The sequence below is a fragment of the Dermacentor silvarum genome, chromosome 1 (genome assembly GCF_013339745.2).
Source record: "Dermacentor silvarum isolate Dsil-2018 chromosome 1, BIME_Dsil_1.4, whole genome shotgun sequence".
Classification (NCBI taxonomy): domain Eukaryota; kingdom Metazoa; phylum Arthropoda; class Arachnida; order Ixodida; family Ixodidae; genus Dermacentor; species Dermacentor silvarum.
Window position 1 is genome coordinate 312,418,849 of NC_051154.1, and position 72,089 is coordinate 312,490,937.

Here is a 72,089-nt window from a genome sequence, read left to right on the forward strand (position 1 = left end):
TATTGGGTCCTGCAAGGCTATGGGGAGACCCATAGGAGGGCTAATCCCACGTCAGGACGGGAAGACAGAGCTTCGCGACCGTGTCGTGGGCTTGCTGTACAGCCCAATGCTGTTCAACCAGATCCGGACTGCGAATAGAAGCCTCGAACCTGGCTTAACCTCAAACATGTGCTCTGGCCACGCGACCGAACCACCAATGCCGATTACACTTAGTGGTTGCCGAGCCACTGCGCAAATGAAGCTGCTCGCTCAGCTCATCAAAACCTCAGCGGGTGCCTATACCGCTCTCAAGAACGGATGCTCCGCGGCAACTTTAATCACTTGCTCACCACATCACACTTCCACTATGGAATTCCCCGCGTTTCAGCAACTCACGCTTGCACACTCTCAAACCCTAACTTGAGACTTGGCCTGCCACCTATAATCTCCCGTCGCGAAACAACTTTACTGTGTCGCGTATGGTTGGGCGTGGCATTTACAAATTTCTTTTCATTCCTCATAGGAATAGCTAAGAGTTTGGCGTCCAATTTTTGCGGGTTCGATGAGACTTTAGAACACCTTCTGTGTCATTGCCCATCCTTTGACGCTCAAAGACGTACTCTACAAGCTCAACTCAGTCTTTTCGATAATAGAGTGCTCTCAGAGGAAAAGATCCTGGGACCATGGCCTACGCATGCTTGCTTGCGAACGGCTACAACAGCCCTTCTGCACTTCTTGAAGGCGACTGGTCTGTATGAGCGCTTGTGACAGTGGACCTTAATCTGCGACTTTTTTCGCCGATTTTCCTGTAAATGACTGACCCTTTATTATATTTCTTGTCACACCTTATCTATTATTCCTCTTTCACTATCCCCAAGCGTAGGGTAGCCAACCGGGCATGTCCTTGGTTAACTTCCCTACATTTCCTTTCTCGTTTCTCTCTCTCTCTCCCTGCGATCTCCAATTACCCATGTCTTGCATGCGCTAGCTGATTCCAACTTGTACTTGCAAATTTCCTAACTTCATCACCCCACCTAGTTTTCTGCCACCTCCCTCATGACTACTGCAATTACCCCTGGCCCTCAGTCCCCAGCGGCTGCGGAGCACCTGACCAAGAGGGGGACACATTGTGGTTGGGAAGTGGAAAAGACGCTATTTTCTGCAGCCCTTTAGGGAGCACGACTCAGCGCCTTAGGGAAGGGGCGGGGGATGTAAACAAGAAACAAAAGAGAAAGAAAAGAGAGAGATGGTCGATCGATTACACAGCCCTTGAATGTCAGGGTAGCCAGGCGGTGCATTCACAACTTGCACGACAGCCCCGTGCCCTCCAGGAATGTGAGAAGGTGCCTCAACGCGGAGCCATGGGGCCGACCGGGAAAGAGCAGCTGCGATTCTGCGTTCGTAGGAAGTCCTAGGCGTCGGAATGACGTGTAGAGAGAAGCCCTTTCTTTGGAGAAAGCGGGGCAGAAACAAAGTAGATGGTCGATTGTTTCCTCCCCTCCGCACGATGAGCCGGCCGGGGGTGGAGCCAGGCCTTTGCTGTACTTCCGGGAAGCCGTCCAGGAGCAGCCGATCCGGTGGCGCAGCAGGAGAGAGCGCTCCTGCCTTGTGAGGCTACGATCAGGAAGTGGACGGGGAGGGCGACCCTGGCGACGCGCTGATCCGGGTGTCGCGCCGTTAGGTGCTGCTGCATCATGCGCCTCGTGTAGTCAAAGGCAGTTACAGCGGTGCTGACTGGTACAGGAGCATGGTGTGCAGCCTTTACCAAGGCGTTAGCCTCCTCATTGCCCTGGACGCCGACGTGAGAGGGGAGCCACCGCAGCGACAGCTTCAAGCCACTTGAAACAAGAGCAAGAATTTTTACCGCCAGCAGGGCAACGCCAAGGCTGGCGGCCTCCGGTCGACGAAGAGCCAGGAGCGCCGTTCGCGAGTCGCAGAGGATCACAGCCGGAGAATCCGGAGGGTCCTCCGCCAGCAGGTCCGTAGCCAGATGGAGGCCGGCCACCTCAGCGGCAGTGGAGCTTGCTGCGAAAAGCAGCCGGCACCCTCCCGAGCGGTGGAGGGCAGGGAGCATCGGTCAGACCTTCGACGCGGGAGAGGGTGCTAACCATCTCTGGGCCCGGACAGCTCGCCACTGGAATCTGAACCTGGCAACGTTCAACATGCGCACCCTCTCGAGTGAGGCTAGCTTAGCAGGGCTATTTGAGGAATTATATCAGGCATCGCCTGGAATAATATTCGCCTCAGTGAGGTTAGAGGAAGTGGTGAGGCTTATACAGTGCTAACGGCCACATCCCCTGCATAAGAGGTATTCCAGATAAGAGAGAATTTGGCATAGGATTTCTAATCCATAAGGACATAGCGGGCAACATTGATGAATTCTACAGCAGTAATGAGAAGGTAGCAATCGTCGTAATAAAGCTGAATAGGAAGTATTGAATGAAGGTAATACAAGCCTACGCCCCACCCTCCAGTCACGATGATTATGAAATAGAACAGTTTTATGAAGATGTTGAATTAGCAATGAGAAAGGTGCAAACTCAGTATACTGTAGTCATGGGCGATCGACTTTAAATCAAAAGTGGGGAAAAAGCAGGCTTGTACCAAGCAATTGGCAACATATTTTTGGTAGATCCCAATCAAATTTGACTTGTGAGACAGTGCTCGCGTCGCGCTTTCTTATCTTTGTTCCTCGTCTTAGCCCTGAGTTTTGTTAGTTGCCATGATTGCTTATAACTATAGGAGATTATACATTTGCAGGAAAGTTAGGCAGTCTGAATATCAGTGTTTACTGGTCGAAAAACTTCAAGAGAGACATAGGGAGAAAGAAAAAGAAAGCCAGGGAGGTTGACAAGGTTTTATCTGATTTGTTACCCTATATTGGGGGGGGGGAGGGAGGAGACATAATAGAAGACAGAAAAAAAAATCATCACCCCTTCCCCTGCCGAGAAAAGGGGGGTAAGCAAAGCTTGTCGTGTGTGTCCTCACCTACTACTCGCCCGTAGATACGAGGCCTGCACCACCATTGTCGGATTCCTGGAGGACAAGACGACGCTGCCGCAGGCGTTCCGCTTCGCTTGCTCCAACTTCAGGGTCGGCGGCTCTTCGCTGATGCTTGGCCTAAGCATCGCACTCCCGCAACTCGGGGTCAGCGGCTCTTCACTGACGTTTCGCCTGAGCTTCGGAAGCCCTCACGCTATAATCGCAGGTCGACTACGAGGGCTTTCCCGAGCGAGGTTAGGGCGCCGTTGCTGAACCGCAGCCTACTCCTCGGCGGAACGCACCACGCAAACCTTCCCATCCAGGCGCCGAGACAGATCTAAGGCGATGGAAGCCCGGCGGAGCGAGCGCCAACCCCCCTTTCCTTCTCTTTCCCTCTCCGCGACACATTAAACGACTCTGATTGGTCCCGTGCGTCACCTGATCGTGCATGGCCTCGCTTTCTCCGAACATGCTCGACTCTGGGAGCAGCCGGGCTTTCAAGCGTGACACCACCGCCACCACCACCGACACTTGTGAGGCAACGCAAGCTTCGCTTTAAAAAAAAACGAGTGGCGTGCGCGCGCACACACAACTGCGTTTACCGTGCAAAGGCGGACGCAGAGCTCAGTCCTCTTCAAAGAGCACAGCAGTGCTCTTGAGGCCCGTAGAGCAGATGGCGGTAGAGTCCACGGTCCCAGTATTTTTTTCTTCTGTGAACGCTCTGAACTCTAGTCGACTTAAAGCGGTACGCAATGTCTGTCTTTCATTGTTAAAAGAGGGGCAGTATATGGAGTATATAAAGATTTGTTGTATGCTCTCGTCACAATCGCAAAGGTTGCTGTCGGGGAGTGACATTGAGTGAAAGACACTGTCGGGAGTGACATAACGATAAAGCCATTGGGGCCGATTTTCCTTTTGTCACTACCGCCTCGTGGTTGCAGAGGAAAACGCGTGAAGCCGGTGCAGTAATAAGTTCGTTTAACACGTGGTTTCTTTGCTTCCTTCTATCTATTAATCTAGTTTGCCAGTACTTAGCAAGTTAATCTGTTTTTGTTGCGTGGTTTGACAATATTATTACTAAACTCTGGACATAGCGCATAACGTAACGAGCCACATCTCGACAAACAAGATAGGTGTTCCGACGGCGCACCCGCGCTGGGGCGAGAAACCGGCCACTTCGTGTGAAGTGAGCGCCGCCGCTAGGGGCAGCACGTGTTCAGGAGGCCTTGGAGAAGCGGCGCAACAGTGGATAATTTACGACCTCCGTCAGCATTTAAACACCCATACCCAAAGATATGCAATTTTTCGTTAATTAGACGCCAAATCCTGAGCAGGTAGAAGGTTTCATGCCACTTACAGTCAAAATAGCGTCATTTAGAACACGAGAGAGACGCGTCGTCTGCTCGAGTAGACGGCGCGCTGCGCTTACCGCTGCTCGCCGCGTCGGAGTCAATCGGAATGTCAGCAAAAATATAAAGGGACGTTCCTCCAACCAAGTAGAGTCGTTTTAAGCAAGCGAACGACATATATTCATCGAAATAAAGCACTTCTGCCGCGCGTGCCCACAAAAGCGCCAGCAAAGCGAGCGAAAAAGTGGCCGTCAGAACATGTGCTGCCCCTTGCGGCAGCGGCGTGCGTAGAGTCACACACTAAGTGTCCGCGCCTCGCGCCGCCGTCGGATCACCTGCTGCCCCTTGCGGCAGCGGCGTGCGTAGAGTCACACACTAAGTGTCCGTGCCTCGCGCCGCCGTCGGATCACCTGCTGCCCCTTGCGGCAGCGGCGTGCGTAGAGTCACACACTAAGTGTCCGTGCCTCGCGCCGCCGTCGGATCACCTGCTGCCCCTTGCGGCAGCGGCGTGCGTAGAGTCACACACTAAGCGTACGCGCCTCGCGCCGCCGTCGGATCACCTGCTGCCCCTTGCGGCAGCGGCGTGCGTAGAGTCACACACTAAGCGTACGCGCCTCGCGCCGCCGTCGGATCACCTGCTGCCCCTTGCGGCAGCGGCGTGCGTAGAGTCACACACTAAGCGTACGCGCCTCGCGCCGCCGTCGGATCACCTGCTGCCCCTTGCGGCAGCGGCGTGCGTAGAGTCACACACTAAGCGTACGCGCCTCGCGCCGCCGTCGGATCACCTGCTGCCCCTTGCGGCAGCGGCGTGCGTAGAGTCACACACTAAGCGTACGCGCCTCGCGCCGCCGTCGGATCACCTGCTGCCCCTTGCGGCAGCGGCGTGCGTAGAGTCACACACTAAGCGTACGCGCCTCGCGCCGCCGTCGGATCACCTGCTGCCCCTTGCGGCAGCGGCGTGCGTAGAGTCACACACTAAGTGTCCGCGCCTCGCGCCGCCGTCGGATCACCTTCCTTTTTACACCGTGCTCTGGACATACCACAGAACGTAACGAGTCACATCTCGATAATCAATCGTAACTCTAACCTGGCTGCGCTCGTTTACCTGGCCGTTCTTCCGCTGACCGCAACGCGCTCGCCCAGCCTCGTTTCTGATGGCGCTTCCTTTCGCTTGCAAGTATATATTTTCGCGCTATGCTGCGTGCACCGCATTACGCTGCACTCGATATCGCAAGGATATCTTCTTGCAGTTTCTAGCACACCTACTTTGGTTTGCGTGCTGATAAATCGCCAATAACACAATATAGAATATTTCTCATTTGCAATGGAATACTTTGTTGTAAGTACAAGAATGCGTAGCCCAATATGCACGTGGCTGTCGCGATTGGAAAGTTGCTATATCTCGAAAGTCGAGCTCCCTTCGAAAAGAAACCAAACTTTTACTATAACAACATTATTGCATATTGTACAACATTTTAAGCACTGTCCCTCTCAAATTAGTCCCCTCTTCTGGCAACACATTGTTCCCATAATTTCTTCTATTTTTGGAAAGCCTCCTATAACGCTTTTTCTGGGATGGCGCGTATGTCTCGTGTCACATTGTCTTGAAATTTATTTTATGGCTTGGAAATGACGTCCTTTGGTTTCTTTTTAACACAGCTCGTACATTTTCATGCAGCACTTTCATTATTTCTTTTTTCATGCTAGTCATGGATAGCTATTTTTTTCATTAAAGCTGCGAGCACTTTGCGGTCTAAATTTCTCATTAGATAACATATCCATAAAAAATGTGATCTTACAGTAAGTTTAGTACATATGTGTGTTCTGTTCCTCATGTTGTAGTTATCTGCTATTTTACATAGTTTTGATTATAAACAAAACTTTTTTAATGAACGAGAAAAGGGCGAACTGAGAGGCCCAACTCTTGTTGGTGACAACTGTGTGAAGTTCATGCAAGTTCATGCTTTATGCTTGTTTCACATTTTAAAAGCTGCAGGCACTAACACTGCCAGTTTGCTTTGTATATCTTGTTGCAGTTTATCTTACTTGTTATTTTGAGAGCGTGGTATATAAGTCCCCATTCTGTGTTAAAACCTACAGTGAAACTATGCTGGGCACTTTGTTGTGTTCTAAATAAAACCTTCTCCTTTGAAAAATATGTTCTTTGTCAATGTCTGCATGAACGTGTCTGCATGAATGCACAGCATGCTTTCAGATGGCGTACACAGATGAAGTGCGCCTTGCGCAAAAGCATACTTAATGTGGCAGGAGAAAAACGTGTGTTTTTGGTAATTGTGTATATAGCGAACGCTTGATATAATGACGGCAGAGGCACTCAACTAAGGTACACGATATCTAAATCCGAATTCAGTCTCTCCTTCGAGACTCCCTCTAACCTGCTTGCAACCATATCATGGCACACCGTACTTTGCCTGACACAGCACAATAGTGCGTGCGCGCTTAATACAGCTCGTGCACTTTATTTTGCCTGCATGCTGTTTTCTTTTTATTTTTTTACATAACTAAAACTAGTGTGTGCATAAATGTGGCTCGTCTTGCGCACGGAGAATCACTTGCATTACAGATAGCAGAAATTGCTCATTGCGGTGGTGCTGATTATTCAAATGTAGTGCAAGATACAATGGTTGTGCTTGTCCTAGCATTCTTCTGTTCTTGTACAAAAGAAATGCTGAAATAAATTGACTTGACTTGACAAATCGCGATTATTCCACGTTTACTTTGCGTCGAAGCGATCGACTTGGAAGGCTAGGAATGGAAGCGTGGTAAGCTTCATCACGCCGGCAAAATCCCGCCTTGTTATACGAAATTTCAAAGAGCTGATTCGTTCTTTCAACGACAGTCAGCGCAGTAACAAGGTGACTTTAGCGTTTCGGCCGCACCTGTCGCATTCCGACGGAAATGAAGAAACCCTTGTGTCGTTCTTTCGTTGCGCGTTAAAACTCCAGGTGGCCACAATTATTCCGTAGCATCTCCATTACTGCGTCCCTCGTAATCCACAGCAGTTTCGGTACGCTAAGCCCCACAATATAAATTATTTAACCACGCCACCATTTCTTTCCTTCGTTCATTCCTTTAAGCTAGACGGCACTGCAGGTATGGTCACGGTAGTTAGTTGCAACGTCACGTGCATGCGCCTGGCAGGTGAAGAGGTGAAAACAAGCTAGCGTGTGCAAAAGAGTAAAGCTTCCTATATTTGCAATGCAGTTAAGGTAGGCTCACGGGCGGAGATACCGACACGCCTTGCTGCTTCAAAATAAACACTGAATCATTAACTACAACGGAGCAGCATAACATGATCCGTTCGAGAGCATTCTTCTTGATACTCACGAAAGCTATATATGTGAGTCTTTCGGACAGGGCATCCCTGTTAGGGCCAGCGGAGGTGAATGGAAGTATTTGTCGGTTCAACAAACTTAGACGGGCCGGCAAAATCCTGCGTGCTTATTCGACGTCTCAAAATATCAGAGCCGTATTCCCGTTAAACTGTCGAGGCAGCGCAACAGCGCAACCTTGAAGCAAGTGCACTCAAATGTAGTTGCAGGTGTGCATGTTACCGGCGGATCCGTTTTAATTGAATCTTGTGAACGAGGTTGAAAGTTTCTCAGACAAAGCGGAGTTCCCGGTTAAACAGCGACTGCAGCCGCAGCATAGCGAATAAAGATAAAACATTGAAGAACAACAATCGCCTGGCGAAGCAGTTTCTCTTTCCGTGTAGCTGCCATGCTCCGTAATCTTACCCCGTTTAGCCTTTCCGCCCCACAGGACAGCTGTTGAAAGCGGTATTCGTATACTGCTACTCATTTAAATACATCTTTCCTGTCACCAACCACCTAAGCATCGGTAGCAGTTACACAAACTATATGTTGTATACCACGCACAATCGCCGGCGGTGAACGATCGACACAAAACAACAGCCTCGGAAGCACACATGTACCAACGCTATGCGAGTCCTCCGCGCCAGCGTAGTGATGTGGTGGGTTGTAACTTCTCAAGCGGTGTACCCGGGTTCGATTCCCAGTGCTTCCGTGTTTGTGTGATGTGCGTTGCCATGCTTGTGCACTGTAAAAAAATTTCTTCAGTTTACGGTGAACGTTGAAGGTAAAACGTTGCCGGACACTTTTCCGTAAATGAAAAACAGCGTTTCCGTAAAACGGATAGTCTGTAAAAATTTTTTACGTTGAATGGAAAACGAAGAGTTCCGTCAAATGGAAAACGGTGATTTCCGCCGAATGGAAAACGGAGAGTTCCGTCGAATGGAAAACGGTCATTTCCGTCGAATGGAAAATGGTGATTTCCGTAGTTGTGATCACGGAATTGTCTGTATTTTCCAAATACAAAACGGTGAGCTCCGTAGAACGGAAATTCTGTAAATTGAGCACCGTACTTTCCTAATTAAAAACGGACAGACCGTAGTGAGGAAAGGTATGCACATAAAACACACAAAAAGAACAGAAAGGAAGACAGAAACACCCTTTTTTGTTCTTCTTGTGTCCATGTCTTCTATGCTTGCGTGCCTGTACCATGAATCCGTACGAACTTGTTCAGCTTTATCTTGCTTCGTATCAACAGCTGCAAAATTTGTTTTGTAAATGATGATGCGGGTGTATATCTCCAGCAAATGATAAAATTGTTTGTTTCATTGAAATAAGTTATACCAAGTTGTACATTACAACATGGCTAACTCACATCAGATATAGCTTGAAACGGGGCAGAAATCAATGCACATAAGTGGACATAGACCACACTGAAAATGCTGTGTGTGCACGTTTACTCCTTGTGTAACTGTCTTCTACACCGCTTCATCTTTGTGCCAGTGTTGCCATGTTGCATTTGAGTTCTGTACATGACGTGTACAAAGCATACTTGCAAATTCGTGCCCAAAAAGCAACAAGCCACCTGAATCTGAACAAAACTGCGTGTTTATTCTGCTTTACCGAAAAAAACTTGCAAGACACTAGAAATGGGCTGATTAGAAGGATTGGTTGAGAATCGGAATGACTGGTTGCTTGCAGATGCCTCCTGCCTTTGCCTGAAAAGGAAAAAAAACAATCAATTAAGACTCTTTATTAGTACTAAACTCTCGTTACAAGAGACACTCGGTTATGAGAGACATTTCAAAATGGTTTGGTTGGTTTTTCAATGTGAGCCATGTTAACAACATTGCATACAAGATACATGGTTACAAGAGACACTCGGTTACTAAGGACAACTTTTTTTATGTCCCTAGAGCAAATTCTTCACTATTTATAAGAGACACAACCCAGACACACTCTCGTAATGTGGCTAACGTCGTACTAACCGGTATGCGCTGCAATTTTCACTCCCTTGGCTCTGTTTTGTTTCGTTCCGCACCCGGCTGTCATTCCTCGCATGGTTGAGACTACCAATTTTACTGAATTTTCTGCCATTATGCTTCTATAATCGTCGCGCTCCCACACCGACTCTGTGACAGAGTACCATTGAGTTGGATTTCTGTCACAGCGTATACGGTGCTGCTCGCTTTGTATGCCGGTAATCAAACTCCGGAGCCATAGCCATGTTTCCATGAGACAGCTCTGTTCGCATCAAAGATGAGTTTAAACACACTTTGGTGCTCATGTATAATAAAGTGGTCTAGTCCGACTCCTCAGTGTTTTTAGAATTTTGGTTACAAGAGACCTTGGTTACAAGAGACATGTTTCCCGAGTCCCTTGGGTGCCTCTTGTAACAAGGTTTACTGTACCACCATCATCACCGTTTTTAGTCAGATACATCAACAATAAATGATTTCCAAGTCACAAATGTAATTACCAGTGCTCTAAACAATGTCATGCTCTGCCTTGTTGGTATATGTTCCTAGCCTTATAACATGAAAAACTTCAGATGAAATCTACCCAAGGTATTTGATGGCTCACTTGGAACAGGCAAAACTCTCACGTGCACATTGACAGAGATTACATTTTCTGCATGTAGGTAGAGCTACCACGACCCCCACCATACTGCGGACCATGGCTTTCAACTTTCACTGCTCTAATAGAAAACCTTGCAGATTCCACTGTTTTCCCAAAACAATGAAGCACTGTTAAAACGAGCTCAAACCACTCATGTTGTACAATTCCGATGCAAAACAACCAAGCCAGAGGTACTGTCCAGATGACCAGCTTATATATTAGCAACAATATGAAGAAAGTATGCCTTGCAATACAACATGTGTGCCTTTCAGCCTCTTTCAGATTTGGTTTGTTGTTGTCATGAAAGTATCAATGTGCAATATACTTTTTACTTAAGCAATGATAATTGAAAGTTATGGTCGTCAGTGCGTCAACATACTATCTCCACCCCCTTAAAAAAGTTATTATATGCTGTGTTCCCCCAAAAATTTGCCGTTTTGTCAGTCTGTGCTTGTCGAAGTAACCTGTAGCACTTTCGCGACGTAAATGAACCTGCAACAAGTACACATGGACCCCATATGTGGCAGCTACAGGCAGTACCGTTTATTCTGTCCATTCCTTGACTGCCAACCCCAGAACCAAACAAATAATGCAACATGTCGTTCCAGACAGCATTACTTGGGTGACGTGCTTAATTTGGGAATTCCGCCTCTCCTAAAGAAATTTTAAAGTAAAGCTGAAACTAAAGCAATGCCCAAACATGAGCGCTTCTCGTTGATTTTGAGAGTCAACGAGGGCAGAGCTATTTGCCCAAATGTCTGCGACTTCAATGGCAACAGGATGGCCAAATTCCGTGCTGTTAATAGATGCAGAGAAAAACACACTGAACTTAAAACATGTGCAATGATGTGCTTTCAAAGGTTTACTTTATATCGTAGCAGGGATACTCCGTGGTAATTAGTTAGAATTCATGCTATTTGCCTGCAGTCTGTGCCAAAATATTCTTAGAGCCATAGCCACAACACTTTTTCTTTGGGATTAATCAAAATAAGGATTCGGCAGAATCCAGAAAAAATGCTTCCAACGGAACAGGTGCTTCTATATTTTATTTTCAAAGACAATTCTTTTTCTTGCGAAACTACCAATGAGGGTAGCTATAGGGGCTTGTTTGTATGGCATCTTTTATTTTATTGCAGCGCAAGGCTGAACAACAGGTACCACAGAAAGGCACATTTGACATGCACACAGTGTTAACTTCCAACATCAGATTTATTTCCTGTTCTTGTCACTATATATACCCTCAAAACGTCATACAACACGTGTGAAGGCTCGGTAAACATGAACTAAAGAAAACCAGGAACCACACGCATGCAGTTTTTTTAGCCACACACAGATTGACACATGTACACGTTTAACGCGAACAAAGATAATCAAGCTCTTTCAAGGATAATGAAATTGAAGGCTTACTGATGCATGCGTCACCAAATGTTGATATGTTTCTAGTGTCTATAGTTCAGCGCATTATCTTGCACCTGCTTCTATTTATGATGACTGCGTTTTTGAATCTAGGTTTGCACCTATCTTTGGCAATGAAGGGCAAGAAAACCGTAAGCAGCCAGGGTATTTAATTTGTTATTGTTTTCTCATAGCCTGTCATTTATACATCTACCTGTTTGGCCAATGTAGGACCCTCCACACCCAAGAGGAATGCGGTATACAACACACGCGATATAATCAATGAATTTGCTTTTATGTTCCTTCTCGCACGCAGTATCCGAAATTCTTTCTGGCCTTGACTTCCCACACAGGCTCAATAATTTAGTAGGCGTCGAAAAAACAATATTGATGTCACTCCTTCCAGCAATCTTTAATCTGTGGGAGAAACTATGTATGTAGGGCATGGCAGCAATCTTTTTCTTTATATCGGTACTTGTACCATATACCTGCTCAGAACCTTTTTGCTGTGCCTTTTTAAGCAGTCCTGCTGCGACTGACATGAGCACGTGGATCGGGTAAACAAAGCCGCTTAAACGTGAGACTTGCCCTTCGAAGCTATCGTGCATTAGGTGCAGGATAGCCATGTGACGGGAAGTTTGGATTCCTTCACATCAATTTTGTGCTCACCGATAACAAAACCTGCTGGGGTTAAGAACCTAGGGCAAGTAAGCCACTTTTACCATTTCATTATGTGCATACAAAACTTGAAGAGGGGAATCATGAAGGTGTGTTTCAGTGAAGCGCTCAAGAAGCCATGCCGGCACCTAATGCGCAATAGCTTCAGATGGCAAGTCTCACGTTTAAGCGGCACTGGTTACCCGAGCCAAGTGAAAAAAGATTCCAAGCAAGTGAATGGTACAAACACCGACATAAAGAAAAGAAAGGTTGCTGTCATCCCCTACATACATAGTTTCTCCCACAGAATAAAGATTGCTGGAAGGTCTGATATCAACATAGTTTTTTCAGCTCCTAATAAATTGGGCAGCCTGTGTAGGAAGACAAAGCCAGAAAAAATTGCGGATACTGCATGCGAAAATCAACATAAAAACAAATTCATTGATTGCATCACGTGTGTTGTATACGACATTCCTTTGAGTGTGGACGGTCCTACATTGGTCAAACTGGTAGATGTATAAATGACAGGCTACGAGAACACAATAACAAAGTAAATACCTGGCTGCTGATGGTTTTCTTGCCTTTCATTGCCAAAGATGCAAGTGCAAACCTAGATTAAAAAAAACAGTTATCATGAGTAGAAGCAGGTGGAAGATGATGCGATCTTTGTTCGCGTTAAACGTCTACATGTCTGTCAATCTATGTGGCTAAAAAACTGCATGCGTGTGGTTCCCGTTTTTTTTAGTTCATGTTTACCGAGCTTTTACACGTGTTGTATGACGTTTTCAGGGTATATATAGTGATGAGAACTGGAAACGAATCTGTTGTTGAACGTTAACGCTGGCTGTGCGTCAAATTTGTCTTTCTGTTGTCTTTGTCGTTCAGCTTGCGCTACAACAAAATAGAAGATATCATTGATTTCATTGTCGTCAGGCTCGGGCACAAAATAAAATTTGTTCACCAAAATTAAGTGGTCACCAGGCATGTCTAGTTGAATTTATCTGAACCTGCTCTACTGTCGGTGGTGAAGATGTTGCTAGTTTAAAGAGCTGCAAGAAGGCACTAGGTATGTTTTCTAGGGCAAGAAGGCAACAGAGTATGTTACCTAAGGCAAGTAGTCACAGGAATCCTGGATCAGTAGAAGAAAATTTAGAAAATAATAATTGGTTGGAACATATATGTCACACACTTCTGAGTCACCAAGCGCTTGTCTTTGTCTCCCTTTCTTGTGCCTGTGTATTTTTATTGCTCTAAGTTACTTGTTCATTTATGCACTATGATGATGAACTTGTTTTGGAAAACTTGAAATGTGTACCTGACGTTTGACTCCCTTTTGCATGTAAGTAACCATTATGAACTTGTCGCTGTGAACAGTCATCTCCATTTGCTGTACACTTGTGATATAGGGTTAACAGTATTTGAAGGTTTGTGCATTAAGGCAGAAGAGCAGCACTTGCTGGATGGCTCATCAATTAATTTGCAGAAAAATGCAGCAGTGTGCAACGATTGCATCACTAATGACCTTGAAAATCTTGTTAGTTATTCATTTGTAAACACCTGTTGTCAAACAGCCTGCTGACTAAAGGTCTGAACACGTTATACAGAATTATAGCAGGTACTACTACACGAAAGAAAACCTGTAATAGAACCTACCAAATACCGTATCAGTGTAGTGACAGGTCAAATGGCTCCTCAATGCTTGTGTCCTTCCTGGGAGAAGGAAAGAAATGTTAAGCTTACACTGACAGCACCAAACCACACAAACGTAACTGCCACAGGACATGAGGAGTTGTAACTAGATACAGTCAACCTGCTTAACCATCTCATAGATATTCAACGACAGAATGTACCTTCATGGAGCCTCTTATCTATGAAATTCATGCTGTAATACAAACATGCTAGCAGACAGAATCAAAATTGCATGCATGGAAATTCTCAGGAAAACTATATTTCCTAGCTACTACAGTCCACTCCTAGTGAAGTACAAGTGACGGTCTAAGCTACAATCAGAAGGTGGAAAATTCGGGATGCTTTCTAGTAAACAACAAACCATATCTCTACCTGTACTCAGCAATACAAAGGTGAATCACAAGTACTATACTGATAAAGAGAAGTTCAGAACTGCTGCTAAGTGAGCGCTATAAATAAATGATTTCGAATTTATCTTCATGTAAGACTAGGCGTGTTAACTTTCTTTACATTACATGAAAGACTGGTCAGAAAAATATTGCATTCAGTCAATATTGTGATTTGCAAAACAGTAGTAAGAGCTTAAGGTGGGAGACCCTCAGGTGGTATGTTGCGATGTTTCGAGAAATTGTTTCAAGGAGCCTCTTTCCTTAACCCTTTCACATGCCAATTAGTTGTGTTGATTGAAAACTTAGCTTCACCACATTTCTTACATCTTCATATTCATAAAATGCTTACAGAAGTACAACAGATTAGGAGTTTTCAGTTCTTTAGTGAGTTTGTCAAGTTTATAGAATGTGCACTCCATGCAAAAACTCAGTGCAAGTACATCAGATTTGCAAACATCAACTATTTTATGTCTACCAGGCCTGAATAGCACTATCCAGCCATTTGAAAATTATGGCTGGTGCAACACACTGTGAAAAACGATGAAAGAAGTGACATACATACAATTACATACACCAAGCAAAGTACCCAACCATCTACCTTCATACTTCCTTTACTAAAACAATTTGCCTGTGTAATTCAAACATGCAGCACTATTTCAATTAGAAGAGTTTGAAGATGTGCGGGACAGATTTTAAATATCCTTACTTTAATCAATGCCATTGCTATTAATGCACTATCTTGGTGTATTCAATTGTGTGCATAGCGTCGGAAAGGATTATCACATTCATGTAATCTTTAATGAAACTCAAGGCATAATACTCATATTTGTTTACAGTTTTGTGATGAGACAACACGACAGATGCGGGAGTTAAAAAAGCATCTTTATAAAATGCTGTAGAAAGCAAGTTGAAGCAAGTTTCTACAACCTCTCGCAATACCGAGCTATTTCCCATGAGTGTTCTAACAGTTCCTTGTAACATGATGCACTGTTTTCACAGACATAGCTTGAATCGTTGTATCTCAAGTTTTGGAAGCAACTTATGAATTGCCCTAACAAGCAGATTTGAAGCCCCTACCCAGACTGCACAGCCACTTTAACCACGTGTAATGAATTATGTCATCCATATGGCACAGTTTCCGATTATATTCCCAAGCATGAATCTTATAATTGCAAGTTATGTAAGTGTGTACCTATGCGATTACTTGGGGACAGCACGAAAAGACTGGAGAAGGCTAGACAACATGAATGCAGGCAAAGAATTTTGTTTACAGACAAGCATATATATACTAGGCTTGTTGTCCTGCGTAGTTGCAGCTGCTGGATAGCGGGATAATGTAAACAACAACCGCACAGTTGATGAACTGCTGTTCTGCCTTTTGCTACACTTTGCGTCAAGGCTCGGTCCGAGTCACCCTTTTCGCACAATGTACCCCGATTGCTCGACGTGAAAAATAAAAGGAAAGTTCCAGCTTTCCCAACAGTCTCTTTGAGACTATGACTGACCTTGTGAAGATGATCGATATAACAGTGGCCACCACACTTTAAGCAAATGTTAGACATGGGTTCAGAAGCTCTCCTCCACTTGGTGATGCCTCGATTTCTTGAGGACGCCTTTTGGTGTTCCTGTGATGAGCTTCACAGCGAAAGAGTGTGCCGATGCGGAAGGCAGAATACCCTCCTCCAAACATTGGGCATAGCTCCAGCATACATAACACTAACCAAAGAAAACCCTGCGGTCCAGAAATGGAAGATCACTGTCTAGTGGTAGTTTTTCCCCGTACGTGAACTCATCTAGCACTGCAGAGAAGACAGGAAGAAAATCACTCTACCCATTTAGTAGCCTTACTTCACCTAATATAGAGAAGAAAGTTGCCAATGAAGGAAAATAACTTTACTGCACTGGTGCCCACAATAGCTAGTGTTTTACGGTTACCTGACAGTGTTTTTGTCTGTGAGAAGTTGCCAAGCAAGGCTACTCAAGCAGTTCAGCCATTTTTAAATGTCTCCTCCACAGTGCCAGGTAAGCTCATGGAAGTAAAACTGCTGGAAGGCAAGCTCCAATATCTGGCTTGAAGGTTTTCTGTGGTGAGCATCGTGCTGGATCTCTGCCCCACACTCAAACGTGTCTTGGCCTTTCCTTTTAGCGCACTTAAACACTGAAGCGTGTTGTTGCTACAGGAACACAAGGGCACTACCACGAAGTGGAGGGGAGCTTCAAGACCCAAGTATGGTTGCTTTTAACAGTGTGTTCGCACTGCCTTTCGCCATGCGTTGCCAAGAAGCATTTAACGGAGCTGAACATAGGTGAAGTCTTCAGTCGGAGTACTTCAAGGAAGCCAAGGCCTATCACTGCTATACAATAGGTACACAAAGGAAGCTGTCAATTCAAGCAAATTGCTAGGGAGAGTTGGAACTACCTTTTTATTTTCAGGGCCAACAAACTGGTCAGGTACGAAAATGTCAACCGGACCAGGTCAAGACGAGAAGTTTGCATCAAGAAGTATGTGCTGGAGATCATAGGAAGTGCAGTTGGTGCTGTTTACAACATCCTACTGCCCTGCAGCAGCAATTATGTAGGACAAACAGGACGACGACACAAGGACTATCTTAGGAAACACGCACAGGCCCTCGACACAAGATGCGGAAGCAACGTAGCTATTGATGCTGCTTTGTGCAGTTGTATATCAAGTTAGTTTTGAGCAATGAAGAATCCTCATGGCACATGCTCAAAACATACAAAACTCGCAGAATAGCCCCCACATATGGTAGTGTGTATACACTTAATCTTCTAGACAAATTAAGGTATTCAGATGAACTGCTAGAGCGTTCTGAACTGGGCTGGTTGGTGCATGTATAGGAAGGAACTGAATGGTGCCATAGACAGGATAAAGGGAATGTGTTGCTGTGCCCTTCACCTTCACTTCATTCTGGCAGTAGTGCTGTTCATTCCCTTCAAAATATTCATATATTTTGTTCATCTGACCACGTGACACAGCTGTGTGCTCAGGCTATATTTTACCTTGTTATGATACCTTCCAATGTCAAACGCAAATCCGTCGAGGCATCTTCACCTATTATAGTAAGCTAAGCAGCGGCTAACAGTGAGCTTAACTGTGGCTACACTTAGTTACCATGGAGCCCATGCATGACAGTGTTAGAGGTCAGTATGCAGGTGTTTTTGCATACTCATAGAGGCAAACTAAACGAAGAATTTTTATTGGTGCATGTTTTATCTGTTGCCTCATATCCCGAAATCTGGTGCTATTAGTGTTTTTTGAACACCACTCACGTGCAACCTAGACAAGTATGAAACAATCCCACTTTCAAGTCGACGTCCTCATGCTGAACCAATTGGTTGCCCCAGGAAGAACAAAACATCATTTATCTTTTGGATGCATCTGCAACAATTATTATGCTTGTATAGGCATTGTCATTCAACCAACATTTGCAGTCAATGTCCATTACGACTGCATATGCATGACTGATATACGATAGAATGGCACAGCTTACCAGAACAAATAGCACAATGCAAGACTGCTTTGCCACTGGTGTTGCAAGCAGGCCCCCATGACTGAGAAACTGAATGCAAGGCGGCACACAGACATCCTTCACTGGTGCAACAGCTGCAAATGAAATACTGATATCAGTTACTTTCTGACCGGTCATCCAAAGCAAAGCACAAACATTTTTATATACAATTACACTATTGCATATAAGCTCGTCACTGAGTTACTGTTATTGCTGTGAGATAGCTCACAGTATTTTATAAAGTGCTAATGGCCTCGTTTAACTTTTTGCAAAAAAAAACTTTATGAAGGACTTTCATTAGAAAAATTAGCTGAAAAAATTTTGCCCTGCATAACTTACAACACATGCACGCATTTTAGAATTATTGCAGTGATGCGTGTAAGCTGAAAATTAGTCTATGCAACTCGAGACAGTAAGTGTGAACCTCCCTTCAACATCAGTGTTGATATATAGTTTGGTTTGTTTTTACACTAGTTAGGAATATATATAACTTTGGAATGTCCGTAATGCACGTTTGGCCACCACTATTCTATGTCACGGTTAAGTTAAAAATTACTTTTCGCATGCATTTGTTTTACAATTACGGCCGCATATGGGCAGAACTTAAGCGGCAATCCTCCCTCCCAGAATACGTGATATGCTGACGTACTGCGTCAGAACGTTAATCGTCAGCCTGGTAGCTGTAAAAAAAAACGAATACAGATTGCCAGGTAGAAAATAATCCGTTTCTTTGCAATGACTCTTAACGGGTATCACGCGGACAACTTTCAATTGCGATCGTGCATGATTGCTCGGGCTCTACTACAAACGAAAGGGCACCGTGTGACACCCGTGTTCCCTACCACTGCAGGTGGCACAAGGTTATGGCAGTAAGCACGCTCCACCGTCATTTGATTGTAATGAAGGGGCATGCACATCGAACATGCTCAATGAGGTCTTCATACATGAGCAATCTTCCAATCCCGGGCGTGAACACTGCGATTATGCACGCCCAGCCAAGGCACTGCGTCCGAAGCTTATAATAATGGCTAAAAATTTCACTGTGATGCAATGCGTCACCGAATATTGGTAACATAACGTTGCACCGCGTCGAGAGAGATACTAACGGGTACAACGCCTTCACTTAATTTTGGAACGCCGAGCACACAGCACAACACAGTACTAACTGGAATGCTAACGTCAGTAAACCAGCTTCCACATTAGACGACAAAGGAGCTACTAGAGGCGTCAACGCCGCTAATACTGCCTACACGACTCAGTTGTAGTGAGTATGCATTCAACACAACAAATGAAACACCCCTTTATCACAGACTCGCAATGTCGCTTTGTCAATCCTCATGGCCAAGGAATCTCGTTAAAGAGCGTGCTCACACAACACAATTGAGCCCATCACCGGCCATCGCGGAGCATTTCGCACGCGCGACGTGCACCAACAACAAAAAAAGGACGCTTAAATCACTTACTTGTGTAACAATCCAGCGCCGATTCCTTCCTATTTAGTGTAAAATCACAAATGCGACAGGAACACCACCTCCACCGTACACCGAACACCACCAGTACTCGTACAGTTGTTTGTGCTGGAGGAATCCAACCCAGCGTGTAGGCGTGATGAAGGGGTGGTAAGCAGCGCTACCGCTCAAACCCTACCTGCTTCTTTTTGTGTGTTTACTATGCTCGCACGCGAATAATGTTCAAACAGCGTTATCTATGGTGATATATGTAACTGGCAGTGAGAGTAGACAGTGTCTTTTCGTTATATTCCTTGCGTGTTCATTTTTCACTAGTAACATGTTCAGTTGCCCTCCTCATGAAATTACGGACGGCTCTCCGTATTTCAAAAACGGAGCTCACGTCCGTCTTTTTTACGTAGAATACCGCCGTTTTTCATAAACGGAGCTCACGTCCATCTTTTTTTACGTAGAATCCCGCCGTTTTTCATAAAACAGAATGGTCTACGTAAATTTTGCGTAGGTTTTGCTGAAAAATTACGGAAATTTTTTACAGTGTGTGCTGCGTGTTATCAATCTCCTATAATGTGGAACTCCTATGCTATGTGGATCAAACACCGTGCTATATAAATCACTCTGGACGGCACCTAAATAAATGATTTTTTTTCATAAAAATACCCATTGGGCAAATACATATTCAGCCGCTTATAAGCCGATCCGATTTGATCTAATATACCGCATAAAAATGTCGGGTAATGCGTACGGTCTTCCAAGTGGCCCTATTCTAGGCCCTTTAAATGCGGGCCGCGAAAGTAAGAGCCGCATTAAATAGGCCGCATAAGCAAGTAGGCCACTTACAGTTAGCCATTTATAAGCGTCGAAATTTCGACCTACTATCCGCGTTATATGCGTGGTTTTAAGCCGGTATTGACTAACTGTGACCTTTGGATCGAGGGAACACCGAAGAAATGTTTGTGCCGTTGACTTGCGGAATTTTCGCGACACCTCGCGCGCCAGTTCGCACGGAACAATAAGCCCTGTGCCGGCATACGACTGGGAAGTCTAAGTTTGGCCATGTCGGCGGTACGCAAACGATGGAGACCATTGACGCAGAACTGCAGCTGTAAAGCGAATCGTCTGTGGCTGCTGTCTGTTTTGCGGTTTTCGATATCGAAGTGCCGTTGGCGCTGCTGCTCACGACCCAAAACAAAATCGCACTTCAGGCTACCTCTAGCAGCGCTTAATAATTATTACACCTCGGCGGGCAATACTAAAGCGACCTATTGGTTATATGTTGCATAACAAGAATACAGTAGCTCTGAGTAGAGCCGCTGTTTGACCGGGCCCACGTCTCAAGACGTAGCAGTGAAACTCGACTCTTGTCATCCCGCGCACTGTCTATCTGGCTAACACGAAAACCGAAGGCGTTCTTAAAAGCGACGGCCAACCACACGCGACACAGTAAAGTTTCGTCGCTTCGACATAGACCAGGCAATAGTCAAAGACACGTACAATAACGGTTTAAGAGAGCACAGTCGTGAATTGGCACATTACTGTAAATTTTCATCGTCTAAAGCACTATGACGAGCGCCAGTAGACGAAACCTTCGCGCTGCATCAGATCTTCAGAATGGCACAGGCATACGCTGGACTTGTTCGTGGGTAAAACGCGCGGCTTAGCTGGTGACGATGCCGCAGCGACCCGGCAGCCACTGAAATTTAAATGTTTGCTCGTATTCAACAACGCGGTAATGAGACTTTCCGATGTTGAATACCAGCCGTTCATGCGGGCCGTATACTGGGAATGGTCCAACTCTCACCATTCCAAGGAGTTAAAATGAGTGGTGCTACGGGGATATCCACTCTTCGAACTGGAGTGAGAATTGAATGAAGGGTTCCACTCCGCAACCGTGATTTGCAACACATTCGTCAATATTTTCGTTATGCCGACTTTAACAACAATGTGCATTCATATACTAAAGTTCTTAAAGGCATTTTTGTTGTTGTTGTTGTTGTTGATCATGAGATGTTCCAATCGAAAAAAAATATCTCCCGGCAGAACCAACCTTGGGTGGATATCGTTGCAGCGAGAGCTTGCGCATCACGACAAGAGACAGATTTCAGTGATGAACGCGTCCCTCAGTAACCACTGTACACCTTGCAGAGAAAGCGGTACTTTTATTCAGCATTGAAATGTGTGTAATCACAATACACGACAGGCTTTACATCGTATAAGCGCGCCATAGTACGATGAGAGACGCGTAGCGAATTCCGCGGATGAACGCGTTCCCTAACTTTCTTAATCGTCAGATAGAAGATGCACGCGCTCACATTTTATAATTGTTGCTATGCGGCCTGGCATAGCATGCAAAGTGACTCAAGCTCTACCACCAGATTACCCCTGCTTTTCAGGCATGCGCCCGTGGTGTAATTGGGTGAAAGCGTGGATGTAAAGCCTGGCACAATGAATAGCTTGCAATAAGTAGTATGTTTTTGTTTCCAAAAACTTATTGCCGGATTTAGCTCTTTCGAAAATATTTCCACAATTTTGCAATTTTCCTATGGTCTTCAACTCTTGAGCGAACGCAGAGAGAATGGAAACTGCCGTGATGCCTTTCGTGAGCTCAAGGCTCAACGACGTGAGAGTAAACCTGTCGCAAGGTCATGCTGCGGAAGCATTTGGCGCTCTCAATTTTACTGTAGATAGCAATTCTACCTTGATTGCTCGTAGTAGTGGATTTGTGCAAAGCTTTTTTTTTACATTTTTTTTTGCCAGCACAGCGAGCAAGCTGTGCATACTTACCTGTCCTGGTGCACCGTGCAGGTAGCCACCCTATATATTCACCAATTCTGAATTTATTAAGGATGACCACGGAAGGAAAAAGCAGGCTTTCTTCGGGCGCAGCGTCTTCTGTCTGGCTCGCATCTACGTCCTTCTAGGTGACACCTTATTCTTCGAGTTCACCAGAACAGCACTGAGCAAGAAATGTTCTCTCTGCGTCGCACTTATCAACAACGAATCAAGACCTGCGGCTTTTACGACGTGAAGATGACGGTCGCCAATTGGACCTTGCTTCATACGGTACTGCTGCCCAATGTAACTTCATAGGAAAGGTGACCGCAACGTGGCGTGAAACCATGCTCGACCTGACGTACTCTTGTGGGGTGGAAGCCGGCTGCAAGGTTTTGGAGCAGGGCTGGGAGCAGCAAACTGGCGATTTTGGAGCGAGGCTGGGAGCAGCGACTATATATTTTGGAGCAGTATCGAAGCAACAAATTTGTAGTTTTGTAGCAGCTCACTTTCGGAAATCGGCATTATGCCACGCGCCGTGCTTTCCGAGCTTCGAAGCGAATCGTGAGGATTAAAAAGGCATATCGGTGCCATTGCTGACAGCGGCGAATTATTTCACTGAAAAACACGACACCAAACGGCAAGAAGCTGAGTAGCGAATGTCAAAGCAGCTAGGCCTAGCGTTGCCATGGTGGTGGCTACGGCTGCAAGTGCCGGTTTGAGGCAGTGAGGTAATCAACATGGCGGTGGTGGTGGCTTTGATTAATGTCGTTTTGTAGCTGCGGTCCACCCACAAAGTCTGGAAAATCGGACGGCGAACGGTTCTTGCGTCCGAAAGTTGAGACTTTCTGTTACATTCACTCTATGGTGATGCCACGAAGGCCGCCCGAATTATCGGCCATGTAATTGGCAAACGATAAATGCGGAGTATGACAGGAATAGCACTTACGAATGCCATGCTGAGGTTCGCTGAAAAAAGAGTTATATTCCAAAAATGTCACAAGATGAGAATAGATGACGTGTTCCAGAAGCTAACAGGGAATGCTCATTAAAGAAATTGGTCTGTAATTGAGAGGCGACTGGGGGTCACCGGATTTAAAAACACCCGAACCACCTTTCCCACTTTCCAATCCTCTCGAATTTCATAGCAATATAGAGATTGAGTGAAAAGGTGCGCAGAAAGATAGCGGAATATGCTTCAGTATTGTTGAAAATCTTTGAGTTGATGGTATCAATACCACAACTAGATGAAATCAATAGAGAGTTTTAGAATAGGGGCTCCAAACGTTTTGGGGCCCCAAAGAAATAGCGTCGATATCACTGCGCATGCGCGAGACGCAAACTGCGCTTGGGTTTTGCGTTGGGCACGCTATTTCACCGATTTAGCGGGAGCCCCAAACGCTGCCCCAAAAGCTTTGCGTCAACAAACATGGCGGCACCCATCGAAGCGACGGCTCGAACCGAGTACCAAACGACTCGATTCGTGGTAACGCGTGGAGTTTGTAAGCTAGGAGAATTGACTGCGGTGATCGCTTTCTCTCAACTAACGTTTGTGATGAAGTTGATTCATTAGCCGCCGCTAATTCCGAATTCTATTGTCGATTTCTTGTCTCGTAGGCCTAACGTGGATTAGCTTGGCCGGTGAAGCCATGTGAAGTTGGTTACTCAAAATTAAGCGCAACAAATCACTTGCTGCTAATCGAATAACCTCTGAATTGTAATTAAACGCAAAACCACAATAGCCAAAATTATTGTTGCTATCATAAAGTGGTATCGTTTATTTTATTTTTATAATAGTTTTTCTTTCACACCGTAGTGGCGCTGCGAGCGCAAGACGCTATTCGCAACCCAAAGCCCTATTCTAAAACTCTTCACTTCTGCATGCCCCAACGCTAACACCCGCTTTGGGGCCCCAAACTTTTGGCGCCCCAATTCTAAAACTCTCTAATGATTACAGGTTTCATGGGAAAAAATAGCAATCGTGAAGGTGGGGGGTGGTACAACAGTAGAGCACTCTCAAAATGATTTAACGAACGCTTCATTTATTACATGGCAACAATCTTCTCTGCGTACAGCTTCGTCATCGAAATTTGTAAGAGATATCGCGCTCTTTTTAATGCGATAGCAATTACATGGACACTCCAAGCGGATATATGTTGTCGCCGTGAGGTTCCGTATAAAGTCCAAGTGCGATAAAATCGTAGCCGCGCACAGTATGCTGTGTGTGCGAGTGAAAGCGCGCGAGGGACGCGCGCTTTCACGGAGAGTGAAGGCACGTGCAGAGCAAACGCGACGTCTTCCGTCGTGCGAAATGCCGTGGGAGGGGGGTGGGGAGGGAGGGGAGCCAACGTTTAGCTGCGGCACCAATTGCGTATCTTACGACCAGGCGCAAGGGGAATTGGCGACTCAATCTGCCACCCGAAACGCAACGCGGGAGGGAGGGGGCGCGGCTTTTACTATTCCACCAACTACGTACTTGGTCTGTGTGTGGCTGCGGGCTGTCGCGCGCATCGTATCTTGAAAGCGATCTCCCCACAGCTATTACCTTTGTATGCGCTGTGCTTTTGCCGCTCAGTTTCTGTTGAAGCGATAGACCGCACGAATCTTCAGTCGCTGCTGCTCAAGCTTGCTCGCACCAGCGTTTTCACAGTGGTTTTCTGTGGTCATCGAGTGTGATCTATTCACGTTTGCTTGTAAGTGCTGACTCCATGCTTGTTAATTCGGTTAGTAAGCGAATGTGTCGAAGTTCATGCAGCCGATAAAACTACTTTCCTTATCCGTATAGCTCTCTATTAATTTCCTATCGCAATTGATGCTTCGCTTTCAGGCGAAACTGCGACTTCTTTCTGGGCTTATTCCAAAATTTTGATGGTTTAGTGGCCAAGAGAAGCGGGAGTGCATAATTAAAGAAAACATGTCGGGCCTCTCTGATAACGGTGCGATAAGTTATTTCAGTTACGTTATAGTATTAGATTAGATTTCAGTTATGTTATAGTCTTCGCTTAAAGTACAGTTTTCAATATTCTTATTGAATGAATCATCCGTCGGCATGCAACTGCTTGATATACTTAGGGGGATGGGAGCTTTGTCAAGCCGCGATACAGTGGCTTTATTTCCCATCCCCTCGGCCATGTGATATATTAGATGTCTGGAACAATAAAAGACTACTACTACTAAAACCACGACCTGATTATGAGGCATGCCGTAGTGGTGGACTCCGGAAGTTTGGATCACCTGGGACCACCCCATCGAAATGCGTCCGCCGTGGCCGGGATTCGATCCCGCGAACTCGTGCTCAGCAGCCCCACCCCATAGCCACTGAGCAACCACGGCGCGTTGGTTTCCGTGAGTACAGCGACATCAGCCAAGCTTGTGCCAACAACAGAAGCTAAAACGTCACGTTTGCTTAGCATTCTCCTAATGTTAGTAAATAGAAAGACAAGCCTCCGTAAGGAGTAATACGCTGCGCATTGTTAGGATACCAACACGTCACTACTGGCGAACGAAGAGCTTAACGCTTATATTCGGGTCTTGGCTCTGACGAAGTTCACAGACGCTGTCAGTAGATGGGGAGTAAACATAGCATTTATTGTTTATGTACAGTTTATTATATCGCACGGAGAGCTGTTGAACACTAGCTTTACCGTATTCAAAAGCTTCTTGCGCAAGTGTCTGGTTGTCCGGCAGAAATCTTCGTTGAAGAATATTCTAGAATCTTTGGCTTGCTGCGTGGTGAAAATATGCTTTCTCTGAATTTCAATGATGGAAACTTAACAATAACTGGCCGGCATTTTCCAGGAACAAACTTTGCCAATAGATGCACGCGAGATATGCGGTCGTCACTACTGCTCAGAATTAGGTCTAGTGCGATGTTAAGGGCTGCGCATATTTGCTGCTCAGATTGCACCCGCATTTTTGAAAGACTACCGTGAAACCGCGAAAGATTAAGTTTTCTCTGCGCGAATGGTCTTCGATGTCATCAAGACGGTGGTGGTGGTGGTGGTGGTTAAACTTTATTTCCAAAAAGGGTACTGAAGGACACCAGACTGTTCGTCAAGGTGTAGAGGGCACCTCCCACGTCGGGACGGGGAGCCCTAGGCTCTCCGCCGCTTCGCAGGCCTTCTGGACAGCCCAGAGTTGGTCTTGCAGCTCGCTGCTTCTAAGAGCGCCGTCCCACTTGTTCTTGTCCTCCAGATAGGAGGCCTGTGTCGCGCATCCCCACAACATGTGTCCCAAGTTCACATGTCCACCACACTGTGCACAATTGAAAGTTCCGTCGTAGTCTGGGTCGATTCGGCTCATACGCCAAGGATTGGGGTACGAGTTCGTCTGTAGCAAGTGGAGAGTCACTGACTGTGCCCTGTTAAGTTCCTTGTTTGGAAGGGAGAATTCTCTACGTCCTAAATAAAAGTGCTTGATGAGCTCATTATATGTCTGAAGCTGGTCTTTAAAGGCCTTAGGCGGAGACGAGGGAGTCTGCAGGGGAGCGCGGCTGGCAAGTCCTCGCGCGGCCCTATGAGCTGGTTCCTTAAGGTTCCGCTGTCCTCCCACGAAATCGCCCATATGGGCTGGGAACCAGACTATAGAGTGGAGACTAATGCATCTACCTTCCAGTAACCTTGAAACCTTCGCATCCACTACTCCCCTAGCAAAGGCGCGAGTAGCTGCCCTAGAATCGCTATAGATTACCGAGCGCTCTGGATCTAGCAGAGCGAGTGCAATGGCCATTTGTTCGGCCACCTCCGGATTCTTGGTATAAACAGAGAGTGCGTTGAAGACTCTTTCGTGGGCGTCTATTACGGCTACCGAAAAAGCTTCCCGACTGGCCACCTGAGCGGCGTCTACGAAGGCAGCTTGTGTGGAATCCGTAGCAGCCTCGGCAAGAAGAGCCTTCGCGCGGGTGAGCCTTCTCCCTTGGTTAAAGACCGGGTGGACGTTCCTGGGAAAAGGACGAACCACAATCGCGTCCCTAATTTCTTTACTAAGATGTCTGACGTCATCCTTTTCAAGTTCAGTAAACATGCCCATAGTGACCAGGATGTCTCTGCCAGCTCTGGTGCCTGACAACCGGACGACCTGTGCTGTGCGCTGAGCCTCAGCGATTTCAGCTAGAGTATTGTGAACTCCTAGTCTCGAAAAAAGCTCGGTGGATGCGTTCAACGGTAGCCCCAGGGCTACCTTGAAGACTCGACGGATTGTGGTATTGAGTCGTTTCTCTTCTGTTTTTTTCCAATCGAGCATAGCCGCAACATAAGTAATATGACATAGGACGAAAGCGTGTATGAGCCTAATGGCACATTCCTCGCTCATACCTTTATTTCTATTGACAATGCGTCGAAACATTCCTAGAGCATTCTCCACTTTGCCAGTTATCTTTTGTATCATCAGTCCAGTTCTCTGCGCGATTGGTCTTCGATATCATCAAGGTGGTGGTTCATATTAGTAACCTGAGGGACGAGGCTTTCGTATGTTTTGCCTTCAGATGGCTGGATAGTGCTTTCAACGGTTGATAGCCTATTCAGTTTCAGCAATTTCAGATATCACCTGCTAAGTCGGCTGCCATAGCATACCACCCTAAACAACGCGCTCGTCGAACAATGAGCCGACTGTACCTTGACGAAACACCGATAAGGTGGGTGTGACAACACCATTATTTGGGCTTAATTGTGGATGATCGCATCTCTTGGCGCCCTGCCGTTAAATTCGTACGCAACAAATCGCAATCCATCCTTAAGTATGTGGCCGCCTTGACAGCTAGAGGTGCAGGCTGTGACCAAACAACGGCTCTGCAGGTGTACCAATCATTTGTACTCTCAGGCATGATGTATGCGTTACCATTCCTGAACGTCCCACCTAGTTTGATTGCCCAACTGGAACGTGATCATTGCGTTGCCCTTCGAGTAATGCTGGGATGACCTCGTGGGGTGCAATCAGTTCCATTACTCACTGAAGCACATCATTTACCTCTAAGGCTACAAGAAGACCAGAGTGCTCTATATCATATTGAGCGTCTGCACCGCGCATCGAATGGTCAAATGCTCCTTGTTCGTCTGATTTACCGCCCGTTTTCTCGCATTGGAAAAATGGCGGCATTATTTATGAACATTACTGGCATTTCTGAACATGATGCTCCAGTTACGCCTTCGCCTCCGGAAGATATCATCAAACACGTACTGCCCATTTACCTTAGAATCCCTGACATACACAAAAATCGGATATGCCTGTTTCTGCCATATTCCAATTGTCTCAGTCGCACATGTTCGAGAGATTTCTAGAGTATCTTCAAGTATTTACAGATGCATCTGTACAGAGCGACGGTCAAGGCGCCTCTGCAGCTTTTTTCTGCCCTTCAACTCAAGCACGACGTATATTTCATATACCCCATCCAGCCTTGTCAACACCTCGGAGCTAGCAGCAATTAATGTTGCACTGAAATACGTGCAAGAGGAGTTAACCTCACCGAAGATTGTCATATTTATGGACTCCCGCGCTGCCCTTAGCAGAATACGCAGTCAGGTTGATTGCCCAATTGTGCGCAGTATTACTGACTCTGCCAAAAAATTTTTATCACGTGGGGTATCTCTCGTTGCTGAATGGATACCTTCGCACGTAGGGAATGCCGGAAATGAAGAGGCTGATCGACTGGCTTCAACTTGCACTCATACCGACTGTGCTTGCCCTGAAATTTTGTGCAAGCTTGATGACGCTCGTCTGCTGATTCGTCGCCACATACTCAAGCAGCATCCAAAACAGCGCGTCGCAAATGGAACGTTCCCGCCGCGTTTTCGCGGTCGAGGCTTGCCTCGTCGCGCTAGAGCGAAACTACTCAAGCTAAGGGTTGGCTGTGTTAACGTGCACGAACGTTTATACAGACAAGGACGTCTGACTAGTCCATCGTTTACGTCTTACGGTGGCTGCGAGACACTTCAGCACCTGATATTGGAATGTCCCGCTTTCAGCGCGCAACGCTTATCGCTAGTGAAGGACTATCATCTCCTTGGCCTGCGGTGTACGACTCTAAACGAATGTTTATACCCCAGTGGTTGTGCGTCTCGACGTGATCAAGCTCATCGCACTCTGCTTACTTTTCTAGAAGCAACAAACTTAGGGGCACGTTTGTAACCCAGCAACCATTTCTTTTATTTTACGTTCTTTAGTAGCATGACCGGCAGGGACGGGCCCTACTGTATGTTGTACTTCAGTCTTTGAGATTTGTCATCTCGCTCTTTCTTTCCTCCTTCCTCCCCTCCTTCCTATCTTTCCTTTCTATGCTTCTCTCGTCCTTTCTGAAGAGTAGGCAGGCGTTGTGCCCCTTCTGGTGGCAGTTGCAAGCCTTGCTCCTCGATTTCTATTTTCTGTGTATATGTTTACAAATCAAATAATAATAATTAACATTGGCATGTAGTCCCTTTAGCAGCGATAACAGCTCAATATGTTGTTTACCGGCGTTGTCATTAGCGGGTCAGGTCCGGGATTGAGCTCTACATCACCTGATAGTAGCAACATTTTAGATGCATGAATACATTCGCAAGCAAGGCAAAATAACACTTGTGGGCATGGAAGTGAGAGCACAAAAGCATTATTATTTTTTTTTACAGAAGAGTTGAGTACCTGAACCAACATGCACAAGAAGCGAAAAGGCGTGTCAGGGGTCTGCATTGTTGCTGTTCTTCCACGCCCACTGGAGGGCGCGAGGACAGCCAGCTGCTTATAAAGCACACCGGGCATGCATCTATCGATGCCGATGGCTTTGTCCAAGTGAGCTCAAGATGGTGCTCCAGGAACGCCGCGCTGCGTTGCATGGAACTGAGCTTGGCCACCCAGGAGTGACGCCTGGCAACTTATGCTCGCGGTCTCGGTCGGCGCGAGCTGGAACAGCTGTACAGAGGCGCAGCACCGGATGATTCATTCCATGTGGCAATGATAATCAGTATCGGCACCAAGAAGCGAAAAGGCGTGTCAGGAGTCTGCATAGTTGCTTTTCTTCCATGCCCACTTCTGCATGTCTGCGTGGCCTAATGGATAAGGCGCCTGATTCCGGATCAGGAGATTGCAGATTCGAGTCCTGTCGCGTACGTGTTTTTCTTTACTTATTTATTACAGCGATACTGTATATGCCTAGGCGAAACATCCGACCGTTCCCAGGAGGGCCCTGCGCTGGCACAGGTGTGCATGCGCGACAAAAAAAAATAATTGGGGCGGAGTTATACGCAACAGCAGAGGGAATGTCTGGGTCTTTCACAGCGTGGGTGTGACGTAGCGCAGTCTGCAGGGAGTGCGCACGCGTCAAGTTTGGGGATGCAAAGTGTCTGGCGCAATTGGCTGCGCGGTCGGTGACGTCGTTCCTCTTTCGCAGCAGTGCGCGCGCGCGTGATTCTCTCCGACATCGCAATGATGCAGTTACGTGTCGTGCGTTCTCTCGCGGAATAGCTCGCGTACGAAGAACAGCGCCGGGAGTCCTACCGCCGCAGTCGTGCCACCAAAGCCCAACGTGTCTGTGCCTTCATTGCTTGGCATAAAGGGGCGCGTAATGTGACACATAACTGCGTAACACTGTTCAATAACACTTTAATATACCCGCGTGATAACCTTAAGATAAACACCGTGGCCGCCCCTTTACAGCTTCGCTGGTCAACCGCCTCCACAGCGTGTAAGGGCCGAACATTTTTTTTTACTCATGCAGCATTCCAGTTTATGGGCTTGCAGCTGCTACTTCTGCATGCCCGCTACCACATATACTGCTGGGATGCAGTATTATTTTGGGACATCCTCAAGCGAAGCCCAAGCAGGTTGGCACGAAATCTTATGCGTATAAGAAATACCTCATATCCTGCATTTTCGTGTCGTGTCAAATGATGACAAAACGTGAACTCATCAATGTCGCCCGTGGGCGACGTGATCGCTGCGAGCAGGCATCCTCGAGCGATCGGTTTCGGGGTACGCTGGATTTCGCGTCTTCGCATTGGACGCGTCGCAGGCCGTTTGTTTCGCTCTGAAAAGTGAAGTTGGCCCAGTGCGCGTCCTGTATCGAGTCGCGCGACATCTCACGAAAGTCATCGTATCCCCGAATGCAACTATATATTTTCAAGTTCGCAACGCATAAACGGGTCGACTATGCCGAGCGCGCGCCCGCCTTGTCACAGGCAGCTGCCATGCTGGCAGTATGTTCACGTTTATCCCTAGGCCAGCTGTCCGGGCGTTCGATTTTGCTTACTTCGGAAAGCTTCAGGTTGTCTTGGGATCCCAACACACGTGACTTCCTATCAGGACAGAAACTAGCTCACTGCCGTCTGGCTGCCAGAGGGTTGCCAGAACTCCGAAAATCGACGATGCCAAGTTTCGGTTTCCCACGCTCTGATCGCCTAAATACGTGGTGCCACAGTTCCACCGGTAATCGCCTTTTTCATGCTCCAAAAGTTCGTTTAGCCTGTAGGGAGACCTCGCTTCAATTTCCCAATTAAGATGAGCCCGCTGAAACAAAATAATAAAAAACTAATTATTGTGTGAATTAGTGACTAATTGCCACGTATCACCCGTCACCCCTAGATCGTCCCCACTGACGTCATGTCTCCGAAAGAGCCGTCGTTTTATTTCAAACGGGCTGTATTTAAATATAACTTTGTCTATCTATAAACACCCAGTAAATGACGACACCTCTTTGTACAGAGGGCGACGTTAACAAAAATTGCCCTTTTCTTTGCACCGAAACAGGTAATACAAAACTAAGAAAAAAAAGAAAAAGAAAGTTGACGTCCCAACCAGAGATGGCAGTAACTTCAAATCTTATGCGGCTTGGCGCGAATGTGTGAATTTTTTTAGCGACCGGCATTTCGACGGCGCCAGCAGTTTTTTTTTTTTTTTTGAGGCTACGTAGGCCTATGTGGGAATTGTACAAATGACGAGATGTATGCGGTGGTACTGAGAATAACGTTTTGAGGTTTCGTGGTGCTGCTCAACTCAGCTGAAGCGTCAGCGTGTCATTAAACTACAGGAGTGGCGTATGTGTCACTGTGAACATAATTAGGCTGTTATTGATGTAATTGCTCCAGCAGGTTCCCCAGGAAGGTGAGCGAATAGTATGGAAATAAATGACAGTGCCACAGAAGTTTTAAAAGCAACTTCACTTTTATCGGCCTAGATGGATGCAACCAATCTAACTGACGAACGGAAACATATGTTTCAATGGAGGAAAAGTATTATGGCCCGCACACGTACAGTCCTTATGTACAGAAACTTATGCCAAACCTTTTCAAAGAATCATTCGAAATTCTGTGCTATACCATGTATTCATATCCAAGAGTTATCAGACAAAACAACGTTGCCCCGCATTATTACATTAGACATACTAATTTTCCTGTCCGTCGGACACTCAGAGCCTGTGTTACGCATTGTGAAGTGAACATAGCGCGTCGTTTCTTCGGGGAGCGTTCTGCATTTATCGTCACGACAAGAGGCAGCGCGTCGGATGCGGCAGCCGTGAACTTGCCCGATAAAAAAAAGCCTGCACTCACACCTTTCGCGAATGAATGCCATGTGCTAGGTCACGCAAAGTTTAATGTGAAGCGGACGCTACGCTTTGAACAAACACGCAAGGAAATATAAAATGACCAACCCCTTCCCCTACTTGAAAATGGGTGTAAGCGAAGCTTGTTTGTTTCTTAGGTGTTCCTCGGAGCGAAGTATCACGTTGTGCTCGAACCACAACCGGTCACACACACTTCAACTGCCTCTGAAGTTCCGGTTAAGAAACTCGCATTGAAATCTGGCCGTCGCACCGGGGAAGTTGATGCTAGCGTTGCCGAGGCGTGCACCACCGTTATCTGGTTCCTGGAGGGCAAGACGATGTTGACGTTTGGCCTCAAAATCGCGCTCCCGCAACTCGGGGTCGGCTGCTCTTCGGTGACGTTCGGCCTCAACTTCGCGCTCCCGCAACTCGGTGTCCGCAGGTCTTCGCTGACGCTTCGCCTGGGCTTCGGAAGCCCTCACGCTAGAATCGGCTCGTGGACGACGAGCGAGTTTGTGGCGCCGTTGCGCAAACGCAGCCTGCACCTCGGCGGAACGCACCACGCGGTGGTCGCCAGCCGATCGCCGAGACTGGTCTGAGGCGACGGAAGCCCGGCAGAGCGCGCGCCAAAGCCCTTTCCCTCCCCGCGACACACCAGATGACCCTGATATGCCGCTCACGTCAAGTGATCCGGCGCCGGCGCAGCTGGAAGAGCTGGTCTACTGTGGGAGCAGCCGTGTTTTTTATTGCGATAGGAATTACATGGACACTTCAAGCGAATTTCTGCCGTCGCCGTCGCCATGAGGTTAAGTATAAAGTCCAAGGGCGATAAAATCGTCGCCGCGCCCCGTATGCGCGAGTGAAAACGCGCGGGAGACGCGCGCCTTCACGGAGAGCGAACGCACAGCGGAGACAAAACGAGACTTCCGTCGCACGAAAGGCTGTGGGGGTATGGGAGGGAGGGAAGGGGAGACGCTGTGCTTCGGCAACAAATGCGTATCTCGCAACCGGGAGCAAGGGTAACTGGCGATGCAATCTCCCATGCGAAAGGAGCAAAGCGGGACGGCAGCGAGGGAGGGAGGGGGGGAGGGGGGCTTCTACTCTGCCAACAAATGCGTTCTTGCACTTTGCGCCTGTGCCGGCTGTCGGTGTTGTCGCGCGCAACGTATCTTGAAAGCGATCTGACACGGCTCTGACGTTTGTATGCGTTGTGCGTACGCCGCTCAGTTTCCGTTGAAGCGATAGACCCCACGAACCTTCGCTCGCTGCGGTGGCCGCGCTTCCCGACGCCCCAGTTTTGACAGTTGTTGTCTGCGGTCATCGAGTCTATTCATGTTTACTTGTGCGCGCTGACACCACCCTTGTTAATTTAGTAAGCGAATGTGTCAAGTTTATGCAGGCCATGAAACTAGAATCCCTACCCCTTATAGCTCTCTACTAATTTGATATCGCAATTGATGCTTCGCCTTTCGGGCGAAATTGTGACATTTTCTTTTGCGTGACCACGACAACGCCACCGAAACAAAATAAATTATGGGATTTTCGTACCGCAATCACGATCTGATTATGAGGCACGCGGTAGTGGGGGACTCCGGAAATTTGGACCACCTAGGGTTCTTTTACGTGCACCTAAAGTACGCGGGTGTTTTCGCATTTCGCCCCCATCGAAATGCGGCCGCCGTGGCCAGGATTCGATCCCGCGACCTTGTGCTCAGCATCCACCGAAACTTGTGAGCCAATACAAGCTTCGCTTCAAGAAAGCTCGGACGAAACCGCCGCGTTGAAGTGAGCACCGCCATTCCGCAAAAGTAGCTGGCTTGCGCAGTCTTGCCAAGTCTTGCGCCAGAGTTACTGTTTGGTAGGGGTCACCAAGAAGGAATAAATCGTGAAAAACAATTGTTGTTGTTAGTACAACAAAAATATTCGAAACGGTATATTTAGAGGTATGACAGTATTTTGATGAAAAATTTTCGAACATAATTTTTCGCGTAGGTTTTCTAGTTTCAGTGTTTGTCCTCCACACCCCCCTAACCTAGTCGCGCTTCAACCTTGCGCCATTAACTGATATCTCTGGCAATAAGTATTAGCACGCTTTTCGTTCCTAGCTTCGCGACCTATTTAATGGACCTTGATTTTTCCACGAGCAGCACTAGTCTGACAACTTCGATCATTCGGTGCACATACTACACACATCTTTCTTGAGGGTAAAAATCTGGGTGCGTAGCAAAGCAATGGAAGCTTCTTTAAAAGCTTAAAGTGATAATTGGAGAGCGCATGAGCAATATTTCAATACTTGTATAGCTGAGGTCCGAGACACCGCAAGCCGCAAGAGGACGCTTGATGTAGGCCTCAGTTTTAAAGCAGTGCTCCTCTGGAGCATGCCATCCTGAGAGATATTAAAGGGGGAAAAACCATTTAGCAGGGTTTCAGTTACTTGTGACAGCACAGAGTATTTCGCTGTTCAGTTTTCGCAGGAAAACGAAATGAATTCTTTCACTTTACTGAATAGCCGCATGGCGACGATCACTGAGCTTCTCGTCTTCCAGCCGCCTGGCGACTACGCGATCCGCAATATGCCAGATGCGTATCGTGTCATGATTGATGTCTCTTAGTTACCCGATGATGTCACAGAAACCAGGAAAAGAGCTAAGTACACAAGGAACTGCACAGTCGGGCTGAAATCACTTGGCAAGCCGGGACTGCATGGTTCACTGCAGGTTTACACCTCGGCTCGGTCAAGTGGTGTAGCTTGCACGAGTTCCGTAAATTTCCCATTGGACACGTGGATAAATTATAGCGCCGTCTTCAGGGGGTGCTGCATGGAGATGGCATGATGGATATTTTTCTGGGTAAAACCACGATCTGAATCTGAGTCACGCCGCAGAAATCCAACGTGCACCCAATGCACGATACACTGCTGTTGTTGCAGTTGCTCTAATCAAAATGCGGTCGCCGTGAAGGCGATTTGAACCCGCAAATACGTCTTTTTCAGCGCAACGTCAAACCCACTTGGCCATCACGGCGGGTTGGTATGATACATAACCAGCGTGCTGCATACAGTTTGGCTGTCAGCACTACGCGAAAGCTGTAATATGATTTTTTAGGCCACATAACACAAATGTTTGTTGTGATAAAATTACTGGGCAGGCAAGACCTTCTGTCCTAAATTGTTCAAGTGTTTGGTGGGAAAATAGAACTGGGAGATGCTCTGGGAAGATAGAGATGTCTACTGAAGTGAACAATGTTCATCAAGCAACGCGTGGCATCTTCTGGCGCATTCAAATAAATAACGCTGAATACTCGTAATTATTCTCCGGTTTTGTGGATGTTGTCAGATCTTAAGATATCCCGTGTTTCTCGAAAGCTTCAGCTTTCCTCTATATCGTTCCAGCGTCACTATGGGGAAATTTTAAATGAAGACGACTGTCACGAGGGAAAGGTTACACTAGACAGCGCAGGAAGAAAACTTTTATAGCAACTCTTCCACCACGGAGGAGTTGCGATAAACAAACGAAAATGACTTGGACAAAAGTAATCAATGAATAAGATTTTTTCTCATCTTCTTCTTCGTCGCTGAAGCACATTATTCTCGCGAATCGGCGAAAGCTTACTGGAAGCGATACCGCACGAAACAAAGATTTACGCCGTAAAATGTTACGCCGGTTATCAGTTTGAGTGCAACATATTATGGGCTTATGGGAAAACCTCTATTTCTTGAATGTTTTATTGATATGGAGAAGCTGCGACTTCGGTATGTCCGCGTGGCCTAATGGATAAGGCGCCTGATTCCGGATCAGGAGATTGCAGGTTCGAGTCCTGTCGCGGACGTGATTTTTTTTTTTTTTGCTTGCTGCGTGGTACATCATTAGTGTCATGGAACGCCTGGTGGTTCCTATACGTGAGTCCGTGTGGATTTGGCGCATTCTCACGGATCAGGAAATGGCAGGTTCTTAGTAGTCCTTCACGGACGCCGAGTTTTCAAGGTGTTTTTTTTTCTTTTTTTTACTCGTGCAGCATTGTTTATGGGCGTGTAGCTGCTACTTCTGCATATCCGCGTGGCCTAATGGATCATTCTGCTTCCGGCAGTATCGAGTGTATGATTTCTTTCAGCGCGGTTTTCGAACGATTACCTGTCCAGTATGAAGCGAAATATAATGTTTACTAAAGGGTATAAAGAAAGAAAGGTCGCGGTTTAACTCAGACGTCTGGAAACTGAACGATAAACTATTAGAAGCCGAAATATTTGCACAAAGCGTACAAAAGCGCCTGGAAAATGTTTTAACGGTACCGATGCGAAGTTTAATTGAAGCCTGGGAACGATTTAAGGAAGATCAGTGCTATTGAAAGATCGGGTCTACTGCATAGAGCTGACAAGGAAAAAGAATTACAATGTCAGTTATGGCGAATTCCATTGGGAGAACAGGAGCAGGGTGCCGCGCATTGCGGAGTCGGGTGACAGCGCAGTAAGAGCAGGGTCACTCGCCCCGCCACTGGAATGCGGCGTGAATCCGGAGAGCAGGTGGGAGGGGGACGTGTAAGGAGAAATGTACCATGTGACTAAAGCAATCGTCGTGCCAACATTCTCAGCTGGAGAGTGGGAAAACATGCGTGATTGTGTTGTGAACTGTGGGGCGTAACGCTGTCACCGTTTGCGGCCACGTACTACATACTTTTGTGCAACGCCGACGCATCCTACATTTCCGCCTGCGTATATTAGGTGCAACTTGAATCTAAATTGAGGTCCAGCAGCTCTCGCTTCTGTTACCGTCGAGCATCTCAAGCACTTCCGCAAGGTGTAGACGCTTTGCTGCCGCTGTGCCCAGCGCATCCGACGAGAAGCAGGGCCGACTAGAAATGTCAGGATCTGTCGCCGAATCCCTGCGAAGCTCACTCGACGTCAAAAATCACCGGGACCAAACCACAAACTACGCTTGGCTGCCGCCATTGCCACCGAGCTCCCCGGCTGAAGCAAAATAAAAACAAATGGGGAGGATATCACGATTTAGGTCATGTGACTTTCTCTCACGGTGTAAGCACATTTAGGTGTTGACACTGCGCGCGCGCGAGCGTCCAGAACGTGTTCGGCAGCGCACAGGCGCACCCTGCAACTTTGTTGCGAGCCAGTAGATGGCGCCGCGCTCAGCGGTCCCAGGTGCAGGGTGATATGGGCTGGACAAATTTTGTAGCAAGGGAGGCTCAGATTAAAACTGATTTTGAAGAACGACTGAGGAAAATGGAAGAAAGTAGATGGGGTGCAAGAGTGTTGAGCTATTTTTACAGGCAAAACATTGACTCACAATGGAGGAAACAAACTAGGAATCTTACCAGCAAATATACGAACGGTATGGCCAGCAACACGGCAACAAAGAACATACAAACGCAAAGTGAGAGGCTGAGTCAAGGTTATGGGTGGCAGCAATGAAAAAGAAACCTGCTATGACTAACTACCTCAAAGGAAAAAAAAAGGAAATCAGGAAAGAAACCATTTATGAAAACTTAAAGGGAAGCTTCTCACTTTTCGAAGCGAGATCATGATACCTTAGAGCGCGCAGTTATAAAGCGAAGTACACCAAGGACGAAGCCGCATGTGCTTGCTGTGGTAAAGCTAGAGAAACGGTGGAACCTGTTCTATTGGAATGTGAAGAAATCTACCCAGCTGCAACTCTAGGCTCCTCTGACTAACTTGAAGTCCTTGGGTTCAGGGATAGCACGGGCAAGGTAAACATGACAGCTGTAGAGATTAGGAAGAGGTGGTTGGAGGTTTGGTGGCATAATAGTAGGGAGACCACAAACAACGTACAGAAACAATTCCCAGTAATGGTTCAAAAAGGTTGATGCCTGGAATTTTTTGTATTTGTGTGTTTCACAAAAATAAAGGTAGAACATTAAACAAAATAATAACAAGAGCTTGGTGGCGCAACCCACCACCCCGTTTCAAAGGGGACGCTCATAGCCTCCATCCATCCATCCATCCATCCATCCATCCATCCAGCTTAGCGGTGCCGGCGGCTTGACGTTGCTCTGCGTCCCCTAAATTTTCGTTCGTGGTGGAGTGAGTAAAACTCAAACCGCGAAGCAAATTCCTTATTTCAGATTAACATGATCAGTGTACCAGGCCTAATGCTTCGCTAACATGAAGGTTCCTTGTGCAGGGCCTGAATGACGTGAACACAGGTCGATCGGGCAGCACTCAAAGCCCACTCAAGTTACGCTCGCGCGCACAATTTGTTTCGTCCGGTCTAGTCGTTCATCCAAGCATAAAAAAATAAATGCGTTAGCCCAAGTGCTACCCCTCGATCAAAATAAAATAGTTACTGCATCAGAAAATGTTGTTTTTCATGCTTATCGCTGCTTCCATTCACACTCAGAAAACCGTTCAAGAATTGTTGCATGAATTCTGTCTGGCCGCGATATAAATTAAGAAATGAAACGGCGCAAGCTTGCGACATGCAACGCACTAGAGCAAAGTGGCTGTTCATGGCTAGAACTTAAGATGAGAATGCACATCAGCTATTTAAAAACTATTTCAAATGGGAATTTATTAGGCGGGACGAAGGCAGGCGTCTTATCTTGGATTACAGCATCACGAAAACAGTTTACTGGTGAAAACCTGAGCAACTACCTTTCTTCTTCCAATTCCGCTTAACATAGACCTTGTATATAATTCATTTCGCTTTCGTCCATTAAGGACTGAGTGACTCTTGAAGGATCTAGAAAAAGGAGGTGACTTTCTTTTTCTTAAATTGTATATGAGAATGTGCCAATGTAAGCATATTTGACAATGCATGCTACAGCCTGTCCACAAATACACTTACACCCACCACACTATAATCTCATAGACTTTTTACTTTTTATTTTGCAAAGACGCAATACGAAAAAAATTGTGCATGAAGCAGCTCGACAATTTTAATAGGGGATAGCCATCACGGAAGCTTACGCTCTCACACACTCCCACAATGCAAAAATGTTGAATAAAAACATGCAAGCGTGCAATAAACACCGCACGCGCATTGTAAAAAAAATTCAGTAGCCATGATGAGGCAAACTGGAAAATCAGGCACACATCTGCAAAGAAAAGAGCAGTATTATACAGGGTGCACAGAGATTTAAATATATACAAATGTCACGTAGCTGGAAAGAACCGAGGTAATGTTGCTTGCCGTCCCTTGGAGATACTCAGGTTATTTTTTACATTCCGCCTAATTAGATATTTGTCTTAATTATTTATCAACTTCTCAAATATTATAATTATATTAAAAGTGTCAATGAAAAAATTGTAGAGCAACACGAAAGACTCCCGATGCAGCTTACTATTTCTGAATACGCGCTACGTAGAAGTGCTTTTCCGAGCGAGAAAGAAGCCCATGAATACACGCAAAGTGCCTCGAGCGGCAATTTCGCGTGTATTCGCGGGTTTCTTTCACGCTCGGAAAATACTTTTGTGTATCACGCATTGCGCAACAGAAAGCTGCATCGCGAGTTCTCCATGTTGCTGTGCAATTCTCTCGTTCACAATTTTATCTAATTATAGCATTAGAAAAGTTAAATAATCAATTATGAAAATGATTATCTAATTAGGCGGAATACAAAAAATAACCTTAGAGTATCTCCAAGCGACGTCAGACAACATTACCTTGGTTCTCTCCAGATACGTGACAACTGCATATTTTTACATCTGGGTGCATTATAGTCAAGACATCCGGTATATATCATATACATGCAGCAAAATTTGCACAAACTGCTGTGGCACAAAGCAGTTTTCGTGGCACACAGGAGGTTCTCTCTTTCGCGGCGGCATTCGAGGTTTATTTGACCGTGTGAGGTTCTTTGGACTGTTCGGAAATAAGGTGGGAACTGTATTTGTAGACAGAGCAGGGCTATTTGGCGCGTCAACACCTTTTTATCGAGCTCCGAGTAATATGCCGTGGATATCATATCCTCTGAAAAATGCTTGGCACAGACATGATCGGTAGGCATAAGAGTTCGGTCTGCCCTCAGCTTTGCACGGCAGCGCTGCTCTAGATTCAGAATGGTTTGGGTGCGAGCTCTTTGGTGTGGATCATTCATATGTAAAACAGCGCCAAAATTGTCCGTGTTTTTAGACGCTGTTTTAAATATGAATGCTTAGACGATTGCTGTCGGACGGCGCTTTGAACAAAGGCACTCGCTCCGCTCAAGTCCGGTAGCCCGAATTGCAGTTCGGAACGAAGCACTTTCTACCCATTTCAAACGCCCCTCAGCAGGCCGCTGCCACCTTTGTCGAGGCCCCGCCCTTACAAAAATGAGTATTGCATTTCCGTTGTCGATTTGTTGAACTATCATTGATTCCATGGAAATTCTATGAAATTACAACACTGAATGAGCCAGCACAATGAGATTTCATTAAAAATTCTGTTGTGCATTGCTCAATAAGTTTTCTGTTGACGAATTTTCATGGATTTCTCGTTGCATTTTCTCACTTAAGGCGCGCGATCCAATGAGGGAAGCCAGGCATCCTGGCTAACTGTTTGCTTTACGTTCGGATATGCGCTGCCATCGTAGGCCGAAGATTGCCATTCTTGAATTTTTGAGGTCACTCTCCCACCTCCCCCAATCCCCCTCCCCCCGTCTTACCCATTGGCGGATCCGGAAAAGAGACCCTGCGACAAAACAGCGAAAACGTTGTCCGTGTTTACTTCTCTCCGCCCACGTGTAGCCTCGCGCTGTAAGCACATACTTCAGGATGACTCACCAACTTGCCCAAACTTACGTTTCCTGCTGTCCACGAACTAACCACTGAGCGCCTCTTTTGTTGCGCTAATACCCCTCATCATTTATTTACAATGGCTGGCGATAGCATGCCTAGCTTCATGCCTTGCTCAATGCGTGCCGAAGCAGACAGAATACTAACAGATGACTGTTTTTTGAACTTGTGTTTCGAACCCATCATACGTCGATGTATGGATCCCACTGGTGTCTACTAAGATGTCTATTACGTGGCATCGCAAGCTATCACGCGGATACAGAGCCAGTGGTTTGGCGACCTCGAGTAAATTTTCACTATTACTTTACGGCAAGACATGCAACAAAATGCTGTGCGATTCCCACCGACGGTTGGCAGAGGTCGTGCGACCAGCCACAATGATGATGATGATTATTATTATTATATTTATCGGCATCAAAAACCTTTGAAACAGGGCGGAGACATATGTCACCTAGCCTGCTTGGTTTATTCAAGATTTCCAACATCTGTAAATGGCGACTCGACTCATGGAGGCTCATGTTCACAGCAGCAAGCGCGACCTGCCCAATCGCATCAACAAAACATTTCGCGATTGATGCCGTTCACGTCTGCTCGCGCCGTCATCGCCGCGTAACATAATCTTCAGCGCATTGGTTAACCAGCTTTGCCACTGCGTTCGCGCGACTGAGAAATCAAGCTCTTAGCGAATGAGCCAGAACAGTGGTGATTCGCGATCATTTGCGATCGGTTGCTTTGTGACCAAATTGATCGAAGTGTGGCCTTTGAGATCTGTTGCGTTGAGGTAATCTCGAAGGCTTTGCCTAAGTGTTGTCCTCAACACTAAATGATTGTTTTAACGCAGCCAATAGTCATTTGCACAAGGAGGTATTTTATTTTATTACACTCTCTGTATAGCTGACGACATATAATAAAATACTGAAGTTTTTCGAAAAAAAATGATGTTCGATGTTTTTACCAAACCTAGCGAAAACTAAAAAAGTTAACAAGCAACATTGGTATATCATTTTTTTTTGCGTTTGTTTTTGTCGCCATTTCTCATTTTTTTTCTTGGTCGGCGTGTGCGCCACGTGTGTGTCGTGAGATCTAAGCACGTGAGTGTGTGTTGTCATCTGCTGCTGCGCGATAAGGAACATTTTGTCAAGAGCGTACAAGACGAAAAGCGGGATGTATCTATATACCGTCCGTGCATTGGCTGACGCGGAGGTATGCTACCGACTCGGCTGCGTGGACGCGGGCACGAAGAAAGGAGCGCCGACTGACCAACGATACTTTGACTGCGGTAAGCACTTGTCTCGTGTTGTGTGTATAACTGATTTCCTAGCTGAATGTATGTTTCACGCCTGGTTCACGGCGCCAGTGTCAAAGAATTTTGTGCGGGGCCGGTCCGGTGTGCGTGTGGCGTGTTGCATTTCGCCTTCCGCCGATGAAGCGCCAAGGTGTGGGCATGTCGTCCGTTTAAGCTGAGCATTTAGCAGCCAGGCCGATTTATCTGAACTGCAGTTTAAGCAAGTTTGTCGCAATCAGACCACCTAAATACTGAACTGCAACAAACCACTTAAGCAGGGGCGCTTGTTTATGTGTTCTCATGCTCGTCCCTACCCGTTGCGCTGCAAGGTCGCGGGTTCAGCTCCGGCCGCGGCAGCCGGATTTCGATTGGGCGAAATGCAGAAACGCTCGTGCTTAGATATAGGTGCTCTTTAAAGATTCCCAGGTGGTTAAATTTAATCCAGAGCCATACACTGCGGTGTGGCTTATAATGATATTATGGTTTTGGCTCGTAAAATCCCAGAATGTGATTGATGAACACAATGTATGACCCTGTTTTTTAAGTGGTACTATTACAGCGGGGCCCATGCCACATCCGTTTATGTAAACATCGAACCCGAGTAAATTTCGTTCGTCTTTTTGTTGTATCGTTATAAAATAATCATGCAGAAATGTCATGAACGATATCGCGTCATGTCTAAAAAAACTGTCAGTTTGATCGTTCGCGAATGGAATGCTATCGTATTGTAAAAAAAGAAAATAAATGCTCACAGCGCATGGGATCGACGCCACCAGTTTCCCTCCCATCCTCGGATATCTTTTTCACGTTGCAAAACTATTTCTACGAAATTATTGTTCTATACTGTTAATAATTTGAAAACCAATATTTTACTCGTGGCGTATGATAGAAAAAACACGCTAGCCAGGTGTTACTATAAGTATATTCCTTCGCGCAAAAGAAAATAGAAAATAATATCTGTGAAAGTATGCAAGCCAGAGAGAGAAAATATGCAAGTCGGAGGACTGACAAGAATTGCGACTTTTATGTACTCGGCGCAGAAAAGTGCCTTTAGCCGATGTTATATTGTCAGACATTTCTTTTGAAGTTCTTTAAATGTTCTGCGAAAAGCTGTCGGTAAAATAAATTGGTTTTTGGTATTTCACTGTATCTAAAACATATGCCGTGAACAATAAACAGTTCAACTGATTCATTCAGTCACATAAAAACAGTGTTAACACAGTAGCTGGTACCAACATACACTTACTTAAATAAGCATCAAGTGCTTATTTACATCTTTTATACTTGAGGGCATTTCGTTGTGTAGCTTGCGCAATATTGCGTTTATACAATTCTTTAACTAGCGGCATCCACAGCATCTGGAGAAAAGGGTATGGCAGTTGCTGGTGCAAACTTGCGTGACACATCAGCAGCAGAAAACATTCTTATACCAACTGGTTAATGCTTTGTGTGAATGTAAAAAGAATGTTTAAGACTGTTACCTGCGTTCGTGAATATTCTTACACACAGAATAAACAGTGGTAAGACAACAAGCCACAGTTGAACCTGCCCTTCCTCGTAAAAAGTTCCTGTGCACGTGCTCCATAATACTTGTGAGTGTGTAGGTGTTGAGGCCCTCTAGCAGCATATGTAGGAATTCCATGACTATGGACAAGAAAAACAGAAAAACACTGCAACAATGTTGTTCCTGTTAGCCTTCAATACTGTGGGATCTTAAAAAGAAGTTATGATGTGCTCATACTGCTGATTTTTACGTTCCTTTTGCTGCTAGAAAAAATAGCTATGGTAATTTTTTTTCATTCAAAACTATCTATGCAGCATGTGTGCCACTCAAGTGCAACAGTTCACGAGGCATCCCAGGCCCCGAAAGAAGTTGGAAGAAGATGCAAGCGCAGCATGCCAATGTTGTTGGTGAGAGCCTTGTAACATTGTCACATCATACATAAATTTGTGGAATGCTAATCTCGTAAAGCGGTTACTAGCACACAATGTTTGCAGAAATTCAAACAAGACAGAACTTGCAGAAGAAGAAGGCTGGAAGAATGGTTAAACAAAAATATCACTAGGACCAACATTTTGGCAAGGGAATTGTCTTAAGTCAAGCCAGCACCTGATTTCTGCTCCCCCACTTCATTGGGGGAAGATGAGAATGATGCAGGCAGTGCATAGAGTAAGGTGAGGGAATTGTAAGTGTTCAAATAAGAGGACAGAAAGAAAACAAGAAGGTGTAGGTTTCTTGTAATAGAGAATGTGTAGGGCTACTAGTGTTGCTTAATCCAAGTAGGGGTGACAAACCTAGAAGACAATTTGTGTGTATGCAAGTGTTTCCTTTGTTGGGCCTAGTTAAACGAGAACGAAGATATATGGTTTGGATATTGCAAAAGAAAGAGCAATAAAAAGAAAGAACTAGAATCTCAGTTGTATCCAGATATTTTTGATCAAGCCAAGAAACATGAAATGAAAGCGAAAGGCACGAATGCACATCTTGTCGAAACCAGAGGGCATTAAAGTAGAGATAAAATAAATGATCGATTGAGTTATGAATTCATCATAGCCCACCCGCTAGCACACACACAGTCCTAGGTGTATTTGTGCTCTAGATGACTATGATGGCACATTTCAAAACATTGTTAGCTGTTTGCGACACGCTACCTTTTTTGTTGCTCGTTTTTTTAAAAGACCTGCAAATCTTTTTTAATAGAAGATTCTCGGCTTCACTCAGCTCTCACATATAGCTTATTGCTATCACAAGGTGGCATTAACCCTACAAATGCTAAATGCTAGCCTCGCCATTAGCAGGACCTTAGCAGCCATACGAAGATGAAGAGCCTCTTCACGTTTGTGTCACAGGCACATTATGCATGAAGTTCATTTAGTTCAGCAGGCTTCATGGACCTTATGAAGATTTGAGGTCTTTCACTTAGTCATAAAAAGAGCTATACAGGAAGTAGTGCATTGCAAACAGACGCAATATTCTCAAATATGCTTTGCAAGCCTTGTGTTGACATAGTGACCATATGTTAATTTTAAAGTTGTAATTTGTGATAAGCATTTAGGCAAGAACACAAAAATATTAGGTCTGTTCTCGTGCATGATAAGAACATCAAGCTAGTTTAATCTGCATAGAAGTTCACTTATTGCATATATGCACTTATTTCATAGTTCACTGCATAGAAGTTCATTGACGATCCTGTGTCGCAGCAGAGACCACATTTGCCATGGCTCGTTATACGGTTGTTATACCTTAGGCAGAACAATTTCACCTGCATTAAACCACAAAAGCTTTAAGCACTAATATAACTTGCTTACTTTTATGGCTTTAAGCATAATCTTTCACTGCTATTGATGATAGTACATGTTGGTTATCTTACTGATTACATCTTTTTTTACAGAATATGCCAGCACAAAGTTTCCAGGCGCAAGTGTTTCTTATATAAAAGAAAGCCTATTCTCTCCCCTCACAAGGAAAATAAAATCACTATATAAAATGCCTTTTCATGTGCCTTTTTTTGTTTTCCTGTTGGCTGCAGTTAATATTCAGCCTCAGTAAGCCAAATCTTGCTACTTTAGACCTTAGTGAGATATATCCCAGTACAATGAAAATACAATGAAAATTCATCTCGATCTAAATCCAATGAATATACAATAACGAACCAATGGAAAAACAACACAATAATACTACAACAGATTTTCAATGGATTCACGGTGGCCACTTTTCCATGACTACTCAACAAATCTACAATGAAATACCAATAAAAATTCCACAATATTTTTGTTGATGGTGGCACGAAATATCAATGGAAAACCAATGGAATTCCAACAACCTTTTTTGTAAGGGCGTGGCGGCAATATCCGAGCACAAGCTCATGAAACACGCGAACAAAAGCGTGCCTTCAAAACAGCGCGGCCGCACATGCAAGTTAGAAGACGCAGCAGCGGCTGCACGCGCCTTGCCGCCGAGGCATTGACCGCATTCCGCTGCGCCCTCTACGACGGCGCCGACCAAGCTGCAATTAGAGTGTACTAGACCATATTCTAGTACACTCTAGCTGCAACCGAGCGAACATAAACTGGTCGCGAGCGGTTGACGCTTTCGCGTGCGTTGCGGGGAGAGTGTCAGCACCTCTCTTTATTATTCTTACACCGTGGTAGCGCGTTCGCTCCCCGTGAAAACGCGCGTCCCTCGCCCTCGCGTGCTTTCACTCGCACATACAGTATACGGAAAATGAGAGTTGTTTTCTACATCCGGACGCGGCCATCGAATAGGGAGCCCTTAACAGCTTCGCTGTAAAAACAGCCATTTCATTTTTATTATATGGTGATATGCTATATGTCAATGATACCACTATTTCCATGTCAAACAAGTCTTTAACACCCTTGATATTTAACACCCTTAAAACCCTTATATTTACCACCCTTAACACGATATTTAAAACAAAGCGGAGTGTGTTGCCATGTATACCCCAAGCAATCCTCGACAGCCACCTTATTCCTGCAGCGGACTGTGTGTCATCCCTTGAGATAGAATTAGATAATAACTTGAAGTTTACTAGTCATATTGCGTTGATTAAACAAAAAAAGCAGCTTTCGGCATAAGTTCACTAATTAAATCACGCACATTTTTATTTGAGAACACGCATTATTATCTTTATAATTTGTGTTAATGCATAGACATAACAGCTATGGTAGTGCTTCCTGGGAAAACACATATAACTGTCACATCTCGTCTATTCAACACAAACAGAACCTGGCTATTCGCAATATTATCAATAGTTATTTTTACTTCACTGCTCTCCCGCAACTTCAGGCTAACTTTATTCTACCTGTACCTGGCTTGTTTAGGCATCGTTTAAGTATTCTCTCTATACTTAACATAAATACTTAATTTACTTAACAAGCAGCTTGCTTACAAATTTGCAGATTGCAGATTACTCACTAATACCATCTGCAGTAGGTTTGCGCATAATTTGAACTTTCTACTGCCTATATATAATACCAACTATGGAAAAATGGCATCCTCGTTTTCAGCGTTAGAAATATGGAATGATCTACCACATTCGCTTAAACAAACATCATCTTTGAATGCATTCAAACATGATTTGAAATGTTTTATTCTTTGTAAATAGTTTTATGCCCGATCATATGTTCTGCTGTATAGTTGTGCTTTTGCATATATGTACTTCTTTGATTATTGTCACTTAACAATGTCTTGCATTTCGCGCGTCATTTGCTTTCCTTGTATTAAAAAAATTGCTTCTTTAACCAACGTCTTGCATACAATCTTCTTTTTTTGGACGGAGGGTCCTGTTGTAGTCGTTGACTTTGGGAGCGTCGTCTGCATAATATCTGCACAGGATTATTCTCGTTAAAGGGTAATAAATTAAGCTATTAGCGGCGAGAAGTTGGAGTGGCGCCCTCGCGCTAGTGACGTCATGGCCAGGACGGCGATCGCTACGGCTCGCTCGGCTGTCGCGCGCGCTCGTTCACTTTGTGCATGTCGGGGTATTGGGCGCACCCGCCGCATTCCCTGGAGCATGTTTTGTTTGCTTTCAGCTGTCACACCTAAACTGCCAGTGCTTTTTTTCAAAACTGAGTGAACAGTGAAAATTTGCGGCTTCGATATCGCAAGCCATGTGTTGAAGGTGTCTACTGCTTTTGCAATGCCGACGAGTGCCGTGTCTGTCCATAAAATTTGAGTAAAAAGAATATCTTCAAATGCAGTATACAAACTTTTTTATGATGTTTCGCTCAAAAAATGGCAATAACTTAATAGTTACTTATGGCCATAGGCGTATCTAACGGGGGGGGGGGGGGCAGGGGGGGCACAAGCGCACCTCCCCCCACTGTCTATATTGGGGGGGGGGGGGCAAAGCACGCCATCCCCCCCCCTCCCCAGTTTCGAAAGCGGGCACTTTCGGCTACACATGTGCACTGCGAAGTCCAACAAAACTATAGCTGGAGGTAAATTTCATTCCTAATAAAGTCACCACGTTATTAATGCTTTTATTTACTACGTATCCCCGGTTTGGGCAGCGAGTATTGTGCCTCCTCGTGACACGCTCTAGCGGGCGACACGCGAGATTCGCCATACACGCTTGCATTGCGCAAAAGTCCTGGCGCTGGACAGTTCCCGCAGTTACAAATTACCGCCTAACCATACTTGAAAAAAAAATCGGCTTGATATATTTAACCTTCGGGTGAGAGGAGAGGTCCTGATAAAGTATTTTAATCAGCAGCGCCAAACGATGGGTGTGCCTTACTGCATGAAATGGTTGGATTATCAAATGCTGGAACTATTGAATCTCCGTCCAGAGATAGTCTACGTAGCGTTGCAGTATAAATATATTGTCAAGGTGTTTATTGACAGGATTGAGAGGTCGAACTGGGTGCGGCAGTCAAAACCCTGCGAGCAGTCAGGACAAGCCCCGTGCGTAAAAACGCTGGGGATGCGCCTGACTGACCGGCACTTCTTCTTCGTATTTCATACGCCGGAGATGCATCTGGCTAACCGGCACTTCTTCGTTACAATATATCTTATCACCATCAAAACTCTAATCAAGCCACTTACAGGTGTAACTGTCGAATTTCTTTGTGTAATCACGAGTTATCGTATATTTATTTATTTATTCATTTATTCATGATACTTCAAAGGTCCCAGAACGGGACATTACATGAGGGGTGGGCACGTAGAAAAATGACGGGACAGGTTAGGTGGCGTGATTTGAAAGATGGTCTTTAATATCAGTTTTGAAACGGGAAATGTCCGTGATGAGGGCGATGTCGGAAGGAAGGGTATTCCATTCTCGGGCTGTTTGGAGAAATAAAGAACGCTGATATGTGGTGGAATGGGCGCGTAGTAGATACACAGCATTGGGATGCGTATGGTGCGAGAAATGATGCGCTGGAATGATGATTTGGTTACATGTGGGCAGCGAATGAAAGAATCTAAAAATAAAAAAGACGAGCACTTTTGCGGCGGAAGGTGAGCGAGGGAAGACACAACCGGGATTTTGAGGCTGAGATACTTGTTTTATAGGAGTAGTCAGAGAGAATGAACCTGGCAGCACGGTTCTGAACCGATTCCAGGGAATTAATCATATTAACCTTGTGGTTGTCAAGATAGCACTAGCATATTCTTGTTTAGAACGGATTAGGATTTTATATGCAAGTTCATTTATTCATGATACTTCAAAGGTCCCAGAACGGGACATTACATGAGGGTCTGCGAGGTGATATGTTCATGTAAGTGACCTCGGTCGAACGTGCAGAGCCATTTCAGCGCCAATAGAACACTTAACCTAATTTTTTCTAAAGGCCTGTGTCACTTCGGCTTTTATCGATTTCATTTTCAGGCCGTTTCTAAATAAGGGCTACCCTACTACTTGTTTCCCGGCGGGATCGAGAATAGCAGATATTTTATATTTTGAAGAAATGAAGACCACCTTATCATGACGTGTTCCGAAAATTTGAACTGTGGTGGTTGCTTATGCACTCGAAAAACCGCTACTGAATACTCGCTTTCCCCCAGTTTTTGTGCCTTATGCACGGCATTTAGTTGTTGATCCTGGTATCCTCAGTAAACTATGCGGGAAACGCTGTTAATATTTATTTCGAAGTACGAAACAATATCCTGAGTGACGAGCGATAAATGTTTTTTTCTGTGTACGTTCATTGCAAGTCTTTGTAGAAGGTTATATATTGAAGTGTTCCAGGGTGCCATACCGCCGCTTTTCCCGACTCCTAAAACAATTGCATGAGATATGGAGTTGAAATTCCATGAAAATAGGGAGAATTTTAAGCATAGTGCATTGCGAAAATGTCACTTTCCTGCAAAAGGAAATGGTTATGCGCAAACAAGACAGGGACACAGTAATAGACGCGGACGTCCGCGTCTATTAGTGTGTCCGTGTTTCGTTTGCGCATAACCATTTCCTTTGCAAGTATGAACCAACTCGCCCAGCAGAAAGTTTTACAGAGCCATATGTCATTTTCCTGGTTTAAATGCATGTGTTGCAGATAATTACGAAACCCTTGTTTTCCCATTTGTTCCCGTGCACCATACGGGATGCGTATAGGTTGCTTCTCCGGTGTCCTCGGTGAGCTAAACAAGGCACCTTGTTTATATCTGGGGTGAATGAAATTTTCCGACGAAGTAAGATGTATATTAATGAGGTACTTTTTTTTAAAGTTTCTAGTAAGAAGTGCTTCAAAGCATTACACGGGGACAATTGGTTTCAGACGGAACACTAATATACGGGCACCTTTTCAAAGTATGCGATGTAATTACAGGAAACTGAAACATTTAGTGCAACTCTTAAAAAAAACAGCTTCACTAAAAATCGGGTTGTAATTCACCAAGTTCGCACACCTCTGCCGTCTTTTTCTTTTTAGTATTGAGAGTGCCTTATGCTGATTATACTTTATTTATTTATTTATTTCGTACTGCACGCCTGTTTTTACAGGCCCTACGCAGGAGTGGGATGTACATAAAAGGTTTAACAAGCTAATAACATGTGAACACAAAAAAGAATGTCAAAAGAAAAGAATGGTGGAAACAAGCAAAGCGTCATCCCGTTACAATGCAAAAAAACAAGAAACAATATTGAAAAAAAGAAAAAAGAAAGCAAGGAAGCTATCGGGGAATTCTGCAATACAGTACATATTTACACAATGGCTTATACACACAAAAATAAGGGTGCCCTTAACATGTTTTGTTCTATATCACATAGTACATGGGATAGGACAGATATCGTTAGAAACGTTTCAGGTCATAGATTAACGAGAGCGTGCACAAACTATGATAAGGTTGAGCTTTGAAGAACGTTTTCAGGCCGAGCGTTCCAATCATGAATGGTTCGGGGGAAAAACGACTGCTTAAATAAAGTGGTATGGTGCGGATACTCGTCTAACCTGAATGAATGTGATGAACGTGTTAGGCGCCGCCTACAAGGTGTAATATACAATTTCTTATCTAGTTTTACATGTTCCCGATGAATTAGATATAACATTTTGAGCCTCTCTCGATATCGCCTTACCTCCAGGGTTTCCAGGTTCGCCTCCTGTAAAAGAGCGCTAACTCATGTATGACGGCGGTAGGAATTAAAAATAAACCTAACAGATATCCGCTGTATCATTTCAATAATATTGATGCTTGCTTGGGTGTAAGGGTCCCAGACACGAGTAGCGTATTCTAACAATGGTCTAATGAAAGTCTTGTACGCAAGTAATTTTATGTTACTTGTAGATTTAGCCAAGGTCCTCCTCAGGTATCTGAGCTTCCTCGTGGCTTTTTTTATGTAGGCTACATGGCTATTCCACTAAAGGTCTGACGTAATTACTACACCAAGATATTTATATTCTGTAACACAGCATAATTTATGGCCAATAATGCTGTATACAAAAGGTAACGGCTTCTTTTTCCGTGCAATGATCATCGATACTGTTTTTCTTAGGTTAATGCTCATTTGCCACTCTAAGCACCATGTCGCTATTGCTGATAAAGATGAATTTAGGATCGTCAGATCTGCCTCGCTGTGAATTTCATGATAAAGTACGCAGTCATCTGCAAACAGCCGAATTTTAACTGGTATATTATTCACTATATCATTAATAAAAAGTAAAAAGAACAGGGGGCCCAAGGGGATTCCAGATTGCACATCGGATAAGTCTGATTTCACATTATCAACAACAACTGTCTGTCACCTGCCCGTACGATACGCCTCAATCCAGTGAAGTAGTTGGTTGTTTTTGAGTATAGGTCTTAACTTTGATAACAACTTTTGGTGGGACACACGGTCGAAGGCTTTCTCAAAATCTAAGAATACCATGTCAATTTGGCCTTGACCGTCTAGTGTTGCCAAGATTTCATGCACTGTTTCTAATAGTTGTGTTACGGTTGATTTACCATGAAGGAATCCATGTTGTCGCTGGTCGCAGAGGCCACTACTTTCAATGAAGACTGAGATGTGCTTAATATTATGTGTTCTATCAGTTTTGATGAAGTACAAAGTAGGAAGATAGGAGGGTAACTTCGTTCGTTCTGTATAACCTTCGTTCTGTATGACCTCGACAGTACTATTACGTTAACTAGCGATACATTTATGCTGTAGACTTAAACACCAAGTAAAATTCTTTAATTAGTAAAATTGATTGCAACAAATGTGCTTTTTATGTGAGCTGCACGGCTGCTACTGGGTTGTATCAGGGACCTCTGGGCGCTCAATGCCATTTGTCCTGCATCACATATAGATTGTATAGCGACAAGAAATAAATGCAAAGTCAAATAATTTTGCGGGCCTCGATGGTGCACCATGTGTTATTGAGAAATAGGTCTATTCTTACAAATAAAAATGCCTGACAGATTCATTTCCAGGCTTTTTCACTTTATAATAGTAATGCAATATATATATATATATATATATATATATATATATATATATATATATATGGAGAGAGAGCGAGAGAGTCATATCGGCGGTTTGCCCCGCCATTCGAGAAATAGTTGGTACACCTCTGCCTTTGCCGGATTGCATTTTGCATGCAACAGAAATTTCGTATTTGAGGTCAACATTACAAATTCCTTTGTGGGAAGGATACCACCTGTGAGGCTTTGATCGAGATTCTTGTTGCTCTGGTGAGTTGTCTAGTAAAATGTGGGCACATTATTAATGCGTTAGGCGCGTATTCTCAATTGAAAAAAAATTGCTGCTAATTTCACCGTTTTCCAGAACAGGCACCCATACAAAGTATTGTTCTTGGCTGTTAACATGACTGCGCGTTATGTATAGTACATCAATCCCCTAAAAGAAACTTTTCATGGTTAAGACCGAGAGCCAAGCCATTACAAGCGATCGAATGTCTCGTAGTGGCCTTTAGCAGCCTTCCGCAACGGAAGCAACCAACAGTTATGGTGTTATGGCGAGGCAGGCTTTGTTTTTGAAACCCATCCATTCACTACAACTTTGATTTTCAACCATGAGGCAGTTTTTTACTGCACCGATTGTACTTCCTAAATTATACTCAAGGCACTAGAGCGCTACTTAGGCGGCCTTGAAGAAGAAAATTCAAGTACTTTTGCATTATCATGACTAAAACGACTGTGGTTTAATTATCAAACTGAGAACTGTTCGCTTCGTCAACTCATAAAGGACCACCTCGTATTCCCGCCTCACAAAGGAGACATCGCAAAGCTAATATGAATTCACTTGATTTTTGACTTAATCCGGTGAATTATGATATCTGCGTGTCCCATACCACTCATTGATAAGGCTTCAGCTTGTTGCTGGCTGCAGACACATGGTCTAAAAGGGATATTTTGCCCGAAAAGTTGGGCCGAGCAGCTGTGTCAATTTCACCAGACAGATCCGTCATAACTTTTCTTCACGCAACGAGCACCTGAAAATTGCGCAACTGAGTTGAACGCGAAGCACGAAAAAGAAAAAAAATTATTGGTCCATGCCTTTTCGTGTGCTACAGAGCTGAAAGCCTCAATCAGCTTTTGTTAAAAATTACCGCCGCTTCAACTCACCCGGCGAAGAACGCGATGATTTCGAGAAGCAGTTCAAAAAAACTAACGGCGCCGGCAGAAATTATACTGCATTGTTAGTTCAACCGTCGGGCTACCGCCGAACGTTTTTGTGAATAAATGTGAAAATTCAATATTTTACCTTGAAGTATTCATCGTGAGCTAACAAGTTCTAGTGGGCTAAAATCAAGGTAAATGTTGGAAAAGTCATATATAGCCAGCGTTTGTTACATGTTGCACAACGAAAGGTATGGTTGCTTTAAGTGGATTGTTATATCCTATGTTTTTGCGTTTATGTTTTTATGATCCACGTGAGCTACTGCTGCTAAATGTAGAAACACTCATGCAAAACCCATTACACGCTGGACAGAGCTCCATCGGTAGGCACTGTAAGGTTGTCTTCGGTAAATATGCTGTTTCCTAAGAAATATAATCTCGTTGAATAAATTTTGACAAACGATGACACCATAAAAATATACTTGAGAGGACAGTCATAAGTGTACTAGAATAGGGAACGAGATTGAACAAACGAAAGCATTGCAGGAGGCGCTCAGGCACCGCCCGAACTGTAGCAGACGACCGGGCCGCGATTTTGCAGCGATGCCTTATGACTTATTCTATACTTGTCTTATCATCCAACGCTCACGACCAGCTGATCCCGTTGATAACGCGAGTGGACCATCGCTCTGACCACTGAAAAAGTGCAATAAGCGCGAAAGGGCATCGCTACAAAATACCGGCCCTGGCGCGAGTACTTGCCCTGACGTCACGTGACCGGCGCCCGCAGCGCCCCTGTAGGTTGTTCTTGGGGCTAATAACCAGAGCAAATAAACTAAACATCATAAGGGGGATGTGTACGCTGCAGCGAAAATCTGGAGACAACTCAGCGCATCCTCATGGATGCGTATGTTTTAACGCAGCACGACCCGTAAGTAACGTCCGCATTCCAGAAGCACTGGTATTAAAAGCGGAAGGAAGCAATAAACGATCAACAGTCGAAGTAAGCAAGATACATTTAGAGTATTGATGGGAAAAAAGTAGGCATGATATTGGTAATACGGGATCCGTTACAGGCATAGGTAACTGAGGATTATAAATATAGATATTTTAGGAAAGAGGGAAAAGACTAAAGAGCGGTTGGCGAAAGCTAGATTAATAAACATGTACTATATTACCTAAAAAGAGAGAGAGATAAATGAGATGCGAAAGGCAGGGAGGTTAACCGGAAGGTAAATATCCAGTTTGCTACCCTACACTGGGGAAGGGGTAAGGGGAGACAGAAAGATAAAGAAAAATGCACACACCTAGAGAGGGAGATAAAAAAAGAAAAAAAACACACACGAACACACAAAGGAACTCAGGAGCGTCACAGTCGTTCAAACAGGTCGCTTGACCGGAGGAACTTCAGCAGCGCCCTCGTTGTCTTCTGCTTTGAAGACCGTATCAGTCGGCATTCTAAAATCGTCTGCTCAGAAAGCGGCCGGTCGTCGAGGCGTGCCAACTCCGTTACGAGTGACTGTCTCAGGGAGCTGTAGCGGGGACAATGACACAGGATATGTTGGAGTGTTTCCTCACTGTCGCAAGTATCACAGGCAGCACTGTCGGCTATTCCGATGCGACAAGCAAAAGTATTCGTAAAGGATACTCCAAGCCACAGTCGGCAGAGAGCAGTTGTCCCGATTCGAGGAAGTCCAGATGGAATGCGTAGTCGGAGGGATGGGTCCAGGCGGTGCAGTCGAGTATGTTGGAAACCAGGTGTGTTCCACATGGCTCGTGTGGAATCACGCGCGATTATGCGAAGCTTTGTTACTGCATCGGCTCTTGATAGCGGCATGGGTTCCTTCACAGCATTTTCGTGAGCCCTCCTCGCAGTTTCATCGGCCTGTTCGTTGCCCATAATGCCGCAGTGGCCTGGGAGCCACTGAAAAGTGATGTCATGTCCTTTTTCTGCCAGTTGGTGACAAAGGTGCCTTATTTCCAGCACAAGTTGGTCTTGTTGTCCATGACGTAGAGCGGATAGCAGACAAGGCAGGGCGGCCTTTGAATCTGTAAATATGCTCCATCTTCGTGGTAAGTCTTCGTGAATCATGTGAAGTGCGCAGCGAAGTGCAGCAAGCTCCGCCGCAGTCGACGTTGTCCGGTGAGAAGTTTGAAACTGAAGGGTCACAGCTTTCGCGGGGAAGATCACAGCCCTTGTAGATCCGTCAAGAGTTGTCGAGCCATCAGTGTAAATGTGAAAATGGTCCTTGTATGTCTCGTGCATCATGAGGAGAGATAGCTGCTTGAGAGCTGGGGACGAGAGTTCTGCTTTCGTTCGAATCCCTGGTACCGAGAGCCGAACTTGTGGACGAGCCAAACACCAAGGAGGTGATAGCAGTCTCTCGGCAGGCGTATAATCTCGAGGGAGGCAGTCGCGGTACGCCGATATCGCCTGGCAAAAGGAGGCATTGGGTCGGTCATTCGGCAGAGAGGCGAGGTGATGGAAAGGGGAGCGGGCAATGTGCCTGATGTGTGCTCTGAGCACTTCCAATGTCATATGAGTTGTCACTGGGTAATCTTGAGCTATTGCAATTGTTTCCGCTGTCGATGTGCATCGTGGCAATCCAAGACAAACCCTTAGTGCCTGCGCCTGAGCACTTTCGATTGTGCGGATGTTGCTTCTGCAGGTATTGCTCAGTACAGGTAAGCTGTATCTCAGATATCCGAGAAACAGTGCCCTGTATAGTTGTAACATTGCGTGTACTGACGCTCCCCACGTTTTCCCTCCAAGAAATTTGAAAACCTGTGAAATGGCCATTAGGCGTTTCTTCAGGTAGGTCACATGGGGACTCCAGTTGAGGTCTCGATCAATGATCACCCCTAAGAATCTATGCGTCCTGGCGTAACAGATGTTTTGCCCATTGATGAATATGGCGTAAGGCGTCATTGACTTCCGCGTAAACGCGACCAGCGCACATTTCTCAGGTGAAATCTGGAGGCCTTGTTGGCTGATATACGCTGAAATTGATGTCGCAGATTTTTGTAGTCTCGCGCGCACCTGAGGGCGTGTTACACCTGACGTCCACACGCAGATGTCATCGGCATACATTGATATATGGACAGCATTTGGTATTCGTTCCACGAGACCGACAAGAACAAGTTTGAATAGTGTGGGACTCAAGACGCCACCTTGAGGAACACCATGGTATGTGCAGTGTTGAGACGTCGGACCGTACTCGGTCTGCACAAAGAATGACCTCATGTGTAAGTAGTTGCGGGTCCACCGGTACACGCGGCCACCAAGGCCAACCGATTCCAGAGCATCAATGTTGCTCATGACATCATGAGCAACATTGTCATAAGCTCCTTTTACGTCCAGAAACATAGCGACCGATAATCGTTTACATCTCTTTTGATGTTGGACGTAAGTGACCAGATCGATGACGTTATCGATGGAGCAGCGGAGACGTCGAAAGCTGGTCATAGCATTTGGATAAACTTGGTAGCGTTCCAGGTACCACTCCAATCTGGCAAGGATCTTGCGTTCCATCACCTTCCTTACGCAACTTTCCAGCGCGATTGGGCGGTATGACGCGAGCTCGAGTGGTGACTTGCCAGGTTTGAGGAGTGGCACCAGGCGGCTTGTCTTCCATTCTTGAGGAACGTTTTCATCCTGCCAATATTCATTGAATATATCCAGCAAGGCATTTCACGCTCGCTCACCCAGGTGGCACAAGATGCGGTACGATATGCCATCTGGTCCAGGAGACGACGACCGATTACACAAAGCAAGAGCCGCATCAAGCTCCTCGGTGGTGAAAGGCAAGTCCATGCGTGAGTCCCGTGTATGCGGCTGAATGCTATCCGTACCAAGGGGGCCTGTGTAGGTTGATTGACCTGCAATCTTTCTGCAGAAATCTTCCGCTACCTCGATGTCCTCTCGACGTTGGAAAAGTGCCAAGGCTTTGAATGGTACGCGTTGTTCGGGAGGCGTACGTAGGCCTCGCACGGTTCTCCATATGTGAGAAAGAGATTTTCGGGGGTCTAGGGATTCACAAAATTTTGCCCACCGTTGAGATTCCAGTTTGGCCATTCGGCGCTGGATTTTCTTTTGCGTGCGTCTGGCTATTCTGAGATCATGGATGGACTTAGTGCGTCGGTATCTTTGCTCGGCCCGCCGACGAATCGCACGGAGTCGCTCTAACTTCACGTCGGATTTGGAGAACCTTGGATTGCATTTCAGCGTGCACATCGCATTCTGCGTTGCCTCCTTGATAGCTTGCTGAAGGCCAGAAGGGAGACCGTTGCGACAAGCTTCTTCCATGCTAGTTTCAAATGTAGACCAGTCAATTCGCCGGATTGTATTTGGCGAATGGCAGCTGGCCAAACCCTTGATCTTAAGGTAAGTGGGGATATGATCACTCGCATGTGTCTCAATGTGTAAAAACCACTTTACACGAGTAGCCAAGCGACGTGACACAAACGCCAAGTCTAAGCAACTGCTGTATGATGAGCCTCGTAAAAAGGTAGGGCTCCCATCATTAAGAAGGGACAGTCCATGGTCAGATGCGAATGAAGCCAGTCGTCGGCCGGTTACGTTAATTTTAGAGCTTCCCCAGATAGGGTGGTGGGCGTTAAAGTCTCCCGTGATAACCCATGGACCAGGGGTTGCTGTCAAGATGTCTTCTAGTCTCTTGCTATCAAACCGAGGTTGAAGGGGATAAGTAAGTACCCACCAGTGTAAAGGCTGCCTTTTTCTTCTTAACAGTCAGGCAAACATACTGATTCTCATCATGAGGTGGCACTTGCTGAACGACGTAGGTAAGCTTCCGACGAATAAACACAACGACCTTGCTGCTTTCGCTGCAAGTTGAGGACATGATTGATTCGTAGCCGGATAGACGGATTGGGTTTGATAATTTCGGTTCACAGATTACGATGATTGGGAAACGGTTAGAGTATACAAACTGACGAAAATCAGGCATCCGACATCTAAGTCCTCTGGCGTTCCACTGGATAATAGATGCCTCTCTGACCTCTTGGCGGAACGATTGGTGATTGCCATCCATGGTTCTACTCGAGGGCTGTTAGGACAGGGCTCAGCGCGTCCAGCACTTGCAGGCCACTTCGAGCGGCTGGAGTTGCAATACTTGTCAGTAGCTCTTTAATGACATTCATTAGGGACCGCAGCATCGGTATGATCTGTCGGTCAACCCTTGGTACTTCATCCACCGAAGTGTGCGTGGAAGTAGACATCGGGGAAGCTCCTTGGCAGGCTGTGTGCGCGGAAGCGCAGGCCAGTATTCCGCGGCTTTAGATTTGTCAGTCGCAATCCTCTTCGTGCTTGTATGTTTACTTGCACTCGAAGGTAGTGGGTTGGGTGCATTCTGCGTATGATCAACACCACGTCTTGTACGCTTGCGTCGACGATTACGCCGGCGTCGTACAGTCTCAGCAGCTTCCCTGTGGGATGAGCTATCTCTGACCATTTGTTTAAGCACGGCAATTTATCTCCGGATTTCGGGCACTCTTTGGATGAGGCATCATGGGATCCATCGCAGTTACTGCACTTTAAATGTGTTGCGCGGCAAGCGTCCACAGTGTGCGACTCAGCGCAGCGTGGAAAAACCGTACTCTTTGTACAGACGCCCTTGACATGGCCGATCTTCATGCAGTTATGGCACTGAAGTGGCTTCGGCACGAATGGGCGAACAGCATGTCGGAAGTGGCCAACCTTGACATGCGAAGGAATGGAATCGCCCTTGAATATCAACTTCACGCAGCGGGAGTTGCCAAGGCGGAGCACATGTGTGATGATAACTCCTTCGGTCACTGGTTTGATGAGGATTGGCAGATCCGATTTCGCTATGGCCAAATCAATGTCGTAAATGACGCCCGCCATGCTGGATTCGTCCAATGGTACACGCGGTCGGACTTTGATGCCTCCCAAATCGGTTATTTTCCGAAGCTTGTTCAACGTGCTACAATTTGTCGCGTCCACAGCGAGGATATTCTTTCGCGTGTTTATTCGAACTTCCCTTATGTCATTCGGCGCCACCCTCCTCGAGGAACATGGAGAGACCTTGCCTGTTAAGCGTTCGGAGGCTGATGGAGGAGTCCTCGGGTACGAAGAGGACTGAGTGCGGCCAGCGTTCAATTTTTGACTTCATTGTTAATGTCCTCGCTGGTGAAGACACCTTGAGAAACCTTCTTTTGGCTTTCCTGCTCATCACAGACTCAAAGCTGTCATCCGACGAGTCGTCGCCGGTGACCGAGTACAGTTCGGTGTCCTCGCTGGTGGTAGACCAGGAACCTCGTTTCCTCGACGAGCTCGCCATGGTTGACCTTTGGCCGGGTGTCACCGCAGTTGACTACGCGTCCATAGCCACAAGGCAGCGAGCCTCGCTGATGACCTCGCTGGTGCTGGACCAGGCGCGTTGATTCCCCGGGGAGCTTGCCATAGCAGACCTCAGGCAGGGCGGGCCTGTGGAAGGCTCCGCGTCCGTTGCCACGAGGCAGCGAGCAGCGTCCCCGAAAAACGTGGGAAACTTGATCAAAATGCAAGGAACAGAGATAGAAGCGTTCTATCAAAGAGGCACTTCGTCGTCGTCGGTCTATATTACATAATTTGTTCGAACAGGCTAGGTGACTATTTGTCCGCGTCCTGTTTCAAAGGTGATGCGAAAAAATATAGTATAAATCAATAAATGAATAATCAGTTTTATTAACATGCCCAGGAACAACCTGGTGCAACCTGGTGGTCTTAGTACTGGCGCACGTGAGAAATGGCAGGACATACATGCACAGATATATATATATACGTGAACCAAGAGGAATAAAAAGTACACATACTATACATGGCGCTATACCGTAAAATGATTTCAAACTGTTTTGATTCCAAACTCCTGACGTCAAATTTACGTAACCACCGACGCAAGCATTTGGCGGTGACACGCAGCGTTGTCTGAACAACCCAATCAAACACTCTCCTCGTTTATAGAAGGTCACCTTTGTTCGCTTTCAAAACTAACAACATTGTCTACACTCAGCGATTTTTCGTATCTAATTGGCTGACAAGAGGCGAGGAGGGCGCTCTAGTGGAGAGAGTTTCGATGGGGCCGAGCCAGCACAGTGAAAAATGATAAGCGCATGAAAAGGGTGGGGCCGTCGTCTCCGATTGGTTCGTTTCACCTTAATTAGCTTGCGGTGGCTGGTCGAAAATCGCGGCGGCGTGCAACGTAAGTATAAGAATGCCTTGAAAACGAATCCTCAGCAAGGAAGAGTTGGCAGAGCGATGCCGTACGCATACTGAAAGGGCTCGATAACGTTTTACTGCCACGCAAAAAGGTTTATCATGAGCAAATAAATACACGCTCACCGGCAGGTGCGAGTAGCGAGGGCCTGAGCGATCGGCGGGCAGCCATCTTCCATTCCTTTCGGAACGAGGCAGTCTGTGGCTATTCAGAAAAATGTTCAGTTTTGTTCGGCATATTAATGAATTTTTAGACGCGGAGCATCTTATAGCGGTGGCCTGTCCCGCGGCGTCGTTGGCGTCAGCGTCGGCGTCCATCCGCACCTCTCCTCATTCTCTCCGCGCCAGCTGTGCGATAACGCCTCTCTCCCCCTCTCCACGCCATCTGTTCGATAACGCGCATCTCCCTCCGTGTCTTTATCCGCCACCTGTGCGATAGCGCGCGCATGCGCGCCTCTCTCTCTCCTCCTCCTTTCCGCGCCAGCTGCTTATATAAACTCGGTGCATCCGCCGCTGCCTCAGTTGCTGCTTCGGTTTGGTCACGCTGCGCCGTCCGATGCGCTGAAGGGACGCCAACGAATCTGTCAACGAACTGTCTGGCACATCTTCAAACAGCGGCAGCCAGTTCATTAACAGAACCGCGAGCACCTCTGAAGACAAGGCTGCGCAGAGAAGAGCTCGCGACGCAGAACGTAAACGTCGGTGACGCGCAGCGGATCCAGATTCAGTTCGCCAACGCGAAACGTCAGCGTCGAAACGTCAGCGTCGAGCAGCGGATTCCACACTTCGAGAAAGCGAAGCCGCTTCGAAACGTCAACGTCGAGCGGCGGAACCCGACCTTCGAGAACGGGAAGCCGCGTTGGTTCGTGAACGTCGGGCAGCAGAACCTGAGGTTCGGGACCGTGAAGTTCAACGTAAACGTACGAAGCGAGCGGCGGAACCCGACCTTCGAGAACGTGAAGCCGCGTTGGTTCGTCAACGTCGAGCAGCGGATCCTGAGCTTCGAGAACGGGAACCTGCGTTGGTTCATGAACGTCGAGCAGCAGAACCTGAGTTTCGGGACCATGAAGTTCAACGTAAACGTACTAAGCGAGTGGCGGAACCCGACCTTCGAGAACGTGAAGCCGCGTTGGTTCGTGAACGTCGAGCAGCAGATCCTGAGCTTCAGCAACGTGAGGCAGCGTCGGTTCGACAACGTCGACCAGCAGAACCTGAGGTTCGGGACCGTGAAGTTCAACGTGAACACCGTAATAACAACGTAATTAACGCCGTTGTAACGACCGCGATGCTCCGCATCAGCCCATCGTTCCCCTCGGGAAGATGGCGTAATTTTTTTTTCGCGTACACGTCACTTTGACATGGTGAGTTTTCGCGGTTTTGTGAGGTCGCGTGACAGACAGGCGAAGTGGGCGTAGCCAGAAAACATTGAACCAATAGCAGAGGGCAAATGGTGAAAGGCGTCGAATCATGAATGATTATTTTTCTTTTGTGCGGTTTAATAATGCATAATCAGTGTGTACACATTATATATCAGATGGTGAGCTATCGCGGCTTTCGTGACGTCGCGTCACAGACAGGCGAAGTTGGGAGTGGTCCGAAAATGTTTTGAAAAATCGTGGACGCTGATTGCAGAAATTGGAATCAAAACAGTTTGGAATCATTTTACGTTATAGCGCCCCAATTTTGGTTTACAATATATAACATACACAACATAGCACAGCCTAGCATAACACGACATAACATAACATAAAAAATGCTGGCTCTCCCGTAATCGAGAGTAGATGGAAGCATGAAATGACTACCATATGGCGTCTTTTGCTGCCTGTGGTGCCGCCGCATTCAGCCGCTTTTCCTCCAACAGTGCAGCGCGCTCAGCGTCTGTCACTATTTCTTGTCGCGGACCGCTCACTACTCATAGACCGCTGGCGATCAAAAGAGCACAGGCAACCTCTCTACCTGCCTTTTGAACTTCGCTATTGGAAATGACAAATAAAACTTCAGCGTACTAGAAGTTACAGCTTGAGTGATATTGTGAACAAACATTAGGAAGAAATCGGAAGCAATATTTTTCGTAACTTGTTTGAGAAGTATCTAGCGTATGTAATGCGGTCCTGTACAAAGGGTTGGGGGCCCGAGACTGCATTTTCCGAACTTTTGACCGGTTGCCCGGATGGTTTCGTTTCTTTCTCGCAGCGATGCTCAGATGTTCTTGTTTGAGTGCCCGGATACCGGCTCTGGCTTTTGGCTCAAGGTCACTTGAAGGTCGTCGACAACGGGAGCTAAAATAAGTTGCAGTGGCTTAGCTCGGCTATGCCAGGATATATGTAACGTTAGTTCCTCCTACGCGCAACCGCTAATTGCCAGGCAACTACTTCGGGATCCGATGAGTCAAGCTTCTCCGTTCTTCTGCGCTGTTAAACAACATTTGCGCGCTCCTTCTCCATGGCTATACCACACTGGCAAACGCCAGTCAGAAGCGCAGCGGCTCCAGCGCAGTGTCAGACGGCGACTGCACAGCGAGCGCGCGCCGGCGCCAGTGCGTCTACCACGGCTACGACGTCACTTCTCTGGAATGCGCAGACCGGCGGCGGTGAGTCGCGCGCGGCGGCGGCGGAGTGCGCGAGAGGTGCCGGCTCCGGTGGCTCCGGTGCGCAAGCTGTGTGACATCACTGATCTTTGCGCATGCGCAGCACGGCTCTTGATGTGCCGCGCGAAACGGGCTTGGCTAGGCCAGTGTAGCTAACGCCACAAAACATTTCAGGCTTAACATATAATACATAGCACATCAAAACAATGAGATTTCAGGAAGTCTGGACACAAAGCACACGGTAACCGTCACATGGAACTAGGCGGACACATACATACCTACACACAAGAATAAATAGTATACATGCAGTACACCAACGGTCCACCACAAAACATACAAAAACTAACCTTGAATTACAGTGCTGCTTGGAAAGTGGGCAATTTTCTGTGGAACGTGACAATTTCGTGTGAGTGCAAAGTTGCAGGCCCGCAGAATCCTGGCCAAGGGAGCTCTGAGCCGCCAGAAGTAGATACATGAAGAGGTCCACACACCCTAGTTATTTTTGTGGAATTCTTATACTAACGTTATCGAATATTTCTGTACAATCAATGAGGTCATTTACAAGCTTGAATAAGAAAGTTAAGTCAGCTTTCGTGCGTCTGCAGTCCAAGTCTTCTGGACAGAGCGAGGACTGAGAACGACGCTCTTATTCACGGCCGACCTGGCTGGAGCACCGATATCGATGCGTAGAGATAAATTTCCTCTGAATTCGGTCCACCCGATCTTTGTTAGACCGGCAAGAACTGTTTCAGATACAGTGCAACATTGCAGCAAAGGTCAGCGTAGGGATGTGTACGCCTTAAGAAATAGACCTGCATATCTGAACCCTCTCGACATTCGACTTGGTGCGCCCAGGGTGCGCAGGTCGCGCTTAGTGATACATTCTATGTGGGGCGATAGAAGGTGAGCTTGGAATCAAAGATGATTCCAAGCTCTTTAGCTTCGCGAAGCGGTGAACTAGGTTAATTCTGTCGTCTTCTTCGTTTGATCTCGGTAGCCTCGCACTCTCGAGACAGTTCGGCTTTGCCCAGGTGGCAAGGGAAACGGAACACATTTGTCTTGAGTGTATATGACATTACTTTCCTCTTTTGGCTGTTTAACACTAGTTTGTTTTCCACGCATCAATCGGCAAAGGTGGATATTTCTCGTTAAAGCAGACTGCAGTCTCCTCCGCTGCAAATTTCTTTGAATATCTTGATGTCTTCCACAGAATGCAAAAAACGAGTTCGTTATGAATTTGGATACATCATTTACAAAGAGACAAAAGAAAAGCGGTCCGAGGACACTGGTGTGCCCTGTGGCACACCAGTGCTAGCTATGTACGTGCTTCGGGACTGCTCAATGTAGGTGACCTTGCATAGGTGCCCCTGCAGCAAATGCATTAAAGATGCGGAAGCCCCGGTTTCGTAGTTTTGGGAGCAACAGTGCCTGACTGACAACATCAAACGCCTTGTTCAAGTGACAGCAAACAGTGTTAAGTTAACTTCTGCTCACGACCACTCCTGATGGTGGGTCATAAATCTGTCAAGGTTTGTTGTAGTTGAACGGCCTTGTATAAACCCATTTTGGTTAGGTATTATAGGCTGCTTCCTACGTTGCATGTTCCGTACGTGCAGGATAGACACAAAGACTTTCGAGGCAGAGAGGAGGAAAGGTACTGGGGTGCTATGCAGGATGCCCCGAGTTTGGCGAAACTCGGGATCTTCACGAGCTCTGGCGACGCCCCAAGATCAAAGAACAAATGGTAACAAGACGACGTTTGTCCATCGGCACACCTCCAATTTCATTGGTTTATCTTGATTCACTCTGGGTGGCTATTATCCCTTGGGCGTTGCTATATGGGCGGTCGACAAACTGGGGCTCACGTGATCATACGGTCGGTGCATGGTCGTGCCTTCTTTCACTTGTTTGTCGTTCCACCGAGTGCAATACAGGCACAAGCAAGTTATAAAATAAATTCATTTAGTACAATAATATTAGTCACATTAACGTGGGTTGTACGCATTTTAATGTTTCCACGATGTACACGGAATGTGTATTAGACTAATTTGTATTTAAATACGTTTCGCGTTATGCCACGAGGGGACGCTCGCCCCCCTCTTTTTTTTCTGGATTCGATTGGCACGGCTCGATACGTGCTTGCTCTAGCATTTCCGAGCACCGATTGGTGTGCGCTTGCTTTTCTCATTGGGTTTCCAACAGATCGCTCGTTGCTCCTTTGCTCTAGATTGGATTGGTGCGGCTCGCTACGTGCTTGCGCTCCCATTTCCGAGCAGAGATTGGTGTGCGCCTGGTTTTCACACTGGACTTTTAACAGATCGCTCGTTGCTCGCGCTAAAGAAAAGCTGCGAGTAGCGCGCGCATCCAGCTACAAGACGAAGTGAGCGTCGGCTAGCGCATAAGTGGTTTGCCGCGCGCTTACCGTGTAAGCACACAGAAATGCCGGAAAGCACACATACAAGGGTCAGAAAACTACGCTTTATTTTATTTTACTTTGCGATACACCTCCATACTGGCAAGCGTCGAGCGATGGCTTCTAACAACCGCAGGAAAGAGTCTTTGTAGTGGCTAGCCCGAGCGATCCGTGGCTTCTAACAAACGCACGAAAGGGTATTTGCAGCGCACGTGGATGTTGACTGCCACCACATGCATCACAGGTGGGACTCCAGCATCGGTGCAGTTACCCTGTACCCATCGCTGACGAGGGAGCGCTTCACTTTTTGGCAATAACTTTCTTTTTTTTTGCGTGTGAACGCCCGTGATGGGGTCCACAAAGTTCACGCTTTGGTTGACTGTCTACCAATGCGGATTGAGGCATAGCCCCGTTAGCATCCACTAAATTTGGGATACATTTGTATGCGGCCAATTCGTCACTATGAATAATGGTCCCCGGTTGAACATTGGCTGCAATAATGGCGCCTAGCGTCGCCGCCTTTCGTCGGTATACTTTGAAAGTCGCAACACACCTCTGGTCGCGCAGAACATGCCGAAGACCCATGGGCCCCCAACTTTAACACCGCCGTAATTTTGGCGGCTGGCGGAAAGTTGTCGCCCGTCATTAGGCGGCCTCGATTGTATACTTTTGCTCGCCTTGAAGAAGGTACTCATCAATTTGCGCTATCTACCCGGGGTACCAAGTGGAGGTCGCGCCAGCAGCTCGTCCCTCGCGACCTTACGGGGGTAGTTCGTCCTGTCGGCGATGGTGTGCTCCTATAGAGGAAACAAGTCACCGGTCATCTCCTTCAACAGCCATATGTCTACGCTTTTGCTCACGCAGTACGTGAGCCAAATCATTTGCCGCCTGGAGAGGTGGTCGTTCGAATGGCCGAGGCGGTCCGTGTTAGCGAAGTATAACGTCCTTCGCCTCTCTGACCGTGCAGTGCAGCTTTACCGTGTAACTGCGAAAACTGATTTCGGCACCTGTTGCATCGGAAGGCGGGCAGCCCGGCTTCCATTCTGAGTCTTCCAATATAATGTGACCACTTCGCCTACGCAGGTTGGTTGGCCCGGGTTGAACCCCAGGTGCTCGTAGGTGCCCCAGTACTCCGATGACGACGCCGGACCTGGCCTGGGGCTAGGGCGCGGTGGACGAGCAGCGCTTGAAACAGGAGAGAGCCGAAGCGATCGCACGAACTTTTCCTCCGCAGCCTAGTCACATCAGTCTTTGCTCGGAAAACATAATATGCCCGCCACGCAGTCTCCGCAGACAAGGGCGTTCGCCTAACTCGTCACACAGCCAGCGCACTGACGTTTTGGAAAGGCAAACACGACGCTGAAGCTCTACGTCGGTCATGTAGCTGAACGGGTCCAGATGGTCATATTGACGCTTGCCGCCGCTGGATGCGATGACACAGGCTGCTGCTGCCGCCGCCATGCTCCCGAGTTTAACTCGAGAGGGGTTTCGCGATGTACGAGTTTGGCCCGAGTTCGCGTGTCAATCAAAACCATAGGTCACGCCCCGAGCGAGGCATGTAACTCTTGTGCGCGCCCGCCACGGTTGGGCCACGCCCAACTTATTTTTCGACAACAGCGACGTGGTGCGGAACTGAGAGGAATTAACAATCTTGACCGGCGAAATAAAACACGCACAACGCACTGTCATCGGTGATGTACTCAGCACCACTATAAAAAAAAGCGTCGACTTTCGCTGCCTTATGCATATGTCTTCTTGGGCTGTGATGACCCCACAACACGGTTCATTGCCTGCGTTGTGGCTACGTAGCGCACAGCAAATAATTATCCGCACGTCACTGTAGCTGCTTGCAAGGCGTCGATGCGCCGTGGTGGACGACGATCTTGAGCAGTGCGTAGTGTTTTCCAACGGCAACGTATCGCAGCTGTCATTTGAGATGGCTGCTCTGTCAATGATATAGTGCAGCAAACACGGTCAGCGGTCAGCGCAAACACACCCAGTGCAATGGCATTTTGTCATCACAAGCACGGCACACTAAACAATTGCAACACCTTCCTGCGTTCGAAGTCTAATTTCCTAACTGCACACAACAGCCCTCACCCACCAAAATGCGATTGCTGCGCTGTCGTTACGATATCCATCTGCGATCGCTGTTAGCTCAGCAGCAGAGGCAATCGGCAAGCACATTGGAGTGAACAACACACTCAAATTCTGCGCACATGCGCACGGAGGCACCTTCAATGGGCAAGCGGTGACAAGCGACGAACTGTGTCGCTGGGCAGCACGCTCGTGTTCGCAATGCATCGCGGAGACTTCGCGCACGCAGATAAACTGGTGCATTTTCATTGTGCTGCGTCACTACGGACCCAGAATACCGCACAGCCATTTTGCAGCGACAGCCGTTGCTCCCGTCTCTATGGCTAAAGTGTCGTTTCAGTTGGTAAAGTGGCGGCCATAATAGCCGCCGCAGTGAAGCACCTGCGGTGAACAGCCATGCCGCAGCGCTGCGTTGCCATTCCCCTATTAGACAGGGAATGGGCAGATCGTTGTCATGACTGACTTTATCGAACATAGCACTGCAGCGCCCCTGGCGACTGCTCACCGCATGAACTCCCTCGTGCGTGTGACCCTCTAGAATGTATCCGCTTGTAAGCTTTCGCCTCACTGTCGCCACTCGCGGCAAAAAAGTACAAAATTTAATAATTCATTATATGTCCGTTTGTCATCACAAATTTACAGCATTCAAAACAAAAAAACCGATACTTTAAGAAGTAAAATGTTGGTTATTTTATTTGTTGTATTTCAAAGTATTCGATTGAGGGAAAGTATAGGTGCAAGAATGCACCGCATGTGCCCTGTTCGCATTCGACGGAGGATAGAAAGATAATGCCCGAAAAAGGAGGCACGCCCTTGACGCGCCCGAGAAAGGCGTGGCAAGCGGCTCACGGCAAGTGTGCAGACAGACAGCGGGACAGTGACGGTATTGCTAAATTGCGATAATACGTTGATAACAATACGCGGCGCTGGCGCGTTTTGTTGCGCAGTCCTCTGTGCTTGAAGCCCGGCAGCACTGTGCCGCGCAGGGTGCGCTCATGTTGTCATACGCGGCTTTATCTCGACATTTCTTTTTGCCTGCTGTTATTGCACGTTCCTTGCTATCTTCGTTCACTGACTGCCATCGAGCAAACTCGGGTAAAACTCGGTTGAACGAGAAACTCGGCGCATCCTGCATAGCACCCCTGGTCTGCAGTTTTGTACTCCTGTTTTCGAGCCAGATTTGTGGACGGGAATGACATGAGAGGTTTTCCATCGTATAGGAAATGTTCTTGTTTTGAGGCAGGTGTTGTATATGCAAGTTTGGCTTCGACTGAACAAATCATTGAATGATTTATTTAAAGCCATAGGAATGCCATCATGGCCACATGCCAGCGATGGTCTGCACTGCGAATGCTTTTGGCGACCAGTTCTGCACTAATAGGCGCAGTGCTTAGAGCACTACCGCTGAGCATCGGAGAGTCGGACGAAATGGGGCCACCGCCTATGCTGAAAACTGATTGAAAGTGTTGTGCAAACACATCTTAGACGTCCGCGATAGTTTCATGATTGTTTGTTAACAGAGAGATAGTATCTGTTTTACCTGGTGTTGACCTCAGTTGCACTTATATCCAGAAATATCTAGGTTTTTAGAAAGATTATTTTGGACTGAGCTAATATAGTTATTGTGATTGCGGCCGTAGAGTTTCTTACTGAGACAGCGGTACTCTTTGAATTCGACTTTTGATTTTTCAGGTCCGCTCTTCGCTCTTTTGTGGGCGTGCTCTTTGCATTTGCGATGCTCAGTTGAAAACCAAAATGATTAGCGGGAAGGTCGAAATCGCTTTAGAGGAACGTACATACGCATTTAATCCTGCAGAAGCCCAATGAAATGTTGATCTTGATTATTTGCATTATATGAGTTTAATATAGGGGACCAGCCAGCCATAGAAAGATACGGATAAAAATTGACGCAATCCCCAGCCGCGAAATTAACTGCGGAGAGTTATTGGGATGGCCTCGGGCAGGTTGCTGCCTCCGCAATAAAGCTTCACAAATTTCCACAAAAGCTGAGGAGTGTTTTTAACATCATTTTTAATCACGTTCGAATGGTTGGGTTAAGTGCACAAGTTCTTCCTCTCGATACATGCATGTTCATTGATATGTACGCTTGCTTTATTAGTGTTGCTGCTAACAACTTCTGTACATTTTCCCCACTTTACTGCAGCCCCCCGTGTGTAATGCCCGGAAAGGGTCTCTAGGGTACGTGAATAAAATAAAAAGTGCCTCATAAACTTGTACAATTTCGTAGTTCACTTGACATTCCAAACATTTCATTTAAATTTTATAGTGCTGGCTCGAGTGGTTGTCTCAAGAAATTCATGTCGAAATTTGGACTAGGCATTCTCCACCGCATCTAGTAGCAATGATATTCGCTGTAAAAAACTGTCTTTAAAGGCTGGAAGATCACAGTTGAGAGAATGAACGTTTGGGTTGTACAGAAGGTGTGCTGCTTCACAGTGTCATGTCACTTTTGAGATGGTATATATATATATATATATATATATATATATATATAAACCTCAGATTACCGCGAATTTGGGCGTCTCATTGTTCTAGAAATGCTTGACCCATTGAAAGATCCAGTTACTAAAATTATATATATATATACATATATATATATCGTAAGAAGCCAACAAGCGATGACACCAAGGAGAACAGTGAACTAACTTGTAAGTACTAATTGAATTAAAGAAATGATAAATTAATGGAAATACAAATGGATAAAAAAAACAACTGGCCGCAGGTCGGGAACGATCCCACTTCTTCGCATTACGCGTGCATTTAGGTTTGTGAGTGGTGGCGCTGGCTTACACTCCGAGGGTGAGTTCTGAAAGGAAAACATAAATACCCCAGGAAGTGGATTGGAAAATGGTGCAGCGGTATCGCAGTGGTAAGAGCATCGTACGCGTAATGCGAAGACGTGGGATCGTTTCCCACCAGCGGCCACTTGTTTTTTTCATCGATTTCCATTAATTTATACTTGCTTTAGGTCAATTAGTAAGTACAAGTAATTTCCCCTATGTTGTCATTGCTTGTTGCCTTCTTATGACCCGATTAATGAAAATCGACCCACTCGGTTCCCTTTCTTCTCGTTTATATATATATATATATATATATATATATATATGTCTTTAATCTTTGTCAACGTAGCAAATCTTACTATTTTTTCGCAACAAGAAGAAGCACACTTTGTGGCCTCTCAGCTCCTCGGGACATTGTTGTCTGTAATCTCCCCAGTTAATATTCATTCGAGAGTAAAGCAAAGTACAAAATTATCTTAAAACGTGTCCCCCGTAGTGGGTCAGTGCAATTATTTGAGAACAAAATCAGAGCAGCCAAATTAAGATGGTGTTATTCAAAGAGACTGCTGCTGCCGCAGTAAATGAGCTCAGACCCATAAGAATCGCTTACGTCCTTTGCCATTGTTCTTTCACATTTACTGGCATAGCAACGGGCACACTTTTCCAGCGCACCCCTCTTACCGCCTGTTCTGGGTACTCGACAATGTGCGAAAAAACATAGTGCACTTTCGAAATCACTTTGGAC

At 46.2% G+C, this 72,089-nt stretch overlaps 2 long non-coding RNA genes and 1 other non-coding gene across 3 annotated transcripts; 2 read left to right on the forward strand and 1 right to left on the reverse strand.

Annotated features, from left to right (window-relative positions):
- Positions 1-13,984: 13,984 nt before the first annotated feature.
- LOC125942752 (uncharacterized) lies at positions 13,985-19,449 on the reverse strand. The gene is made up of 3 exons (XR_007465333.1): positions 19,385-19,449; positions 17,904-18,030; positions 13,985-14,023 (listed from the first exon to the last, which is right to left on the reverse strand). It is a non-coding gene; the product is annotated as an uncharacterized LOC125942752 (long non-coding RNA).
- A 16,969-nt stretch (positions 19,450-36,418) lies between these two features.
- Positions 36,419-36,491, forward strand: Trnar-ccg (transfer RNA arginine (anticodon CCG)). The gene has a single exon. It is a non-coding gene; the product is annotated as a tRNA-Arg (tRNA).
- A 5,850-nt stretch (positions 36,492-42,341) lies between these two features.
- On the forward strand, positions 42,342-46,183 carry LOC119453219 (uncharacterized). The gene is made up of 3 exons (XR_005192231.2): positions 42,342-42,685; positions 44,510-44,602; positions 46,084-46,183. It is a non-coding gene; the product is annotated as an uncharacterized LOC119453219 (long non-coding RNA).
- The last annotated feature ends 25,906 nt before the right edge of the window (positions 46,184-72,089 follow it).